Raw genomic sequence first — 64,472 nt, 5'->3', positions numbered from 1 at the left:
ACCACTACACCACTATATACTACACCTGTATTATACTACACTCCTATATACTACACCTGTATTATACTACACCACTACACCCCTATAAACACCTGTATTATACTACACCACTACACCTGTAATATACTACACCACTACACCCCATATACACCTGTAATATACTACACCACTACACCCTTATATACACCTGTAATATACTACACCACTACACCCCTATATACACCTGTATAATACAGGTGTATATAGGGGTGTAGTGGTGTAGTATAATACAGGTGTATATAGGGGTGTAGTATAATACAGGTGTATATAGGGGTGTAGTATAATACAGGTGTATATAGGGGTGTAGTGGTGTAGTATAATACAGGTGTATATAGGGGTGTAGTATAATACAGGTGTATATAGGGGTGTAGTATATTACAGGTGTATATAGGGGTGTAGTATAATACATGTGTATATAGGGGTGTAGTATTATACTACACTCCTATATACACCTGTATTATACTACACCACTACACACCTATAAAACTACACCACTACACCCCCCCATATACCACACCTGTAAAACTACATTCCCATATACTAAACCACTACACCCCAAATATTTGTCAAAAGTTACCCCTCTCCCCCAGCCCCCCGCCCGCCCGCCCCCATTGTCCCCGCAGGTTACTAGTAACCACTCACCTCTCTTCTTATCGTTCCCGTCCTCAGACACCTCCGTATGAGCCCCCCCTCTGAGCTGCTTCTCCTTCACATGGCCAGGCTGCGCCGACGCTGTATTCCTAGGAGCCCCTGCCGCTGTCTCTCTCCATACGGCCCCCGCCTCTGCAGCTTCTCCTGCCGGGCGGGAACTTTTCAAATGACACACGCGCGCCGTACTGACGATATCAGGGAGCGCGTGTGTCACAGAGAAAAGTGTCGGGCAAGGAACAGAGGAGAGATTCCTGCGTTCCGCTGCCTACACTGTGCGGAGCTTCAGGATCTGTCCTCTGTTTCCTACCCGACACGCAGCGTGTGATGAGGGTCAGGGCCGGCTCCAGGTTTTTGTGGGCCCCGGGCGGAAGAGTCCCAGTGGGCCCCATCAACACGCAGACACACATACGTACACATACATATTTAAAGACAAACTCACAAAAATACATATAGAACGGACACATCTATACAGCCATATACACTGACATACATAGATACACATTATACATGCCTACAGACACACAGCTCTGCTGCATACATGCAGACACACATAGCTCTGCTACAGACACACATAGCTCTGCTACAGACACACATAGCTCTGCTACATATATACATACATACACACATAGCTCTGCTACACTGCTACATATATACATACATACATACACACATAGCTCTGCTACATATATACATACAGACACATAGCTCTGCTACATACACACATAGCTCTGCTACATACATACACACATAGCTCTGCTACATACATACACACATAGCTCTGCTACATACATACACACATAGCTCTGCTACATACATACACACATAGCTCTGCTACATACATAGCTCTGCTACATACATACACAGCTCTGCTACATACAGACACACATAGCTCTGCTACATACATAGCTCTGCTACATACAGACACACATAGCTCTGCTACATACATAGCTCTGCTACATACATATACATAGCTCTGCTACATACAGACACACACAGCTCTGCTACATACATAGCTCTGCTACATACAGACACACATAGCTCTGCTACATACAGACACACATAGCTCTGCTACATACAGACACACATAGCTCTGCTACATACAGACACACATAGCTCTGCTACATACAGACACACATAGCTCTGCTACATACATACACACATAGCTCTGCTACATACATACACACATAGCTCTGCTACATACATACACACATAGCACTGCTACATACACACATAGCACTGCTACATACAGACACACATAGCTCTGCTACATACAGACACACATAGCTCTGCTACATATATACACACATAGCTCTGCTACATACAGACACACATAGCTCTGCTACATACAGACACACATAGCTCTGCTACATATATACATACATACACATTGCTCTGCTACATACACACATAGCTCTGCTACATACATACACACATATCTCTGCTACATACATACACACACACATAGCTCTGCTACATATATACATACATACACACATAGCTCTGCTACATATATACATACAGACAGACACACACGCGGCTCTGGGGCCCAGCACATACGGCACCGGGGAGGGGGGGGTTTGCAGGGAATACACCTAGGGGGGGAGAAGAGCCCATACAGCTCACCAGGGCCCATAAATCGGGGAGTGGGGAGGGCACATACCGCTCAGGTCATGGTGGAGAGGGGGCCCACACAGAGCCGGAAAGAAGCACTGTGCTGGGGGTCGCTGGCTGGCACTGCAACTCTTTCATCTGTGGGATGAGCAGGACGCCGGCCGGTAGCTCCGCCCACAGATTAAGTTCAACCAGGAAGTCTTTGCTCCTTAAAGGGACGGCGCTGCAGATTCCTGCCGAGGACTGCGGTCCCCGGAACTCGGCCCGGGGGCAGCAGAACTAAGGCGAGTGGGCCCTGGCCAAGGGTCACCAGAACTGACGAGGCCGAGTGGGCCCCCCCGGCTCTCCAGGGCCCCGGCATTTGCCCGGGCACTGATGAGGGCAATCTGACCACGCGCCTCCCGGAGCCTGGAGCTCCGGACAACAGGTCAGATTGCCCTCATCAGTGACCGGCCAGCAAGGACGCCCTGATCCAGGCGGGCCGGTCACAGAGAGTAGGCGGGCCGGATGTGGCCCGCGGGCCGCCCCTTGCCCAGGTCTGTCTTACAGTATATACAGCGTTCCAGAATACTGTATGTAAAAGCAAGGGCTGCTGTGTTTAATGTAAAAACCACTTGTATAATACTCACCTAAGAGGCGGTCTGGTCCAATTGGTGTCGCTGTTCTCCAGTCCGATGCCTCCTCTTTGAGGCGAGTGCCTTCCTACTTCTTCTGAGGCCCGTGTGCATGGCGCTTCCTACGTCATCCATACAGGCCGGCTCAGGGCAGATCAAAGTATTGTAGTTCGCATTCGTGGGCGGTCTTTAACCTTTCCTCGTGCCTACGCATTACAGTACTTTGATCTGCCCTCAGGAGGGCGTTGGCTGAGGCCTGGGGTTGTAGTCATTCACCGCCCGACGCACTACATGAAAAAGGGTTGCGGTGTGTGTGGTGGAGCCGGTGTGGTGTGGTTACCTGAGGGCTGCAGGTTCTTTTCACAGGCTGACAGTCCTGACCAATCACAGACACACTCATGGTTGCTGAATAACACTTTAACTTTACTGGCACACCAACATTATTCTCCTTTGGAGAGGCACAAGTACTTTATAGGCATTGTTACACAGTGCACCATGGCTCTTCCCATACCGGCTATATTCAGAGTCCCACCGCCTCTTGGGAGTATACAGATTCTCCACTCTGGGTCTAAGGCAAGTGGCTTCTTGCCTAAGGATAGGCTATCCTGAGTTTTACATCTGAGGACCCTAGAACTGGCAGTGACGGAATAAGGCACTGATCTTCTCTCGCAATACCTCAGTCTGCTTGCTGACCACAGAGGCGCTGCTGTTATATCTCCCGGACACCACTCTGTAGCAACCTTCTGTAGGTCACCAACTTCAGTCTTCCTCCTGCCCAATGCTTCTTCCCATTGTTTAGCACACCACTCTTTCTCTCTATTTGTTCTCACTTCATCTCTAACACTTACTGACTAAACCAATAAATCCTACCTCCTATATCCCCCTAACCTATAGGCGGGGCTTCCTTCATTAACCCTTGCAGTCCTGCCACTGTACCTACAATCTGAACTCCCTCCTAGCACTTAGAGAGTACAGTGCCATCTGGTAGTAGCTGGCAGGACTGTGACATAACCCACAGGAACATTTGCATAGAATACTCTAAAATACATAAAAGACATAATACAGTCAACAGATAAAATACACTGTTAGAGTATAACATCTGGCAATCTGGCATCTTCAGGGGGGGTTGGGGTTCAATCCATAGGACACCCTCCTACACGGGACCGGAGTGTTGGCCTGTGTGGATGACACAGACACATCATCCATACTGAGCTGGGTAGAAGGAGGATGGCAATCACAGCAGAGAGGAGGCACCGGACTGGTGAGCAGTGACACCCATTGGACCAGACCGCCCCCTGGGTGAGTATTCTAGAAGTATTTTTTACGTTCTACAGAGCGGCCTGAGCCCTTATATACAGTATTCTAGAATGTTGTATATAAGAGCTCACTGGTGGTTGCCGCAGCTTATAGTCGCCAAATCTGGTGACAGGTTTCCTTTAACCAATGGTAATGGCACAATAATGGTACATATTCTCTATAGATTGACGAGGGGCCATTAGCATAGTTTACTTTGATAGCAACAAAAACCCAATTCAATACTGTTTCTGTGGCGCCCCTGACCTGGTCAGGCACCACAGAGTATTGCACCCATGCTGGGGCAGTGCTTCCAGGTAATCTCCAAAGGCCAGGATGAGGTGCACACATAAACACATAGTGACCAGGTCTCCCACACCATTAGAAGGGACCCTTGGGTAGCCAGAAGGGGTTAACTTTCAATTCCCATCAAGGGGTGTGCCCAGAGGCTGGTTGCTAGGAAGCAGGGCAGACAGGAAGGAAAGGAGGAGCAAGAAGTCTGAGGCAGAGTGTTCAGGAGTATGGAAGGGAGCAGAGGATCTCTCATGCTAGCCAGGCCCTGAGGAGTGCAGTAGCTGAAAACAGGGGAGAACGGGTACCTGTGGGTCAGCCTGAAAGACACCCAGAGAAAGGTGGCTGAGTAAGGGGATTACTGGTATTCCAGCACGCAAGGGGAGACAGGTCCCCAGAGCAGACAGCTAATCATCCAGAGCTGCTCAACCTTCAGGTGGGGGTACTTCACGCCCTCACCACCACAACACAGAGTCCGAGCCCAAGCAGCAACCAGGAGGCCCATAAGGGGATAGAGCCAGAAGCTATCCCACCAAGGTCTACGCTGCCGGCAGACGGGCCAGAGAGGGGAGCAGGGGTCAGAAACAGCTTCCCTGGAGGAATACCACCATACTTCATGTAAGGGGTCCTCCCAAACAAAAGGAGTGCAAGGAGGGCGAGTGGACAGCTACCCTCAGAACGGTCTTCTAAGATTCCTGATTCCACCTGGTTATCACTGTGTCGCCCGGGCATCTCACCGTAACCACCAAACAGCCCTACTCTCGGGGGGCCACCCCATCTAACTGCACCTACCAACAACCCCAGGCGTCCCTTAACCTGCAGTGGTGGTCCCCTGACCGCAATACCGAGAGTGGCGTCACGAAAATCCTAAAGATAAGGTTCCCTACCTGTGACCAGACCATCCAACGTGGAGTCCCTGAAGGTAATGCACCGACACAACACCTGTGGGGCTTCACATTTCTACAAAGGCCTATTACTATGACAGTTGCAACATCTTCCGTTTTGATAGGATAACCCGCTTTTATCTAATTATGCCCTGGCCTCCAAACTTTTGCAGCAGTAAGGCATAAGCTAAGGCAGAAGGTAACTATTTTTTAATATCGATATTCATGTACGTCTATGTGATGTTAGAGTATCACTAATATTCGCTATGTAGAATTAAAGAGTACTTGTCACTCCAAAGAATTAAGTTAAAGGTAATGTATAAATCACCGAAGCCTCCCTGATTCTGCTAATCTTTTCCATTTTGTTCTGCATCACTTACAGTTAGGTCCAGAAATATTTGGACAGTGACACAATTTTCGCGAGTTGGGCTCTGCATGCCACCACATTGGATTTGAAATGAAACCTCTACAACAGAATTCAAGTGCAGATTGTAACGTTTAATTTGAAGGTTTGAACAAAAATATCTGATAGAAATTGTAGGAATTGTACACTTTTCTTTACAAACACTCCACATTTTAGGAGGTCAAAAGTAATTGGACAAATAAACCAAACCCAAACAAAATATTATTAATTTCAATATTTTGTTGCAAATCCTTTGGAGGCAATCACTGCCTTAAGTCTGGAACCCATGGACATCACCAAATGCTGGGTTTCCTCCTTCTTAATGCTTTGCCAGGCCTTTACAGCCGCAGCCTTCAGGTCTTGCTTGTTTGTGGGTCTTTCCGTCTTAAGTCTGGATTTGAGCAAGTGAAATGCATGCTCAATTGGGTTAAGATCTGGTGATTGACTTGGCCATTGCAGAATGTTCTACTTTTTTGCACTCATGAACTCCTGGGTAGCTTTGGCTGTATGCTTGGGGTCATTGTCCATCTGTACTATGAAGCGCCGTCCGATCAACTTTGCGGCATTTGGCTGAATCTGGGCTGAAAGTATATCCCGGTACACTTCAGAATTCATCCGGCTACTCTTGTCTGCTGTTATGTCATCAATAAACACAAGTGACCCAGTGCCATTGAAAGCCATGCATGCCCATGCCATCACGTTGCCTCCACCATGTTATACAGAGGATGTGGTGTGCCTTGGATCATGTGCCGTTCCCTTTCTTCTCCAAACTTTTTTCTTCCCATCATTCTGGTACAGGTTGATCTTTGTCTCATCTGTCCATAGAATACTTTTCCAGAACTGAGCTGGCTTCATGAGGTGTTTTTCAGCAAATTTAACTCTGGCCTGTCTATTTTTGGAATTGATGAATGGTTTGCATTTAGATGTGAACCCTTTGTATTTACTTTCATGGAGTCTTCTCTTTACTGTTGACTTAGAGACAGATACACCTACTTCACTGAGAGTGTTCTGGACTTCAGTTGATGTTGTGAACGGGTTCTTCTTCACCAAAGAAAGTATGCGGCGATCATTCACCACTGTTGTCATCCGTGGACGCCCAGGCCTTTTTGAGTTCCCAAGCTCACCAGTCAATTCCTTTTTTCTCAGAATGTACCCGACTGTTGATTTTGCTACTCCAAGCATATCTGCTATCTCTCTGATGGATTTTTTTCTTTTTTTTCAGCCTCAGGATGTTCTGCTTCACCTCAATTGAGAGTTCCTTAGACCGCATGTTGTCTGGTCACAGCAAGAGCTTCCAAATGCAAAACCACACACCTGTAATCAACCCCAGACCTTTTAACTACTTCATTGATTACAGGTTAACGAGGGAGACGCCTTCAAAGTTAATTGCAGCCCTTAGAGTCCCTTGTCCAATTACTTTTGGTCCCTTGAAAAAGAGGAGGCTATGCATTACAGAGCTATGATTCCTAAACCCTTTCTCCGATTTGGATGTGAAAACTCTCATATTGCAGCTGGGAGTGTGCACTTTCAGCCCATATTATATATATAATTGTATTTCTGAACATGTTTTTGTAAACAGCTAAAATAACAAAACTTGTGTCACTGTCCAAATATTTCTGGACCTAACTGTAATTGCAGCGCTATTCACATTTGTTGCTTTAGGAGCGCAGTATGTGAAATATTTGCTTGTAGTGCAACAGAGTGTTTCTGCAAAGTTTTCTCTGTGGGTGTGCGCACCCCTCCCTCCCCGATGCTGCCAATCACAGTTCAGAATCTGATGTACCATGTTTCCCCAAAAATAAAAAATACCCTTAAAATAGGCTCTAGCAGGAATTTTTGGCCTTCTTTGAGTATGCTTAAAGATAAGCCCTACTCCAAAAATAAGCCCTAGTTGCTGTTCAAATAGGAAGTGTCAAGGCAGCTAAAAAAGTTACAGTATACAGCAGGACACTTCAGTAAAGAAAAAAAATACCCCCCCCCCCCAAAAAAAAAAGAGGACATCACCAAAAGAGAGAAGACAGCCTCAAAAGAAAGCAGACAGTCCCCCCCAAAAAAAAAGAAAAAAAAAAAAGAAAATAATCGGGCTTATCAGACCCTAAATAATTACAGCTGGCAAGTGATGAAGGTGGATGGACTCTCACACAGAGATCTGCGTCGCTGTAGGTGTCCCTCATCATTCCACTGTCATAAACACATCGGGTTCCAATATCCCTTCGCTATGACGCACATTGGGTCACAGTATCATTCCACTCTGACACACACACACACACACACACACACACACACACACACACACACACACACACCGGATCCTAGTATCACTCCACTCTCACACATACACATCTAGGGTCGAAGTATGACTCCACTCACTTACTTTGCGCGAGTTATACTGCTTCCAGCTGCTGTAGAGAACGAACCGCTGTTGAATGCAGCTAGACCTGGCAGTGACACAGACCTGTATGTGAGAGCCCATTCACTTGCTAACTCTAATTTTTTGGCGTCTGGTAAGTGCGTTTTTTTTGGGGGGGGTGTCAGCTTTTTTTTGGCAGTAAACTTAGCATTACATAGGGAATTAAAGGTAAGCCTTATTTCTCCAAAATAAGACCTAACCCCAAAGATAAGTTTTAGTGCGTCTTATGGAGCAAAAAATAATATGACCCTGTCTTATTTTCAGTGAAACATAGGAGCATTCCATCAGTCACAGCTGCAGCTGAGCTGTAATTGGCAGCATGAAGGAGGAAGGGATGAAAGCGCACACCCCAGAGAAGACTGAAGAAACATCCAGTTGGACTGCAAAGCAGAGATTTCACATATTACTATCTAAAAGCAACAAATGTGAATCTCTACAATGGAGTGACTTGATGCAAAAAAAAAAAAATGGCATAATCAGGGGAGCTGAAGGATTTTTACAACTCCTTTTTATTGAGTAAGTGACAGGTAAGGACTCGCTAATAGAGATGTGATTCTTAGCACAAGACAGAGAAGCTCTCAATGACTTTTGTAACATGGTGACTTCTTGGGTCATACTCGATCTGTGTTTCTCCACGATAAAAAAGGATGTTTCCTATAGGAGAGAAGATCATAATTAATAGTTATCCATACTCTGATATTTAATTATTTATTTTAAAAAAAAAGTGTCTCAACTTCTGTAATGTTATCCAGTCAGGGAATACATGGGCTACAATATTTGGGGGATGCATTACATGCACACTTTACAGAAATGTAATTCTCCAATGCAATCAGCGTTCGGGGAAAGCATAAAGAATTTACACCCCTAAAAGTTTCACTTCATCTGTAAGCAGGAGATGGAAATGCGATGTCACTTGGGCCTAGTTCACACATTGTAGAATTATTGCATTTCTGTGACTGTGCTAGTCATCTGATTGGGGATAGCAAAAATTCTAGTATATGATAAAAAAAAAAAAAAAATCCGAAAAATTGCCAAATGGTAATGTAAGGGGTAGTCGGACCCCTGGTAGTGAAGGAGCGGTTTTTCCCCCCTGAAAACGCCACAGTAGTATGGTGGCAAATTGTAAATGTTGATGGTAAAATGTTACCTGTCATAAACTGTTTCCCCACTAGGTGCCAGTGTAGAGCAGTGGTTCCCCTGGTAACAGTGGCAGGGAAGGAAGGGGCAGGGCAGCCTAGGTGGGGAAGGAAGGGTTCTGAATGCAGAGTCGAGTGTGCAGTGAGATGTGAGAGGCGAGCAAGCTCGGTCTGAGGTGACGGGGCAGAGTGTGGGAGTGAGACGAGGCAGTCAGCCTGAGTGAGTACTCTTGGCTAGAAAGCAGAGGAAACCCATGAGAAACGGTGGAAGAGTTGGGACTAGTCCGGAGCCGGTGGTGTGTACTAGAGTGGAGTGCAGCTATCAGGGGGATAACAAGTGGCCCCTGCAGGCGAAGGTTAGTGCCCTGACAAAGAAGTGGAGAGGTGAGAACTTATCCAGAGCCGGTAGTGAGTGCTGGATCTGCCCTACAGTAAATCCGGGTTAGAGCGCAGCTACTAGGGGGTTAACGTATGTCCCCTGCAGGCAAAGGAAAGTGCCCGTAGAGAAAAAGGAAACCGTTTTTGTAGAAAAGGACCTGTAACTTGTAACGTACTAATGTAAACCTGCTGCAAACAAAAAGATGGAAGCTTTGTTTAATAAAACGGTGTTTGGTTTACCCGCTGCCTGCAATTGTCTCTTTCCTGACAGTGAAGAAGGAGCTGGAGAGCACAGAAAGAACGCTGTCATGAATGGGCCCCATGCATCCACACTCTGCCCCCACAACACACCTGTTTTGCAAGTAACGGCCGGGCCGGGGTTCAGCCTGCGGCCCACAAGGCGAGGGGACCCGACTACACCCCCTGAGGCGCCCCCTGCCCCCGTTACAGTAACGTAGTCTAATATTTCTCTTCTCTGCACATCCATATTTACACATTGGAACGGTGCCACATTTTGGCAATTTAAAAAAAAAAAAAGGTCTGCAGGGACCAGATGGTACTGTGTACTTCAATCTTATTCACATAGTGTGGTGAATAAATCATAATCAGTACTCAAGAAATATTTAAACAGTTCTTGGGTGCCACTTGCTTCCGCATTAGGAGGTGAGAGGCGCCGATGATGCTTCCTTGTCTAAGGCCTCTTTCACACGTTTGTGAAAAATCACGCACGTTTTTCACGGACGTGTCAGAGGTGCGTTTTGCCCTCCGTGAGCCGTGTTTATGGGCTACGTGTCTTCTCCGTGTGTTATCCGTGATAACACACGGAGAACGAGAACTTTCTGCTCACCTGTCCCTGGCGTCGCTGTCCATGGTGCTGATCTTCGGTCTCCGGTACTGCCAACTCCCCGCTGCTGCTGCTTCCGGCCGCAGTGGAGAGAGTATTCAATGAGCCTAATGAGCGGCGGTCGGCAGCAAGTGACAGCAGCGGCAGGGACAGGAGGGCTGGAGAAGGTGAGTAAAGTTTTGTTTTTTTTTCTCACAGACACATGTCTTCTCTCTGGTGCGCATCCATGTAGTCCGTTTGCATGACGTGTGACACGTTTGCGTTCCGTGTGACACCCATGATGCCGGAGAGAAAACGGACATGTCGGTGTGAGAAACACACCGATATACGTAATACGGAACGGACACACGTTCTGTGCGCAAATACTTACGTGTGTACAAAACCATAGGAATACCTAGGTCTACGTGTGTACGTGTCTCCGGTACGTGAGAAAACTGCCAAACACGTACCGGAGGCACGTACGTGTGAAAGAGGCCTAAGGAATAGCACATGTGCATGATACCTGCTGGCCCGCACATGTGTTCTGGCAGCCACCTGAAAATGTAAGATCATCAGCGTCTCTCACCTCCTGATGTAAAAGTGAAACACGTTAGAGAACTTCTTTAAAAGGGTGATTCACTACTCTGCACTAGTGACTACAGCGCTGTAAAATTGATAGGGAATTTTTTTTCTAAATACCTTGATCAGCCAATTCTGCCTGGTAGTAGCGCTATTTCGGTCAGCTCATCTCCATGAAGTGACCCCCAGGGCTCCGTGACTTTCGGGATCTGGTGATGTCACAGCTACTGGCCCCAGCCTTCCTGAGCAACTGGGCTGTAGGCGGAGTTTGGCAACTCAGCCCAGCGTCACAGCCCAACATGTTGCGCGCATTCTCCTTCACTGCAGAGCACCACAAACAGGAGCGATGCTGGGCTGTGATGAGTGATGAAAGCCCAGTCACTCAGGAAGACTGCAGCCGGCTGCGGTGATGTCAGGTTCCAGTTGACCTGACATCACCAGATCTCAGAGGTCAAGAAGCCCGGGGGTCACTTCATGGGGATGAGTGGACCGCAATAGCGCCATTCACAGGCAGAATTGGCTGATCAAGGTACTTAGAAAAAGACTTCCCTATTGGTTTTACAGAGATATGGCCACTACTGGAGAGTAGTGAACCACCCCTTTAATCATTTCCACCAAGGTTTGAATCCATGTCCTATTATTCCTCATTCCCCTGTTTATTTCTGGAAGTTATTATTGTATAAATTACCATTCACATTCATATAGGCTGCATCCACTTTATTTCCCACACCAGGGAATTGCGACTCCAGTGATAACGGAAAACCAGCGTTCATCTGCCCTTGTTGTTCATTATAACTAAAGCAAACACCAAAGGAAAATATCATCAGCACATGACATAGAAAATATGACGACAATTGTCGGGATGTGGCCATATACAGCAGATAAATTTGGTCACAGGCAAAAAAAATGTACCATTAGGGCTTGTGCAGACAACTGTATTTTCAGTCCCAGTGCGATCTGAGAAAACATCAGATTGCATTTGGACCAATGTTATTCTTTGGGGCCAAACACTATTTTTATTGATGCAAAATAGTAACTAAATACTGAATGTGGGAACGTGGTCTTAGAGGTATAACTACTTCACAAAAGAGGTACATGTTGTAGGAGAAATCCTAAAGAGAACCTGTCAGGTCCAATATGCACCCAGAAAAACGAGCAGTTCTCGGTGCATATTGCTAATCCCTGCCTAATCATCCCTGTATCTAGTAACATAGCTAAAGAGATCTTTAGAAAAAGTATTTGTAAAGATCCATCATTATATGGTAATGAGGCCAGGGACTAGTCGCAAGGGCATTATTTCCCTTGGCTAGTCGGCCCCTTAGCATGTAAGTACACCCCTGTGGGCGTGCTAACATGCTAATGAATGTGCAGAGTCAGAGGTATGGTCGATCTCACCGCTCTCTGCTGCCACCACGTCTGATGCATGATTTCGGCTCAGTGCTCATGATCAGAACTCCTGGACTTCCAGTCATGTGCACTATGAAGCCGGGGGCGTATGAGTCCCGGCTTTAAACTGGTGTAGTGCGCATGACAGGAAGTCCGGGGATGTTCTGATCGTGCACATTGAGCCGAAAACCTGCAGTGGCAGCAGAGGTGAGAGCGACCATACTTTTGATGCTGCACATTCATTAGCATGTTAGCTTGCCCACAGGGGCGTTCTTACATGCTAAGGGGGCTGACTAGCCAAGGGAAGTAACGCCCTTGTGACTAGTCACTGGCCTCATTACCATATAATGATGGATCTTTAGAAATACTTTTTCTAAAGATCTCTTTATCTATGTTACTAGATGCAGGGACGGTTAGGCAGGGATTAGCAATATGTACCCAGAACTGCTCATGGTTCTGGGTGCATATGTGGCGCCCTGGACAAGCCAGGACGTCACAGATACTGCAACAACACACCCCACACCCCGGCTAGGCACATCGAGGTCAAACAAAAATCCTTGTTGCCTCCCTCCAGGGGCTGATGTTCACACCAGGGGGTGGAGCCAGGCGGTTGGCCCCACTCACCGAGGAGTTCACAGTCGTGGAGGTGGGAAAAGGAAGGCAGTTGAATTTAGAGTTGGGAGAGTTGAGAAGAGGAGAAGTGAAGTGGTAGTGGAGGAGACTGACCGTGTCCGGGTGCGTGGCCCAGGCACATACAACAAGGTTGGCAGACGGTGGTGACCGTCTGCAGGAGGGGCTGATTGACGTGAACCGTAAGGACCAGGGACGGGCAGTGGCCCGCCGGTACTGGATCGGGGAGCGAAGAGAAGCCAGCACCATTCGGCAGGGCTTACGGACCCCGACCAGGCTAGGAGTCGCCGTAAAACAGGTCAAATCCGTTAGCGAAGGGAACCTCCGGGGTTTCCCAGCAGTCAAGACCCGATTGAAGGCAACAGCTCAAACCGTGAAATACAGTCACTGCCAAGGTTACAGTTCCCAGGGCCAGAGCCTACGGGCAAAAGGGGCTCCCTCAGCCTCCATCCAAGCTGGGGAGCGGGTTACCGGTGGGAAGCCACCAGAACCGAGAACATAACATAGGTGCAGGGAAAGGCAGTCACCGCCAACCTACCGGGAGAACAACCGCAGCTGTCTGTGGGACCCGTCCATCCAGCCGTTTGTTTTCCCGGAGACTTTGCATTCATCATTGGCTGAGTGAGTACCACTGTGCCGTGCGGCACTGCGCTGCCCCCGTGACCCTGCACCTCACCAGGCCCCGTAACCCGCCTGCCATCCCTCCCTCACCGGGCCCCGGGACAACCAATCCCCCTACTCACGGAGGGGAAGAACAACATCCAAGCTGCTCCCCGTCATCGCTCCTGGGATCCCCGTCCAGAGCAGCGGTGGTGTCACAACCTCACCACAACCGTGGGTGGCGTCACAGACAATAAATCCCCAAAAACCATTCCCCTTTTCACTCACGGGCGAGGAGCGCCGCTCGAGTCCCTGGGATCCGGCCCACCGCTCGAGCCACCGAGCAGCAAGCGAAGCAGCAGCGCCGGACCCGAGCGTGGTGAGCGCAGCGTCCCCTCCCCACCCGCGACACATATTGCACCTGACAGGTTCACTTTACGTCTGTTAAGTCCTTTAAGTCTGGTACTGGATTACATTTCTAATACTGCAACACAAATAGTCAAAACATGTGAAAAGAAATCAGGCACATTCTCCCTAGTATATTTTGTGATAAGTAAAATTGTCTTCCTAGGATTTGTGGCCTACCTCCAGCACAGGTCTCCAGTAAAAAAGAAGGTTTTTTCTTTCTCCCCATCATGGAAAGCAGCATCTATTCTCATCACAGACTCGGGGAAGCCAAACAAGCCAATATCTCCAGGTTCTTCAACTTTCAGGTTGGATCCATTGACAGACCAGAACTGTCTCCCTAATGGCATGGATTTAGAAGTGATATAAGTATTGAACATGCTACATGAATTTCTCACTAGATGTCGGTAAAAACCCATCCAATCCACACAGACAAAGAAATCAAACCATAGATGTTCATAAAATAAGTTATATATTAATGAGAAATGACACAGGGAAAAAGTATTGAACACATGAAGAAAAAAAAAGATGCAAAAACCATCAAAAGTGTTGATACCAGCTGAATTAGAAAGCAATGCTGCCACTTAGAAAAAAAAATCTCAACAGGTTCAACTGATGTCTCATTACCAAGGTGCCACACAAGAAAAGTCTAATGATGGGTAAAACCAGTGAGCTGTCTCCACACAAATTTAGGAATGTGTAATAATGAGAAATGACACAGGGTAAAAGTAAAAGTATTGAACACTTAGTGAAATGTATTCAATACTTTGTAGAAAAACCTTTGTTGGTGACGACAGCCTCAAAATGCCACCAATGTGGAGAAACTAGTTGCATGCATTGCTCAGGTGTGATTTTGGCCTATTATTCCACTCAAACACTATTAAAATCCTGGAAGTCCCGTGGGCTCCTTCTATGACCTATTATCTTTAGTTTCTTCCATAAATTTTTTATTGTATGTAGGTCAGATGATCGGCTCAACCATTCTAGCAGCTTTATTTTTTTCTCTGAAACGAATTGAGTGTTTCCTTGGCTGTATTTTTGGGATCATTGTCTTGCTGAAAAGTCCACCTTCATTTCATCTTAATCATCCTGGTAGATGGCAGCAGATTTTATAAATACTGTTTTGGTACATTTGTCCATTAATCCTTCCTTAAGTCATGTGAAGTTTACCAGTGCTGTATGCTGAAAAATAGCACCACATGATGTCCTCACCTCCAAACTTCATTGTTATGGCGTTTGTGGTGTGATAAGCCTTTTAGCCTCCAAACATGATGTGTATTATGGCATCCAAAGACATCAATTTTATTCTGACCAGACTATATTCTCCCACTATTTCACAGACTTAGGCCCCTTTCACACGTCAGTGATTCTGGTACGTTTGTGCTTTTTTTTAAACGTACCAGAATCACTGACATATGCAGACCCATTATAATGAATGGGTCTGCTCACACGTCAGTGATTTTTCACTGCACGTGTCTCCGTGCGGCGTACCTGCGTGTGCGTGATTGCCGCACAGAGACATGTCCATTTTTTTCTGGCATCACTGATGTCCCATGGACCACGCAGTGGTGTGGTCCGTGAAACACGTGCCAGAAAAAAACGTGCATTTAAAATAATAAACATTTTTACTCACCCGGCGTCCAGCGATGTCCTCTGCAGCCCGTCCTCCCTGCTGCTTCTAAGCCGGCTGATTACTGTCGCGCATATTAATGATGCACGACACAGCCGACCCGGAAGCAGCTGCTGCAGGGGTCAGCGCCGGCCGGATGCTGCACCGCGGGAGCGATCAGCACCATGGAGAGCGGGAGCGGGCACAGGTGAGTTGATTTATAAGTGCAATCACGGGCCACGGAGAACGGAGCCTGGATTGCACTTAGACAACCCACGTGTGCCGTGATTCACGGCACACGCAGGGACATGTGCGTGTTTTACACGCCAGTGAAAAACGTCTGTGTTTTTCACTGACGTGGGAAACGGGCCTTATGGAAATGTTGTTGAGCAAACTTTAAACACGCTCAAATCTGCTTTTTGTTCAGCAGTGGAGACTTGTGTGGCGAGTGTGCATACAGGCCACGGAGGACGAGTGCATAACTTGTTTGTTTCTTTCTGCAGCTCTCCACAGGTGGTTCTTGGACAACTCTTCTGATAATTCTTTTCACTCCTCTGTCTGAAATCCTGCGGGGAGCACCTGGTTGTAACTGATTTATGGTAAAATTATGTTCTTTCCACTTCTGGATTATGGCCACAACAGTGCTCACTGGAACCTTCAGTAGAATAGAAATTGTTCTGTAACCAATTACATCATTATGTTTTGTAATAATAAGGTTGTGAAAGTCTTGGGACAGCTCACTGGTTTTACCCATCATAAGATGTTTCTTGTGTGGCACCTTGCCAATGAGACACCTTTTTATAGGCCATCAATTAAACCAGCTGATTTTTTTCATAAAGTGGCAGGATTACGTTCTAATTACTGATAGATATCAGCTGGTCTCATGACTTTCCATGTTTTTTGCACTTTTCTTTATTCATGTGTTCAATACTCTTTCCCTGTGTCATTTTAGTAGCTTATTTTAAGGACATATATGGTTTGATTTCTTTGCCTGTGTGGATTGGATGGGTAGTTACCGACATCTACTGAGTAGTTCATGTCAATATCAACTTTACAAATACATTTACTTAGAAAATTGGTGACACATTCAATATTTATTTCACCCATAGTAAGATATCAATTACAGACCATGTCTGGTGTTGTACAGGCTTAGAACATGGGTATGTTTTATTTTGAAAAAAATAAATAAATTCAAAAATTGGTCAGCGAGCATTGTCTGGAATTGCAACTTATCCATATTAACTTGAATGTTACTGACCTGTAATACAAGAGACAACCCAAACAGAGGTGTGGCGTTGTTGCTGGAAAAAAAGAAACACTTTCTCATCCCAACAACCCTATTAATTACATTGGTTTCCAACTTACCTTTAAATATCAATATGGAGTTCTTTACTGGGTAATTATAGGCGGTATCTATGAAATCAGGGACTTTCTCCAACAGTGAACTTGTTAGGATTGCTGTATGTGCAAATACGTTTGGATGGTGATACCACACATGTCTACCAAAAATATAAAGTAAAAAGAAGTCATTCTAAAATGGAAACACAAAGCTGATCACATGGATCAGGTTCTGGTGGTGAACATCCTCTATGCTTTTCTGCAGTGCTCCTACAGGACAAGAGAGGAATTATACATAACAAATCGATGGGCAACTATGGATTTAGAGAGCTAAATATCATGCCTCAGGTTTGGAACTCAATCTGGTGACCTTGTGCTGCATAGTCAGTTTCCTTCCCTGCTGCACCACAGCCTGGTCCGTCCCTGTTCAAATACTGATGGTTTTTCACATTTGCTTCTCTCCTTTTGGTTTACGGTTATCAGGTGTTCTCGCTAGCTCATTTTCTCTGTCTTATGGTCGGTCCCTGTCCAAATGCTGATGGTCTTTCACATATGCTTCTCTCCTTTTGGTTTGCGGTTATCAGGTGTTCTCGCTAGCTCATTTTCTCTGTCCTATGGTCGGTCCCTGTCCAAATGCTGATTGTCTTTTACTTTTGCTTCTCTCCTTTTGGTTTATGGTTATCAGGTGTTCTCACCATCTCATTTTCTCTATCCTATGGTCGGTCCCTGTCCAAATGCTGATGGTCTTTTACTTTTGCTTCTCTCCTTTTGGTTTGGAGTAATCAGGTGTTCTCACTATCTCATTTTCTCTATCCTATCACATCCCGGGTGTGGCTATTTATACTCTCCTGATACTAGCCTTCTCTGCTGGCTATATTCCAATTTGTATTCTGCTAAGGAGTTCTGTGGCGCCCTGGGCAAGCCAGGACGTCACAAGCACTACACCAACACACCCCACACTCCCGGTCAGGCACACCAAAGTCAGACAAAAACCCTTGTTGCCTTCCTCCAGGGGCTGATGTCCACACCAGGGGGTGGGCCAGGCGGTTGGCCCCACCCACCGAGGAGTTCACAGTCCTGGAGGCGGGAAAAGAGAGCAGATAGTTTGCAGTAGAGGTTAGTGTTGGAAGTGAAAGTGGAAGGAGGGGAGTGGCAGAAGAGAAGCCTGAAGTTGGTCCGGGTGTGTGGCCCGGACGGATCAGCAAGGTTGGCAGATGGTGGTGACCGTCTGCAGGAGTGGCCTATTGGAGCTAACCGTAAGGACCGTGGACGGGCGGTGGCCCGGCGGTACCGGACCGGTACGCAAAGAGAAGCCAGCACCATCCGGCAGGGGCTTACGGACCCCGACAAAGCTAGGAGTCGCCGTGAATTTGCCAAATCCGTTAGTGAAGGGAACCTCCTGGGTTTCCCAGCAGCCAAGTCCCGTCAGAAGGCAACAGTCCAACCGAGAGAGGGAAACACAGTCACCGCCAAGGCTAAAGTTCCCAGGGCCAGAGCCTGCGGGCAAAAGGGGCTCCTTCAGCACCCATCCAAGCTGGGGAGCGGGTTACCGGTGGGAACCCATTGGAACCGTACACGTTACACAGGTGCACGGAAAGGCAGTCACCATCAACCTGCCGGGAGGAGAAACACCGCAGCCATCTGTGGGACCCGTCCATCCAGCCGTGTGTTTTACCGAGAACTGTGTCCTCATCATTGGCTGAGTGAGTACCACCGTGCCGTGCGGCACAGCGCTGCCCCTGCGACCCTGCACCTCGCCAGGGTCGTAACCCACCTGCCATCCATCACTACCCCATTACTGGGCCCCGGGACAACCAACCCCCTACCCACGGAGGGGAGAACTAACATCCAGGCTGCTCCCAGTCATCGCTCCCGGGATTCCCCGTCCAGAGCAGCGGTGGTGTCACCAATATCACCACAACCGTGGGTGGCATCACGGACAATAACCAAATCCCCACAATCCAATCCCCACCCTTTTCACTCACGGGCGAGGAGCGCCGCTCGAGTCCCCGGGATCTGGCCCACCGCTCAAGCCACCACCGAGCAGCAGCAGCCGCAGCAGCAGCGGCCGGACCCGAGCAGTGGGAGAGCGCAGCGTCCCCTCCTCCGCCCGCGACAGTTCCAGCTCCACTACTAGGGATTTTTGCCTGTTAGGCCTCTTTCACACGTACGTGAAAAACCATGCACGTTTTTCACGGACATGTCAGAGGTGCGTTTTGCCCTCCGTGAGCCGTGTTTATGGGCTACGTGTGTTCTCCGTGTGTTATCCGTGATAACACACGGAGAACGGGAGCTTTGTACTAACCTGTCCCTGGCATCGCTGTCCGTGGTGCTGATCTTCGGTCTCCGATCCTGCCGACTCCCCGCTGCTGCTGCTTCCGGCCGCAGTGAAGTGAATATGCAATGAGCATAATGAGCGGCGGTCAGCAGCAAGTGACAGCAACCGCAGAGACTGCAGGGCTGGAGAAGGTGAGTAAAGTTTTTTTTTTTTCTCACAGACACGTCTTTTCTCCGGTGCGTGTTACACAGAACATATCCGTGTGGTCCGTTTGCATTACTTGTGACACGTTTGCTTTCCGTGTGACACCCGTGATGCCGGAGAGAAAACGGACATGTTACCGTGAGAAACACATGGACACACGTAAGTACGGAACAGACACACGTTCTGTGCGAAAATACTTACGTGTGTCCAAAACCATAGGAATCCATAGGTCTACGTGTGTACGTGTCTCCGGTACGTGAGAAAACTGCCAAACATGTACCGGAGGCACGTACGTGTGAAAGAGGCCTTAGACAGAGAACAATTTGGTATTTGCTCTATGTTTTCTCATTTATCTTACCTGTACCTTTGCTGTTAGGTTTGTAGGAGGCTACCCTAGCTTGCGTTTGCTATTTCACCTTTTCCACTTGTGCACATGTTTTAGGTTTCCGACCCTTGGATCCCTGCCTATCTAGGCACGTTTTCCTATCTTGGTTTATAGTGCTTAGCAATCTCTCCTATGGTTCCTCAGGAGGTACGAGGAACAAGTCGATGGCCTTTTAGGCAGACAGGTCTGGTGTTGTGGCTAGGGATATTCCAGCCTGTGCATGAGCTACTAAGGGGTGCGCAGTTAGGGATATTAGTCTGTAACAGAACCAGTAGAGTACAGATGCAGCTGCATTGAGATAATCTTTATTTCCCATTTTACCCATGTTGGAATACTTTTGTGCATAACACTAAATTTGATATCTAGCTCTCATTCAGAATACCTCCATGTGTTCTCAATTGGCAGTGCGGAATGCGTCATTGTCAGACAACTTTGTCAGTAGCTTATCTGCTAGAAGACAAAGGATTGGGCATGTAGAAATCCAACAGGCACAATCTTTCTTGTTTCCAAAAGTATCTATTATGTATGGGTCAATCAGTTATTAGTCTCCACTGGTTTTGATTCTTTTGAAAATAACAATTAAAGGACGGTTGCAATATTCAAAATTGTATACCTGTCCTTAAAGATAATGATGCCTCCCTCCCAATGTGCAATGGCATCGATGGGTACCTCCTGGGTGCAGATTGCGGGAGTTATAACACTTGAGGGTCTGGAACCTGAAAACAAAGTAAAATAGTCAGTAGTTGTGCATTTTCTATCACAGGGATACACTATAATTTAAAGGGGTTGCCTGAGCTAATATCTGTTTTCGCAAACCCCTTCATTATTAGCCAGAATGCCTATGAACATCATCTACCATGGGAGCCGACAAGTCTGTACAATATATGGTTCCCCGTTGACTTACAGTAATTGACAAGTGTGTAAATCTTAATTTCCCCAGTGGTAGCGCTGCAGGAAAATAAAACACTTGCTCTGTCACAGTTGATCACTTTTGGTCCAAATAGTCGAACACTGTTTATGTGACGCCCTGACACATCAGGTAGTCACACATATTCCTCCGCATAACACCTTCCCTCACAGGGTTACACTCAGCCGACCGGAAACCATAGTCACCCCCCCCCAGGGAAGGACAGACACAGCAGTGGGCGGGACCAGGTGGATGGGGAATGCCCACCTAGGGGTCTGGAGAACCCGGGGCAGGAAAACAGTCAGTGGAGTTCAAGTTGGGAGTGAGGAGTTTGGACTGGAAGCTGACAGGCGCCGGGGTTGGAGCTCCGGCGCACTGGCTAGGTGGCAGACAGTGGTCAGTGTCAGCAGGAGACGGGAAGAAGGCTGCTGGAGATCCGAGGTGGACCGGGGCAGGGTTGTAGCCCGCCGGTACCGACACCAGAGAACCGACCCGGAAACCGTGCACACAAGGGGGTACTTGGACCCTGAAGCCAGGACCGGAACCAACGGCCTAGCTAATTAATCAATTGAGGGCAGGATTATAGGTCCTGTCCCAACCTAAGTCCCGAAAAGAGACAACCACCCACCGAGAGGGATAGGGCATCCGAAAGGGCCCGGTAGATCCCAAGGGTCAGCGTCAGCGGGCACGGCTCCCAACAGAAGTACCGGGAGCGGACTCCCGCGTTCCACACCGGGAAGTCCACCACATCACAACACAGTGCAGAGGGAAGTGACACAGACCACCAGCCCGGGTGGGGGACCAGAGTACACCCGGCCGCTGCGGCCGGCCACCAGCACCTTGGTTAACCACTGGACTTGTCTGATTTATTTACCGTGAGTAAGCTGAGACTCCCTGGTCTCACCAGGCGCGCCGGCCCCTGCCATCACCGTCCCCTGCACGGAGTCACTGGGCCCCGGGGCAACCATCCCTACCCACGGAGAGGTTAACATCTAGCTGCCATTCCATCGCCCCCGGCTGCCCCACATCAGCAGCGGTGGTGCCACACTTCACCACACACCGTGGGTGGCGTCACAGAGTGATTACGGCAAATCCCGTACAAATACGTCCCCTTTCATTCGGAGTGTCTACGTGAGCCCTGGGTCCGGAGAATCCCTCGAGCCACACTGCGGGTCCGGATCCGAGCAGCCTGGCTGCTACTGACGTGGGGGCGGTACACTTACTAACAGGTTCAATAAACAGTTATTGTACAAAGTAGGCTGCTGTTTTCTGGGACATGGGTGGAAATGGGTTTATTAGTAAATTTGACATACAAAGATTAAAGATCCAAAATGGCAGTTTTGGCCCTGCTGAACTTACACACCAAAGTCTATAGACTAAAGAGGTGGAGGAGCAGCAAAAAATTGGAAGCTGAAAGTTTGTTCCGCCACCCGGCATTCCTCCTGATGTCTCCCGCACATTGTCTCACTCAACAGAGCAGAACATTCATGTGACGGTTGTGACAGGGTAATATGGCGCACGATGCAACACACAACACAACGGGGACACTTTAACAACGGTGGGCCCTAGCGCTAGTGAGAGGGAAGATGGACACCTCCACTTACCTGCAAGTGATCCCTGCACTCCTAGCCAGTCCCTATACAGGTTCCTCACCTGTAGCCAAGCAGGAACCTGAAGGCTTGAGTGACCTTACAATAGACCTGGCTACTGAGTGGACAGGTAAGGGACGCTAGCCCCGCCACTGCACTAAAACAACACACAAGGTAAAGAAAGACAGACAGGGGGAAAGACACCAACACACTGCTGCAGTCAGTGCAGCCAAGACTGCAGCTTACATAACAACTTGCAGGGAGGGTTCCACCAGCTCCTTCCAACTCAAGGCCAAACATCCAAATGAGACTAAATAACAGACACCCTCTACTGGGAGCAGAGGGTATATATATAGACTGGGAGTGGTCCCAAACTGGAAACCCTGGGATGGTAATGAGAATGCTTGCAGGGTTCGAATACTGACATTAACCCTCTCCTCCCCAACAGAAAAGAAACTACATTTACCTACAGAGGTGAGCATAGCAATAGCTTTCTAAGCCGCTATCTGTCAGAATTCTCAATGCACAATGACAGTGACAATTCATGTGCTCTTATTAGGGAAAGGGGAGTCTGTCGCTGACAGAATGAAACTAATCTGCCTAGAGGATTGGGCATGCAGAAATTCAACATGCCCGATACTTCTTTTATTTTTTTTAACTCATCCACTGAGGAGAGTCGTGATCCCTCACCTCCTCCCACATACAACAACGTGAAACATATTCGAATGGAACCCCCCAAAAAAACAAAGCAACAGGCAACACATACAAAATAAATGTGACTTACCATACAATTCCTGTATTCCCAGGACATCATCAGCCGGAAGAGTGAAGTTCTCAGAATTGAAGTAATTGTAGATGGGGTACATAAGGGCATAATGATTACTGGAGTGTGTCAGCCCCAATGCGTGCCCAAACTCATGTACAGCCACTGAGAATAAATTGTAGTCTGTAAGGCGAAAATAAAGGAATATTACATACAAGGGAGAAGGTCTTGAGGGGGAAAGTACATAATATACATAGAACTTGGTAAATTTTAGACTTCCACACAGTTGACATTGAATGTGGGATCAAATCCACCAAAATTCTCCATTATTGTCAATGGAGTAAACCAATTCCAGTATATGTCTTGCAAAATGTAATTAAAAAGCATGGACCATAGGAGGCTACAACATCTCTTCCAGATATTAAACATTAACCCCTAAACTAACCTAAACCACTAGATGCTGATCCCACTCGAGGTGACCCCATAAATATTTAAAGTATCTTCCCTGGACAGCGCCTTTAAATTATGCCTCTGGGTTAACAAAAAATAAAACTTTTACCTTCTGAATCCACAGTCCAAGTTTCCTCCTCATCAAAATGAACATCTCCACCCAAGTGGTCTCCAGGAGGAAAGGCATGAGCCAACACCCTTCTAGGACCATCGAACGAGAAGAAATCTCCATGTTCTAGAGACGATGAAAGCAAATTCTTGTTAACAGGCATTTATAAGACTATATTTATAGAATTATGTAAGCAGAGTTACCTCTGGCAACAAAGGAGATCATCAGGTCAGCATGTCCACCATGAAGCTGTATAAACTGGAGGGGAGTCACCTCGCTCCACACTCTCAAGGCTTCTCGTATGCTCCGATCCACATCGGCCGGTGGAAGATCTGGAGTGTAATTCACTATTCTACATGATGCAAAGTCAGATTGCTATGATTTTTTTCAATAAAAAAAGCACCATAGTAAACCAGTTGGTGCTCATAAAGGTCTATGGAGAACTCACAGTAGAATGTCTATGTCAGACTCTAGCTCCTCCTTCTTCCATAGATTTTTAAAAGCACCAATTGTTTTGTTCTATATCTGTAATGGGAAAGTCTGTCTTCACTGAACACAGATTTTACACCTGAAATGAGAGTCAAAGATCAACCCAGGAAGAGAAAGGAGTAAATTTATCTGATAATATATTACACAGATACTTTTTTATGTCTAATATCCACTGGTGGACACAGATAGAAGAGGGCCCCTGTGCAAAAACAATATATGGGCCCCTTGTAGCTCAATAATTTTTTATAATGCACAATTTCACCTGCTTTGGAGGTAGAAATGGGCCCCCTGTCCTCTTGTGCCCCTGTAGGGCTGCACAGGCTGCACCGATAATATGTCCGCCCCTGCAGATACCAATTTATAAAACTAACATTATAGTTACCCTTTAATTGAACTTATATGTAATTTACCTCCTAAACTATCAAAGCTATATACTTTAAAGTAGCTGATGTCAACCCTAAACTGAATCTGTCATGTGAAAAAATACTAATAACCTGGAGATATGGGGTTAATATGCAGGTTAATAACGTTCTGAAGCTGCCCGCTGCCGGCACTGAGAGCCCCGCTGCCGGGGGGTAAATTAACTTTATTCCTCCCGACTGCGATAACAGTGGCGTCGGCGTAGCTTTAATCACCGCTCAGTATGGCGGCAGTAAATACGCCTACTATATCGGCAGGTAATAGCGTTTTTTAACATGATAAGTTCCCTTTAAGAAGTTTATTCAAAGAAGCCTAATCCTTCTCAAATTTGCTGTTAGATATAGTGAACAAAACTGAACTCCTCTCCAAGATTTGTCATAATGTCAGAAAGTATGGATGAGCATTTTTTTGCAACTCATCTCTACTAAAGCATGGAAAGACACATCTATATACAGCACTTATAGTCCTCACCCAATGGTGCCTTAGACAGCCGCCTACATTGTCTACCCTGTGTCCTGGCCCGAAAATCCTGACAATATGTAAATAATTATTTTACCTCACCTGTAGGTTATGATAGTGGATTTCCATTTTAAATTCTTTCTAATGACGGCATAACCTGCGACATCGGGAACCCCACATCTGGCTTCATCCATCATACTGTCTGTTCTCACATTATGGCCCCAGTTGAGGAGCAGATCCATGATGTTCTGTATTTCATGAAGTTGTTTGTCAGTAAATTGTAGAAACCTCTTGTGTGTCACTGTGCCTTCCATGTTCTCATGTTCCTGTTGTATCAAGTTCTCAAATTGTCAAAATTATAAACTGTTTTTAAAAATAAATAACTACAATTTACTAGTAATGAGCGGGCACTACCAGGCTCAGGTGCTCAATACTCGTAACTATTGATGAGCGGGCACTACCATGCTCAGGTGCTCGATACTCGTAACTAGTGATGAGTGGGCACTACCATGCTCAGGTGCTCGGTACTCGTAACTAGTGATGAGTGAGCACTACCAGGCTCAGGTGCTCAATACTCGTAACTATTGATGAGCGGGCACTACCATGCTCAGGTGCTCAGTACTGGTAACTAGTGATGAGCGGGCACTACCATGCTCAGGTGCTCGGTACTCGTAACTAGTGATGAGCGATTACAAATATGCTCGGGTGCTCGGTACTTGTAACTAGTGATGAGCGAGCACTACCATGCTCGGGTGCTCGGTACTTGTAACTAGTAATGAGCGGGCACTACCATGCTCTGGTGCTCGGTACTCGTAACTAGTGATGAGCGAGCACTACCATGCTCAGGTGCTCGGTACTCTTAACTAGTGATGAGCGAGCACTACCATGCTCGGGTGCTCTGTACTCGTAACTAGTGATGAGCGGGCACTACCATGCTCTGGTGCTCGGTACTCGTAACTAATGATGAGCGAGCACTACCATGCTCAGGTGCTCGATACTCGTAACTAGTGATGAGTGAGCACTACCAGGCTCAGGTGCTCAATACTCGTAACTATTGATGAGCGGGCACTACCATGCTCAGGTGCTCAGTACTGGTAACTAGTGATGAGCGGGCACTACCATGCTCAGGTGCTCGGTACTCGTAACTAGTGATGAGCGATTACAAATATGCTCGGGTGCTCGGTACTTGTAACTAGTAATGAGCGGGCACTACCATGCTCTGGTGCTCGGTACTCGTAACTAGTGATGAGCGAGCACTACCATGCTCAGGTGCTCGGTACTCTTAACTAGTGATGAGCGAGCACTACCATGCTCGGGTGCTCTGTACTCGTAACTAGTGATGAGCGGGCACTACCATGCTCTGGTGCTCGGTACTCGTAACTAATGATGAGCGAGCACTACCATGCTCAGGTGCTCAGTACTCGTAACTAGTGATGAGCGAGCACTACCATGCTCAGGTGCTCAGTACTCGTAACTAGTGATGAGCGGGCACTACCATGCTCTGGTGCTCGGTACTCGTAACTAGTGATGATTGAGCACTACCATGCTCAGGTGCTCAGTACTCGTAACTAGTGATGAGCGGGCACTACCATGCTCTGGTGCTCGGTACTCGTAACTAGTGATGATTGAGCACTACCATGCTCAGGTGCTCAGTACTCGTAACTAGTGATGAGCGAGCACTACCATGCTCTGGTGCTCGGTACTCGTAACTAGTGATGATTGAGCACTACCATGCTCGGGTGCTCTGTACTCGTAACTAGTGATGAGCGGGCACTACCATGCTCTGGTGCTCGGTACTCGTAACTAATGATGAGCGAGCACTACCATGCTCAGGTGCTCGATACTCGTAACTAGTGATGAGTGAGCACTACCAGGCTCAGGTGCTCAATACTCGTAACTATTGATGAGCGGGCACTACCATGCTCAGGTGCTCGATACTCGTAACTATTGATGAGCGGGCACTACCATGCTCAGGTGCTCGATACTCGTAACTAGTGATGAGTGGGCACTACCATGCTCAGGTGCTCGGTACTCGTAACTAGTGATGAGTGAGCACTACCAGGCTCAGGTGCTCAATACTCGTAACTATTGATGAGCGGGCACTACCATGCTCAGGTGCTCAGTACTGGTAACTAGTGATGAGCGGGCACTACCATGCTCAGGTGCTCGGTACTCGTAACTAGTGATGAGCGATTACAAATATGCTCGGGTGCTCGGTACTTGTAACTAGTGATGAGCGAGCACTACCATGCTCGGGTGCTCGGTACTTGTAACTAGTAATGAGCGGGCACTACCATGCTCTGGTGCTCGGTACTCGTAACTAGTGATGAGCGAGCACTACCATGCTCAGGTGCTCGGTACTCTTAACTAGTGATGAGCGAGCACTACCATGCTCGGGTGCTCTGTACTCGTAACTAGTGATGAGCGGGCACTACCATGCTCTGGTGCTCGGTACTCGTAACTAATGATGAGCGAGCACTACCATGCTCAGGTGCTCGATACTCGTAACTAGTGATGAGTGAGCACTACCAGGCTCAGGTGCTCAATACTCGTAACTATTGATGAGCGGGCACTACCATGCTCAGGTGCTCAGTACTGGTAACTAGTGATGAGCGGGCACTACCATGCTCAGGTGCTCGGTACTCGTAACTAGTGATGAGCGATTACAAATATGCTCGGGTGCTCGGTACTTGTAACTAGTGATGAGCGAGCACTACCATGCTCGGGTGCTCGGTACTTGTAACTAGTAATGAGCGGGCACTACCATGCTCTGGTGCTCGGTACTCGTAACTAGTGATGAGCGAGCACTACCATGCTCAGGTGCTCGGTACTCTTAACTAGTGATGAGCGAGCACTACCATGCTCGGGTGCTCTGTACTCGTAACTAGTGATGAGCGGGCACTACCATGCTCTGGTGCTCGGTACTCGTAACTAATGATGAGCGAGCACTACCATGCTCAGGTGCTCAGTACTCGTAACTAGTGATGAGCGAGCACTACCATGCTCAGGTGCTCAGTACTCGTAACTAGTGATGAGCGGGCACTACCATGCTCTGGTGCTCGGTACTCGTAACTAGTGATGATTGAGCACTACCATGCTCAGGTGCTCAGTACTCGTAACTAGTGATGAGCGGGCACTACCATGCTCTGGTGCTCGGTACTCGTAACTAGTGATGATTGAGCACTACCATGCTCAGGTGCTCAGTACTCGTAACTAGTGATGAGCGAGCACTACCATGCTCTGGTGCTCGGTACTCGTAACTAGTGATGATTGAGCACTACCATGCTCTGGTGCTCGGGATTCGTAACTAGTGATGAGCGGGCACTACCATGCTCTGGTGCTCGGGACTCGTAACTAGTGAGCACCTAATGAGCATTTGTGAGAAAGAAAAGACCGGACATGTCGATTCTCATTATTTTTAGGCTATGTGCGCACTTTGCGTTTTTTCATGCGTTTCCGCAGCGTTTTGAACTGCAGCGTTTTAATGCCAAAATGCATGCAAAGTCTACGGTAAATTGTGATTTCTTGTGCGCACAATGCAGTTAAAAACGCAGCATTTTAGTTGCAGAAAATTTGGCAAAAACTCAGCGTTTAAAGAAGCAACATGTCAATTGTTTTTGCCATTTGGGCAGCGTTTTGCTAACATTGGAGTCAATGAGAAATGTCAAAACGCACACACAATCAAAATCCCAGCGTTTTACATGCTTTTTGGATGCAGAAAACATGCTTTTTGGACAAAATAAACGCATGCGTTTTTGACTTTATAATATGGGAATAATATGTCCCTTTACACACACACACACACACACACACACAGTCTGACAATTAAATTAATGAAAATCCATAATTTAATGTTATTTTATGCATAAATATTAAAAAAACAGTTATAATTTTAATAAAATTATTTATTTTGTGTATGATTTTAATCATGATAGTTGTTATCATTTTTTTCTGTTTTTTTCATAGTGTTTGAATGTTTAAACTTTATTTAGTAGTGTATTTGTATTCAAAACGCATCTGACTTTAAGCAATGAAAAAGCATGTAAATCGCGGCAAAAACGCGGTAAAAACGCAAGCGTATTTATAGAGTTTTTGTGGTCAATAACAAATTTGACAAAGACAATTTCTGCCAGAGGATGCGTTTAGAACTGCAACTACCTCGACGCAAAGTGCGCACATAGCCTAATACATTGAGTATTTGGTGAGTTTTTTACCTCAGTATTTGTAGCCAAAACCAAGAGTGGAACAATCAGAGGAAAAGTATAATAGACACACGAGCACTACTTCTGTTTTATTCACCCACTCCTGGTTTTAACTTACAAATACCGAGGTAAAAATGCTCACCAAATACTCGATGTGTGAACTGGCCTTATTGGCTCAACTCAGAGTGCTACTTTAAGGCCACATTCACACGTTGAGTATTTGGTGAGTTTTTTACCTCAGTATTTCTATCCAAAACCAGGAGTGGGGAAAAAATTCAGAATTGGTGACAGGTTTCTATTATACTTTTCCTCTGATTGTTCCACTCCTTGTTTTGGCTACAAATACTGAGGTAAAAAAATTCACTAGATACTCATGGCCTTAAAGTAGCACTCTGGGATGAGCCAATAAGGCCACGTGCAGATTGTTTAGTATTTGGTAAGGGTTTTTTTTACCTCTGTATTAGTAAGACAAAACCAGGAATGGAACAATCAGAGGAAAAGTACAATAGAAACACAGGCACCACTTCTGTATTTTATACCCACTCCAGGTTTTGGCTTACAAATACTGAGGTAAAAAAACCTCACCAAATACTCAACATGTGGCCTTAAAGGAGCACTCTGCTTTGATCCAATAAGGCCACGTGCACACGTTGAGTATTTGGTGAGTTTTTTACCTCAGAATTTGTAAGCCATAAAACATGTAGTAGTGGTGCCTGTGTTTCTGTTATACTTTTCCTTCTTTTGTTCCACTCCCAGTTTTGACTTACACATTCTGAGGTAAAAAAAACTCACCAAATACTGTGTGTGAACTGACTTTATTGGGTCAACCCAGAGTGCTACTTTAATGCTACATGTGCACGTTGAGTTTTTGATGAGTTTTTTTACCTCAGTATTTGTAGCCAAAACCAGGAGTGGGTGAAAAAAGCAGAAGTGGTGCTTGTGTTTCTCAAGGTTTTGGCTACAAATACTGAGGTAAAAACTCAAATAATCGTGTGCATGTGGCCTTAAAGTAGTATTCTGGGTTGAGCCAATAAGGCCACGTGCACACGGTGAGTTTTTGGTGAGTTGTTTTACCGTATTAGTAAGACAAAACCAGGAGTGCAACAATCAGAGGAAAAGTATAATAGAAACACGGGCACCATTGCTGCATTTTTGGCCCACTCCTGGTTTTGACTTACAGATACTGAGGTAAAAAACTCACCAAATACTCAACATGTGAATGTGGCCTTATAGGAGCGCTCTTGGTTGAGCCAATAAGGCCACACATTGAGTATTTGGTGAGTTTTTTACCTCAGTATCTGTAAGTCAAAACAAGGAGTGGGTGATAAATACAGAAGTGGTGCTCGTGTTTCTATTATACTTTTCCTCTGATTGTTCCACTCCTGGTTTTGGCTACAAATACTGAGGTAAAAAAACTCACCAAATACTCAATGTGGGCACATGGACTAATTATTTTCTATATTATTTCAACAAGAGAATATAGGGAGTAATTGAGGCACCATATTGCAGCACACATATCGCCTTTGGCTCATGTGTGAACCCTAACATATCTTTATAAATCTTATTGCCCTAACATCACTTTAATAAGAAAGCAAGTAACACATATTTCCTTAATTATTGTTTAAAGGGGAATTCTTGGTTTTGAAAACCCCTTTTGAAAATCCATATTAGAGAAATGGCAGCGGAGATCCCTATTTCAGATTCATCATGGGTTAAGTAAATAAGTTAGAAAAGAATATCTAAGGTATGTATCTCAATGAGAACTGTGTAATGTTTCATTCCCCCTGCGGGGGGCGCTGCAGGAAAGTTAAACATTCTATAATTAGCTTATCAATGAGGGACTCTCCTAACAAAAAGGGATTGGGAATCAATTCATTATTGCATTTACACCAGATTTTTTTGAGAATACCTCTCAATTACTGACTTTTTGACTTGCGATAAATTCATCAAACGGTTTGCGCCTTTTTAATGTTGTTTTTAGTGATTTGGTTTTCTGATTTTTACGTCAGATTAGTAACATTTGGCACAACACTACTCAAACCTTTTTTTTGTGACATTTTGCAAAAAGTGTGACTTCTCTTAAAGGGTAACAAAGACAGATAAAGAGAGAAAAAAAAGACAATTTGAGGCTTTGTGCAAAATTCACAAATTTTGATGAATTTGGTGCAAAAAAACAAATAAAATCACAAGTCAACAACTTAAAAAGAAAAATATAAAGGATGAACTGAGCTCATTATGAAAAGTGGACACTCCAATGCATTGTTTATCAAATAGGGTAGTAGTAATTTTCTGCTGATAGGAATACGAACCTTGGCATCATTACGTGAAATGATCCTCTGATCCGGTAGTCCGTTCCTCTGAATCGGCAGGGCGTGAGCTTTACTGAGAAAGAGAAAGCCCAGTGTCATTAGGAGCAGGCCCATCGTGACACTATTCCTCTACTTTAGCACGATGTTGACTACTACTATTACATTTATAGTTATGTGTCAGGAGACAGCACTTTCTTATCAGACTCTGACATTCTTAAAGCTTGAGTTAAATCAGATTTATTCGGAATTTGTCAATGCATAAATAGCTGGATAGACAATTGTAATGTGATCTTAGACATATTTCTTTTTCGCTCCTAATTGGGAGACCCAGACAATTGGGTGTATAGCTATTGCCTCCGGAGGCCACACAAAGTATTACACTTAAAAGTGTAAGGCCCCTCCCCTTCTGGCTATACACCCCCAGTGGGATCACTGGCTCACCAGTTTTGTGCTTTGTGCGAAGGAGGCAACACATCCACGCATAGCTCCACTGTTTAGTCAGCAGCAGCTGCTGACTATGTCGGATGGAAGAAAAGAGGGCCCATACAGGGCTCCCAGCATGCTCCCTTCTCACCCCACTTCATGTCGGAGGTGTTTGTTAAGGTTGAGGTACCCATTGCGGGTACGGAGGCTGGAGCCCACATGCTGCTTCCTTCCCCATCCCTTTTTACAGGGCTCTGGGTGAAGTGGGATTCTATCGGTCTCCAGGCACTGAGACCGTGCTCCATCCACAGCCCCTGGTATCTGCTGGACATGGAGCGGAGTATCTTCAGGGACATGGCCCTGCTACATGGAGGTACTCTGTGTCCCTGTGGGGACCGCACAGACACACGGCAGCACTGCTGGGTGTGTTAGTGCGCCAGGGACAGCGGCGCTGTCCGCACTAGTGCCATCGCACACCACAGCGTTGCTGGGTGTGTTAGTGTATTGGGTGACTACTGCGCTAACCGCCGCTGCCATTTTTATTTAAGGCGCCGCTGGGATTTGTGGTGCGCCGGGGACTTCCGCGCCGGCCAGCACTGATATGCCGGCCGCGCTTATTAACTCGAGTCCCCGGCTTCTGGGCCTAGTCTCCCTTCGTTACCGCCCACAGACCTGACAGTCAGGGTAGGGGCGTGACGCTGCATAGCACAGCAGCGCTGAGAGCTGGAGTATGTTTTGCATACTCCACCCCTCTCACTGTGTGCACTGTGAAACCGGATTCCCGCACTTTCTCAGGCACGCCCACGGCTTCCTTCTCTACAAGGACGCCGGCAGCCATTAGTGTCAGTTTCTGTACGATACAGAGACAAGTGTGGAAGACCCTGGCATTCTGATAGTCACACAATCGCTGCAACAGGCGTTAAGCAGCACCTGTGGTGCTAACCCCACTAGTGCAGAAGTGCACTTATAGATATGCTTGTACTATATACATTGCACTGTTTGGTCGCACGTTGTATATACCCTCCTGGATTGTGCGGAGGAGTTATCAGCATATTCTCTGTGTAAAACAAAGGTGCAGAACCACATGTTTTTCTATGCAGCCGGTACAGCATGTACGGCTATACGGCCGGCAGGTTACATAGACCCCCATTATATCCAACTCAGCCGGAGTCTCTGCTAATGGCCAGAGGATGAGGACGGTGTCTGCAGTATTTACTGACAGATTTTCTGAGACTATGGCTATGATACTAGAAGCCTAGCAGTCCGGACATGTCTCTCACAACATGGGCACTGTTGAATCATTGATCCATGGCCCCCCTCAGTGTGAACAACTAACAGCTCCGGGAATGTCACACGCATCCCAGAGTCACGGCTTTGCACAGACGTCAGTCCCAGACAGCCTAAGCGGGCTCACTATGAGCGGCCCTCGGTTTCATCAGGGTCCTAGCAGAAGGACTCTCTGTGTAATGGGGCGGAAGTAGCGGCTCAGGATTCTGATCCTGAGACCGCTCTCAATCTGGATACACCTAATGGTGACGCCATAGTGAATAATCTTATAGCGTCCATCAATAGAATGTTGGTTATTTCTCACCCAGCTCCTCCAGTGGAGGAGTCAGCTTCACGTATTTTTCTGGACCACTCTGCCTTCAGAGAGGCAGTCCGGGAACACCACACTTATCCAGATATGCGCTTCTCCAAACGGCTTAGGATACACGTTATCCCTGCCCCCTGACGTGGTCAAGGACTGGACCCAGTGTCCCAAGCGGCATCCTCCAATCTCCAGGCTTGTAGCTAGATCCATAGTTGCAGTGGGAGATGGAGCTGCACTTAAAGATGCCACTGACAGACAGATGGATCTCTGGTCTAAATCCATCTATGAGACTGTCGGCGCACCGTTGGCTCCAGCATTCTCACCCTTGGGGCACTCCAAGCTATTTCAGCTTGTCTTACACAGATTGACACGGTTACACGTACATCTGTGCCGCAGGTGGCATCCTTAACCTCTCAAATGTCTGCATTTGTTTTTTACGCGATTCAGGTTGCCCTAGACTCTGCGAACCGTACGGCAGTAGCCTCCGCTGCTCCGTGTTTTTAAGCAGAGCCTGGTCTGCTCGTTAAGTGAATGGAAGGCAGATTCTGCTTCCAAAAAAGGTTGCTTAACCAGTTGCCTTTTTCTGCTGACCGACTGTTTGGTGAGCGTTTGGATGTAACCATTAAACAGTCCAGGGGTAAGGATTCATCCTTTCCTCAGCCCGGACACAACAAACCCCAACAGAGCAGGAGGCAGTCGTGGTTTCGGTCTTTTCGAGGCTCGGGCAGGTCCCATTTTTCCTCGTCCAATGTGGACTCAAAAGGATCAGAGGAGCTCAGATTCTTGGCGGGCTCAGTCACGCCCAAAAAAGAGACAGTCTGAAAACCCGCTTCCAAGGCGGCTTCCTCATGACTTGCGGCCTCCTCTCTCCGCATCCTCGGTCGGTAGCAGGCTCACCCGCCTTGGCGATATTTAGCTGCCATAGGTCAATGACCGTTGGGTGTGAGACATTCTGTCTCACGGGTACAGGATAGAGCTCACTTCTCGTCCTCCAACTCGATTCTTCAGAACTTCTCCACCTCCCGGCCGAGCCGCTGCTCTTCTGCAAACAGGGTGCACTCTATAGGCAGAAAGAGTGATGACCCCCGTTCCTCTTCAGGAACAAGGTCACGGTTTTTACCCCAAATTATTTGCGGTGCCTATAAGAACGGGCCGTTCCGTCCCGTTCTGGATCTAAAACTGCTCAGCAAGCTCGTGGACACCAGGCGGTTCCGGATGGAATCCCTCCGCCATGTCATCGCCTCAATGTCCCAAGGAGATTTCCTAGCATCATTAGGCATCAAGGATGCTTATCCACACGTGCCGATTGATCCAGAGCACTAGCGTTTCTACGCTTCGTTATAGGAGACGAACACCTTCTGTTCGTAGCTCTACCTTCCGGCTAGCGACAGTCCCACTGGTCTTCGCCAAGGTCAGGGCAGCAGTAGTCACAGTCCTGCACTCTCAGGGTCACTCTGTGATCCCATATTTAGACGATCTACTTGTCAAGGCACTCTCTTAGGACACATGCCGACACTGCCCGAACGTTGCGCTGGAGACTCTCTAGAGTTTTGGGTGGATCATCAACTTTTTGAAGTCAGATCCGACCCCGACCCTATCGCTAACATATCTAGGCATGGAGTTTCATACTCTCTCAGCGATAGTGAAGCTTCCGCTAGACAAACAGCATTCTCTACGGGCTGCAATCTCTTCTTTAAGAACCAGTCGCACACATTGAGACGCCTCATGCACTTCCTACGTAAGATGGTAGCAATGGAGGCAGTTCTTTTCGCGCAGTTTCATCTGCGTCCACTACAATGTGACATTCTCCGCCAATGGGACGGGGAGTCGACCTCCCTCAACAGAGTCGTCTTTCTTTCTCAGGCGGCCAAGGAATCTCTACGGTGGTGGCTTCTTCCCACCTCATGGTCAAAAAGAAGGTCCTTCCTATCCCCATCCTGGGCGATAGTTACGACAGACGCGAGTCTATCAGGGTGGGGAGCAGTTTTTCTCCACCACAGCGCTCAGGGTACGTGGACTCAGCAAGAGTCCACCCTTCAGATCAATGTTCTTGAACACAGAGCAGTGTATCTTGCCCTACAAACCTTCCAACAGCAGCTGGACAGCAAGCAAATCCGACTTCAGTCGGACAACTCCACAGCGGTGGCATACATCAACCACCAAGGAAGAACGCGCAACCGGCAAGCCTTCCAGGAAGTCCGGCAGGTTCTGATGTGGGTGGAAGACACGGCATCCACCATATCCACAGTTCACATCCCAGGCGTGGAAAACTAGGAAGCTGACTTCCTAAGTCGCCGGGGTGTGGCCGAAAGGGTATGGTCTCTTCACCCGGACGGGTTTCAGGAGATCTGGCGCCGCTGACAGAGGCCGGACGTCGATCTAATGGCGTCACGGCACAACATCAATGTGCCAGCTTCATGGCACGGTTTCACAATCATCGAGCTCTGGCGGCAGACGCCTTAGTTCAGCATTGGTCGCAGTTCCAGCTACCTTATGTGCCACCTCTGGCATTGTTGCCCAGAGTGCTGCGCTAGATCAGGACCGACTGCGGCCGCGCCATCCTCGTCGCTACAGATTGGCCGAGGATGTTGTGGTTCCCGGTTCTGTGGTGCCTCACGGTAGGCTAACCGGGGGCACTACCAGACCAATCAGACTGGCTGTCTCAAGGGCCATTCTTCCATTTGAATTCTACGGCCCTCAACCTGATGGTGTGGCATTGAGTCCTGGAACCTAGTGTCGTCAGGATTACCTCAGGACGTGGTTGCCACCATGAGACAGGCTAGCATACCAACGTCCGCCAAGATTGACCACAGGACGTGGAAGATATTCTTATCTCGGTGCTCGGCGCAGGGTGTTTCTCCCTGGCCGGTTGCATCGTCTATGTTTCCTTCCTTCCTGCAATCTAGGTTGGAAAAAGGGTTGTCGCTCAGTTCCCTTTAGGGACAAGTCTCAGCGCTATCTGTATTTTTTCAGAAACGACTTCCTCAGGTACGCACGTTCCTACGGGGAGTTTGTCGTCTCAGCACTCCGTACAAGCGGCCGTTAGAGCCCTGGGATCTGAACAAGGTTCTAATTGCTCTCCAGATGCCGCCTTTCGAGCCTTTGAAAGAGATCTCCCTTCCCGCTTTTCTCGGGAAGTGGCCTTCTAGTAACGGTCTCGTCTCTTAGGAGAGTTTCCGAGCTAGCAACGCTCTCATACAAATCTCCCTTCCTGGTCCTTCACCAGGACAGGGTAGTTCTGCGTCCGATTCCGGAATTTCTCCCTAAGGTGGTATCCCACTTTCATATCAATCAGGATATCACCTCACCTTCTTTGTGTCCTCGTCCAGTCCATCAATTTCAGAAGGATTTGCATCTGTTAGTTCTGGTGAGAGCACTCAGGTTCTACTTCCCGCATGGCGCTCCTGCGCCACCCGGATGCACTCTTTGTCCTTGTCGCTGGTCGGCGTAAACAGTCGCAAACTTCTGAATCCACCCTGGCTCGGGGGATCGAGGAACCAATTCTTGAAACCTACAGTTCTACTGGGCTTCTGGTTCTCTCAAGGCTGAAGGCCCATTCTACCAGAGCCGTGGGTGCATCCTGGGCATTACGGCACCAGGCTACGGCTCAGCAGGTGTGTCAGGCACCTACCTGATTGAGTCTGCATACTTTTACCAAGCATTTTCAGGTGCATACCTACGCTTCGGCAGACGCCAGCCTAGGTAGATAAGTCCTTCAGGCGGCGATTGCCCACCTGTAGGAAAGGGCTGTTTGACGGCCCTATCACGAGGTATTCTTTTACCCACCCAGGGACTGCTTTTGGACGTCCCAATTGTCTGGGTCAATTAGGAGCGAAAAAGAAGAAGGGAATTTTGTTTACTTACCGTAAATTCCTTTTCTTCTAGCTCCAATTGGGAGACCCAGCACCCGCCCTGTTTTCTCGGGGTTTTTCTGTTTTTTCGGGTACACATGTTGTTCATGTGGTATGGTTCAGTTCTCCGATGTTTCCTCGGATTGAATTGGTCTTTAAACCAGTTATTGGCTTTCCTCCTTCTTGCTTTGGCACTAAAACTGGTGAGCCAGTGATCCCACTGGGGGTGTATAGCCAGAAGGGGAGGGGCCTTACACTTTTAAGTGTAATACTTTGTGTGGCCTCCGGAGGCAATAGCTATACACCCAATTGTCTGGGTCTCCCAATTGGAGCTAGAAGAAAAGGAATTTACGGTAAGTAAACAAAATTCCCTTCTTTCTACCATATTGGTCAGATAATGATATAAAGTCACAATCTAATATGACTTATTGAGGTCTAGAATATTTTGTCATGAGGATTTTTAAGTATAATGAAATAAGGGTAAATATAAATACTGCAGAATAAAGAGTCATTACAGAATGCTGGGCTATGCCATGACTTTGGTATGGTCGAGTTCCGGCAATTTCCAAACTTTTAGCCTCTTACCCCTTAACCAATGCTATAAAATAACCACCGACAATGGAAGTTGGATGAAATGGCCACAGCAGCCTTTATTTAAACATACAATGAATAACATAACACGATACGATAGGGGTGAGGTCCTCGAAGCTAAAAAGTCTGGTACACATAACCTTTTTCCAACATTACCTTTCCCCTGAAACCACACTTACTCCCAGCCGCAACCACCAACTCGAGAGCAGCAAAAAAAAGGGGAGAGGGAAGGAGTACATTCGACACCCGGAACCTGACATTCCATTGCCGGTGTTGCCTCAAAATCACCAGACCACCAACCCAAACCGTCCAATTAAAGGGATCCACTTCTCCATGGACCCAATCACAATTTACACCAACTTCGAGGAACCACCCCTAACTGCCACAAGCCACCATGACCCTGCGACCCCTGAAACAAGGAGGGTGGGCGGGACAGTCCCCTGGGACACCGCAGGTCAAAGAGATTCTCCACCCCCTATCCTGCACCATATATACCCCAACAGTTCCTTGGTCTCCACCCCCTTTACTCAGGTCACCTCCCCTTCCCAACCAAAGTCATGTCGGCCTCCACCCACCACTGGGGTGGGGGTTCCGGCCGTGTACTTGACTTATTAATTGAGATTTAAAGGGAACATGTCACCAGTATTCTCCCTTATAAGCTGCGGCCATCGCCAGTGAGCTCTCATATACATCATTCTAGAATACTGTATATAAGAGCCCAGGCCACTCTGTAGAACATAAAAAATACCTTTATTATATTCCCCCAAGGCCCAGTCAGGTCCAATAGGTATCAGTGGTATTGGGTCTGGCGCCTCCTCTTCTTCTGATCACCGTCCTCCTTCCCATCCCATGGGACGTGTCATCCACAAAGAGGCCTCCATTGCGCTCCGCGCAAGCGCACGTTTCTCTGCCATGCTGAGGGCAGATCAAAGTATTGTAGTGCGCATGTGCAGGCGGTCTTTAACCTTTCCTCGGACTTGTACATTACAATACTCTGCGCTAGCCTCAGCAGGGCAGATCAAAGTGCGCATGTACAGGAGCGCAATGGAGGCCTCTGTTTGATGACGCGTCATCCACACGGAACTATGAAGTAGGACGCCGGTGGAAGGAAGAGAAGAGGCACCAGACCGAGAGCAGCGACGCCAATCATACTGGACCACCCACAGGTGTGTATATTAAAAGCTCTTTTTTACATTATACAGAAGGCTCTTATATACAGTATTCTGGAAAGCTATATATAAGGGCTCACTGGTGGTGGTCGCAGCTTATAGGGGACAAATCTGGTGACAGCTTCCCTTTAAATGATCAGAACAGCGGTTGTTGACCCATTCTGGCAATCTTCATTTTTTTCTTCCCCTTCTGCCAAGAGTTTTCTTTTTTTCCTGTTTTGTTGACCTAAACACAGGATGAGTTTTGAATGACACCATTCATTTTACTATACAATGTAACGAAAAACAGGATCATAATTGCAAGTGCAGTGAAATGGTGGAAAAAACCTCAATATCGCCATTTTTTTGGGGGGTGGAGGAGGTTGTTGTTATTGCCTTTGTTAAGTGGTAAAAATGACCTGGCAGCATTATTCTCCAAGATAGTACAATTATGGTGATACCAAACTCTCTTAGTTTATTTTTTTATTTCAGTGGTGAGAAATAATTCGAAAATTTGAAGAAAATCAATAAATTTGGTAAGTGTTGATAATTTTGTTCTTATGTTGTGTACTGCATATAATAAAACTCACAGTCACCTATGAATTCCATCCCACCACATCATGGCGGCAAAGGGGGCTTTCAGTAGATGCCCTAGCACCACATCGGCACCACATCGTTCCCCGCAATTACATCACGGTGGGGTTTGATTAACAACCGAAACTCAAATTTTTTTAGTCTTTACCAATAGGGTGATGTTCCCAGGAGAATTAAGCGGAGCAACCTAAAACCACACCCCAGAGGATCACAAAAGCCACACTCCCTTGTAAAGACCATAAAAATTAGCATGAAATAAAAAGGCCGATATTTCTTGAACTGTATAATGGAATTAACAAAAATAAATTAGTTTATTATTCAGTGGAGGAGTAGGAAACAAATAAGAGCAAAATCTGGCCACTTATGACCTGGTCCATTTAACACAAGAAGTCCCAGAGAAGGGTCATTTAACATTTCTACCATTGGAACCCTATGGAGCTCGAAATTTCTGGGACTTCTAGTGTTAAAGCTTCGTCTCTGAGCTGGAATATACATAGCCTTGTTTAGTTAGATACAGATATATTTATGTATGAAAATGCACATCCTATTAGATTTACGCAATCACAATTATTTATTTATTTTTTTCTATACTTTTCCTAGAATTTACCAAATATATCCTCCCTCTTCCCCAATAGATTGACAGGAATAAGGAGCTGTGATTTGATATGAGTGAGTCATGTAAATCCGCAGTCAGTGCTGATGTATAATTTGCCAACATAAATCCTCTTTACTTGGTTTCTGTGGGTGGAAAAGTGAAACTTATTCTGTTGACCGGGCACAGACAATGGAAGGGACTGAGAAGGAGTGCAATATTTTACTTGAGAAATTCCCGTTTGTAATTGCTATACAGCCAATCGCACCCACCCACTCATATACTGTCCACAGTCCAACCAATACAGGTGGTTTTCCATCTCATGAAGTGAACTCATCCGTCTAGATTACATCACATTATGACCGATGGGGGATTGACTTCTGGGATCGCAACCAATTCCGAGGATGAATGCCTTTCTGTAGCTTCTTTTATTCCCCTTTAATTTTTATTTATTTATTTCCTCATGTTTAAATGTGCTCAAGTTGCAGCCGAGAGGCTGGGGGTCACTGTGCAGAAAAAATAAAAAGAACGGGATGCAATTGTACACCAGCGCCCTGTTCCCATCATGTCAGAGAGGGACCCAGTGGTTGACTCTCGATTCTTTGAATGCATGACATAATGTCACAGGTGACAAGGGGACACGGAGAAACCTATACTGGCCCTAAGTCTGGGGCATCTGCGCTCACCCTAACACTCAGAGGTACCCTTGAAGGTAGAGAGGTCCGAGCCTCCAACCTAGGCCCTATCTCCTGTTCTTGTCCCTGATGATAAGACCCCCCCCTCCATAACCCATCACCCAGGGGGAAGGGACAAGAACATAATTCTACAACCCTACGACAAATAAAGACAAAACAGGGGCAACAAGGACAACAACTTGTACACACGGTAACTACACACAAAGGAGGCAAAAAAAGTGCACAAGGGATGACAACATAAAAGGAGTCTTGCGAGGATAATTTGCATATTCCCAGTGCCTTCTGGGATAAGTGAAGAGTCACCGCGAGCTCAAGGAGAACCGGGTTTTGGCCGTTACAGCCGGAAGGAAGACTTCTGAAAACCGCGCGCCTAGCGGCGCGCAAATTTTAGCCTGTCTTCTTCATTGTGAGCGTGAGTGAGCAAAGTGTGAGCAAAAGTAAGTGTGAGTAGAATTGTTTGTATTTAGTTGTTTAATTACTTAACATTTGTTTAGTGCTATCCCCATTAGAAAATGTGCTCCACTATTGCTAATGCGATCCAGTGTACATCTTGTCTCATGTATGCAGTCCTTGAAAAGCCGTTCGAGGGTGCATACTGTTGTTCGAGATGTGCGCAAGTTGCACATTTGGAAGCCCAGATACTGGATCTAAATGAGCAGCTGGCAACTCTGAGATGCATTAGCAATATGGAAAGGAGTTTGCTGCTCACTGAGCAGCAGCTTGCTGGGTCAGATGTGGGGGAGGATCGTAGTAGGGAGCGGCAGGACGGTGAGGTAGGTAGCTGGGTGACAGTTAGAAAGGGGGGTAAAGGGAAAAGTGCTAGGAAGGCTAGTCCTGAACTGACACACCCCAATAGGTTTGCAAACTTGGCAGATGAGGGGGATGTCATTACAGGGGTAGCATTGCTGCAGCAAGGCATGACCTCTGAACGCCAGAGGAGTGTCTGCTCCAGTAAGGGGGGAATAGGAGTGCAGGGCAGGCAAGACAGGTACTGGTAGTGGGGGACTCAATTATTAGGGGGACAGATAGGGCAATCTGTCACAAAGACAGGGATCGCCGAACAGTGTGTTGTCTTCCTGGCGCTCGAGTTCGGCACATCGCTGATCGCGTTGACAGATTACTGGGTGGGGCTGGGGAGGAGCCAGCGGTCATTGTACACATTGGCACAAATGACAAAGTTAGAGGTAGGTGGAAGGTCCTTAAAGATGATTTCAGGGAATTAGGTTGTAAGCTTAAAGCATGGACCTCAAAGGTGGTATTTTCGGAAATACTACCTGTGCCACGAGCCACACCAGAGAGGCAAAGAGAGATCAGGGAGGTTAACAGGTGGCTCAGGAATTGGTGTAGGAAAGAGGGTTTTGGGTTCCTGGAGAATTGGGCCGACTTTTCAGTTGGCTACAGATTCTATGCTAGGGATGGGCTGCATCTTAATGGGGAGGGTGCAGCTCTGCTGGGGCAGAAAATGGCTAGAAGGTTGGAGGAGTGTTTAAACTAGGAATGGGGGGCGAGGGTATTCACTTTATAGAAGGGGAATGTAGTGCAGATAGTGACCAGGGCACAAGTAATGAAATTGGGGGTGGTACGGGGCGAAGGGTTAGGACAGTTAATACAGTAAGCAGGAATACAGGTACAGAGTCATACGTAATGTACACTAATGCCCGAAGCCTCACAAATAAGGTGGAGGAATTAGAATTAATATTGTTGGAAGAAAATTATGATATAGTGGAGATATCAGAGACATGGCTGGATGAGAGCTATGACTGGGCTGTTATTTTACAGGGTTATTGCCTATTCAGGAATGACCGTACAAATAAGCGAGGGGGAGGTGTGTGTCTATATGTAAAATCATCCTTAAAACCCATCCTGCGTGACAACATATGTGAGGGTACTGAGAATGTAGAGTCCCTATGGGTGGAGATAAGGGGGGGAGAATGAATAATAAAATACTGATAGGGGTGTGTTATAAGACGCCGAATATTATGGAAGAGGTAGAGAATCTCCTCATAAAGCAAATTGATAAAGCAGCGAGTCTCGGAGAGGTAATTATTATGGGGGACTTTAACTATCCTGATATAAATTGGGGAACAGAAACTTTCAGTTCCAGCAAAGGAAATAGATTTTTGATAACAATGAAAGATAATTACCTTTCGCAAATGGTACAGGACCCCACAAGAGGGGGAGCACTACTAGACCTTGTACTAACCAATAGGCCAGACCGCATATCAAATATACAAGTTGGGGGTTACTTGGGGAATAGTGATCACAAAATAATAAGTTTTCATGTATTCTTTAGTAAGATGTCTAGTAGAGGGGCTACAAGGACACTAAACTTCAGGAAAGCAAATTTTAAACGGTTGAGAGATGATCTTAGTGCAATAAACTGGGATGATGTACTAAGTAATAAAAGTACACAAAGCAAATGGGAGACTTTTATGAGCATCCTGAATAGGGCTTGTGCAGAAAATATACCCTATGGGAACAAACATGCTAGAAATAGGAGGAAACCCCTATGGCTAAATAGAGCTGTAAGGGAAGCAATAAAAGAAAAACAGAAAGCCTTAAAGAATTAAAGAGGGTAGGTAGTGATGAGGCATTATATAATTATAGAAAATTAAATAAAATATGTAAAAAGCAAATTAAGTTAGCTAAGTTTGAGACAGAGAGACTCATTGCGAGAGAAAGTAAAAATAATCCTAAAATATTCTTTAACTACATAAACAGTAAAAAACTGAAAAGTGATAGTGTTGGCCCCCTTAAAAATAGTCTTGGTGAAATGGTGGAAGGGGATGAGGGTAAAGCCAACCTGCTGAATGACTTTTTTTCTACGGTTTTTATACAAGAAAATGCCATGGCAGATGACATGACCAGTGATACCATAAATTCACCCTTGAATATTACCTGCTTAACCCAGCAGGAAGTACGCCGCCGCCTCGAAAATCACTAAGGTTGACAAATCTCCGGGCCCGGATGGCATACACCCCAGAGTACTACAGGAATTGAGTTCTGTGATAGATAGACCATTATTTTTAATCTTCTCAGATTCCTTAATAACAGGGTCGGTACCGCAGGACTGGCGCATAGCAAATGTGGTGCCAATATTCAAAAAGGGGACAAAAACTGAGCCGGGAAATTATAGGCCGGTGAGTTTAACCTCTACGGTTGGTAAAATCTTTGAGGGTTTCTTGAGAGATGCTATACTGGAGTATCTCAAGAAAAATAACCTTATGACAGAGTATCAACATGGGTTTATGAGGGATCGATCCTGTCAAACTAATTTGATCAGCTTCTATGAAGAGGTAAGTTCAAGCCTGGACCAGGGAAATGCAGTGGATGTTGTGTATATGGACTTTTCAAAAGCTTTTGATACGGTGCCACACAAAAGGTTGGTACATAAAATGAGAATAATGGGGATAGGGGAAAATATGTGTAACTGGGTTAAAAACTGGCTCAGTGATAGGAAACAAAGGGTGGTTATTAATGGTACGTACTCGGACTGGGTCTCAGTTCATAGTGGGGTACCACAGGGGTCAGTATTGGGCCCGCTTCTTTTCAACATATTTATAAATGACCTTGTTGGGGGCATGCGGAGTAGAATTTCAATATTTGCAGATGATACTAAACTCTGCAGGGTAATCAATACAGAGGAGGATAATTTTATATTACAGGGAGATTTATGTAAATTGGAGGATTGGGCTGAGAAGTGGCAATTGAAGTTTAATGTAGATAAATGTAAGGTCATGCACTTGGGTAGAGGAAATAACATTTATGATTATGTACTTAATTGTAGAACACTGGGTAAAACAGACACAGAAAAAGACTTGGGTGTATGGGTGGATGGTAAACTTCACTTTAGTGGACAGTGTCAGGCAACTGCTGCCAGGGCTATTAAAATAATGGGATGTATTAAAAGAGGTATAAGTGTTCATGAAAAAAATATAGTTCTACCTCTGTACAAGTCACTAGTGCGACCGCACTTAGAATACTGTGTACAATTCTGGTCACCGATATATAAGAAGGACATAGCTGAACTGGAGAGGGTGCAGAAAAGAGCGACCAAGATTATTAGAGGAATGGGGGGGCTGCAATACCAAGACAGGTTATTAAACTTGGGGTTATTTAGTTTGGAAAAACGAAGGCTTAGGGGGGGATCTAATCACAATGTATAAATATATGAGGGGACAGTACAGAGACCTTTCCAAAGATCTTTTTACACCTAGGCCTGCGACTGGAACACGGGGGCATCCGCTACGTCTTGAGGAAAGAAGGTTTAATCATAATCACAGACGAGGATTCTTTACTGTACGAGCAGTGAGACTATGGAACTCTCTGCCGCATGGTGTTGTAATGAGTGATTCACTACTAACATTTAAGCAGAGCCTGGATGCCTTTCTTGAAAAATTTAATATTACCAGTTATGTATATTAGATTTTATGACAGGGTATTGATCCAGGGAACTAGTCTGATTGCCGGATGTGGAGTCAGGAAGGAAATTTTTTCCCCATTGGAACTTGTTTGCCACATTGGGGTTTTTTTGCCTTCCTCTGGATCAACATGTTAGGCTACGGGTTGAACTAGATGGACTTAGAGTCTCCCTTCAACCTTAAAAACTATGATACTATGAAAAGGAGAGAAAGAAAACAGACTACTGGGTTACATCCAAACCATACAACCAGCACACCTAGAATTTATGCAGCAAACACCAAAACAAAACCGAGAGAGGGTTTCACCAGCTCCTTTCTCCTCCTGGCCAAGCTACCAAATGATGAAAATAACCAGCACCTTCTGGTGGAAGTAGAGGGTATATATAGGACTTGGGCGTGGTCCAAACTGGAAACACCTGACCAGGAGACAGGAGCTGCTCGAAGGTAAACTGACATTAACCCTTTCCTCCCTAAAAGAAAGGGAATCCATTTAAAGGGAACCTGTTACCGAATGTTCACAATACTTACCTACGGTCAGTGCGGAGCAGACTGGTCGGATGGGCATCTCCGTTCTCCGGGTCCCGCACCTCCTGTTTCAGTCATCTTTGTCCTCCTTCTGAAACTAGTGTGGATAATGCGTTCTACGTCACCTACACTAGCCAGCAGTGAGGTCCTGCACAGCCGCACTTTGATCTGCTGAGCAGGGCAGATCAATACAAATATTCAGTCAACTGAATATTCAGTCAACCCATTCAAATCTGCCCAAGACCCTCTCCGGTTCACTATTCCTGGACCAGAATGAGTAATAAAGATTGAGAGATCTTTTAACCGTAAGATCTGAGCTTAGGCCCCGCTTTTGGAAGGAAGTGTGCACACATCCATTAGCGTTTGACGCCAAGCTAGTTTAGGCAGGCTGCAGCCCTTTCTATAGGAACTGAACTTTTCCTCACATAGTACTGCAGTTACTGTTAAAAACTGGCATCCAGGAAGTCTGCTGCTGTGTGAGGCATACGGAGTAATGGGAGGTTACTGTTGCACCCCACGGGGCAGGTGGTTAACCTACTCATTGTTGGGCTGTTTCGGGTCGGGTCAGGCACTGTCATAGGTGGCCTTGCCCGGTTCCATTGCCCCGAGGCATACAGTAAACGGTGGGGAAGCGGGGTATTTGGAGAGAGTTTGTTGTGACGCCACCTGTGGTATGCGGCTAGGGATTAGCCGCCGCTGCAGGGTTTCTTACTGGGGCTGGTAGTAATGCAGCTCGGGTGTTATCACATCCAAAAGGCGGAGTGGGCCCCAGTAGGATGGTGAGGGTTGTAGTGGTGCAATGGGGTGCAGGGCCAGGATGCCAACAGAAACTGGATTACACAAGGTGGTAGTTTCCTCTTTACTTTAACTGGTCGGGTGTTATGGTCCAGGTTTACAATGGTCTGGTCAGCCCAGAACCAGTGTGGGTCTCTCCTTGCCTGGCGGGTTGGAGGCCTTCCTTAATGCGCTCTTGCTGGAAGCCGCTGCGGCCTGGAGTAGCACAGTGTCCCCTTCTCTCTCTCTACTTGAAGATGACTGTTCCCTGTGGCGGGCAGCGTGAATCGGTTATGGGACCCGCTTGTAATACTGAGATCCCGTGTTCTGAATTGCTGCTGCGTCTTGGAACTATGGTGGGCCAGGAATGCAGAATTTCTTGCCCTCCGGGTTTTTCTACTGGGACGTTAGCACCCAGTAACCGAGAACCCCTGTGTCCCGTCCTAGTGCTCGGTCCTGGAAAGCTAACACAGAAGCTCTCAAACAGCGACCGCTCTTTCTCCTCGCCTACACTGTTCTGCCTGACTTCCTTCCTGTTCCATCTAACCCTTCCCCTAGGTCAACATGTACAGAGAGACTTCCTTCAAAACAGGTTATGAGCTCCCCCTGCTGGCCTGGAGTAGGAGATGTTGCATGTGATGTTCCTGACAAGGAGAGGTCCACACACTGCCTCCAAGCATAGCATTGATCCCGGTGAGGAGAGCAACGCCACTGTGACTCCCGTGACCACTGGGACAGCACGGTGGTCATGGTCCTTCCTGGCTAGGTGTATGTTATATTTACTTTGTGATTATCCCTGTGATTTAGTCTGTGCTCTCTACTCCAATCCACTTTTAGCATAAAAACCTTGTTCCCCAACATTGCCTGGTCTCGTTCCTGATCTGCGACCCGCCGTATTCTGATAGCAACCTCTGCGGTTCACACAAGTACATGTAAGTGCAATCCTTTTGCTATTGAGCATGCAAGTGCTGCATTGAAGCTGTCCAGTGGTTCCTGCGCTCCTCCAATACTCCAGAGGCAAAGCAGAGAGCAGTTTGGGTCAGAGGCACAATTACAGTAATCCGTGTCTCCGGTATGTGTGACGACCATTTTTACAAGTATTGGAGACATGGACACAAATAGATCCATTAATCTCATTTTGTTTTCACACAGACCATGCGTCCATGTTGGGCACAAGTGTGTTGTGTGCTCCACACGACGATATGTCCGTTTTCTGCCGCCAGTACGGGTGTCACATGGACCACACACCTGTGTGACATCAGAGTGACACATACAGGAGAAAACACGTCACTTAAGAAAAAATATTTTTTATACTTACCTGTCTCCGACGCTGCTGTTGCTTTCGGGTCACGCTCATTATGCTCATGAATATTGACTGCACTGACCACAGACACGGAAGTAACAGCAGCGCCGGAGACATGTAAGTATACAAGTTCATGCTATCTGTATGCTTTCCTGATATCACACAGCTAGCACATGGACAGCACATGTAGAACACACAGATGGCTTTGAGTACCTTAACCAAGGACCGTCACTAACGTCCATTCAATGCACGGATGTGTGAAAAAGGCCTCAAGCTATTAACCTTCAGGAGCACAGCACCTCACAGTAAGCAGAAAGCTGGGAGGCAGAGGAGCGGTGCTAGATATGTTGTACATCCAGCAGTGGCAGGAGCTGATAACAGGTGATTGGTGTGGGGGTGCCGGGTGTCCTGCGGAGAGGTCATTAACAGAAATGGTACAGATCAATATAGTGGACCTGGTCCACCAGCCTGAGCGGTATTCTGTGGCCGTCAGTTAGAAGCTCTAAACTGCCGACATGACTCTTCTTTTGATCAGCCGGTGTGGCACAATGATGACGTTAATCAAAAGAGGAGCACTGGATACCGACTGGTAAGAGGTGATCCTCATGACTTCTGTCAAACCATTACAGATTATCCTACAAATTGATTCACACTAACCTTAGTCATTAATATCAAAGTAGTAGACCACCTCTTTAACCAGGAATTTCCTTAATAGTCTTTGGCTGTTGGGAAAATCCCCAGTATATTGCCAATCCTGAGCTGGAAACAAGCTCTTGAATCTCAGACTTTCAGGAATATCAGTACGATAAAATACAGCATTTCTAACATAAATATGTTTACATAGAAAGTAGAGACTGTCATGCCCTTGAAATCCCAGCAGGAATAACAAAGAAGCCTTCAGAGATATATTTGCTCTGAAAGGCTCCTCACAGCGGCTCAGCACGCAGGTTATGTTTAGAAATAAGGTCTAAATTATATTTATATATAGATCTCTGGTTCTTCGTCATCTGGATCACACTCATCAGTCTTTATAGAGAAAATTTGCATTTTATATAAACAAGTTTTGCGACATTTTTCTTGTCATATAAAGTCATAATAAAAACTAAGTACACCCCCTTTGAATGCTATGGCATTTACATCTCAGGATAAAATAATAAAAACATATGAGATGGTCTTAAAATTAGGTATATACAACTTCAGATGAACAACAAGCCATTAAAAATTACTGATGTTATTTATTTACCAAAAACTGGTGCAATTAGGTCTACAGTATAAAAGCAAAAGTTTTGATAGTTTGCTGGTCTGGAGCATTTGAGCATGTGTTAACTTATGCCAAAAAGAAAATACATCAGCAATGATCTGAGAGAAGATATTGTCGCTTCCTATCAATCTTGGATGGATTATTATAAATCCATCGCCAAACAATTTGGAATTCATCATTCTACAGTGAGAAAGATTATTCACAAGTGGAAAGCATTCAAGACAGCGACAATCGTCATATGAATGGATGTCCCATTAAATTCACTCCAAGATCAGACTATGCAATGCTCAGAAAATTTGAAAAAAAAAAAAAACCAAGAACTACAATTCAGACTCTAAAGGCTGCAGTTACGATGTTAAATGTTTAATTGAAATATAGATTTGTAGAAATGCTCAGCATTACTGATAATTACAGAACAATTAGAAAAAGACTGAGCAAGTATGAGTTGTTTGGAATGGTTCTTAGGAAAAAATGTCTTCTTTCTTAAAAAGACATAGCAGTGTAAAGGCCCCGTTACATGCAACGACGTATCTAACGATATATCGCCGGGGTCACGGATTCCGTGACGCACATCCGGCATCGTTAGTGTGACACCAACGAGCTGCCATTAATGATGGAAAATACTCACCAAATCGTCCATCATTGACACCTCGTTCATTTTCAAAAAATCGTTGCTTGTTGAGGACGCAGGTTGTTCGTCGTTCCCGAGGCAGCACACATCACTACGTGTGACACCTCGGGAACGACGAACAACACCTTACCTGCGGTCGCTGGCAATGAGGAAGGAAGGAGGTGGGCGCTCATCTCCGCCCCCCCGCTTCTATTGGGTGGCTGCTTAGTGACGCCGCTGTGACGCCGCACGAACCGCCCCCTTAGAAAGGAGGCGGTTCGCCGGCCACAGCAACATCGCTAGGCAGGTAAGTAGTGTGACGGCTCCTAATGATATTGTGCATCATGGGCAGCGATTTACCCATGACGCACAAACGACGGGGGTGGGTACGCTAGCGATATCGCTGCATGTAAAGCCCCATTAAGAGAGTGGACTGGGCCTGTGTGCTCCTGCCCTGAGGATACCGATCACCGTTGTAGTAATGTGAACTGTTTTTATGTGGCTATTATGTATACAATGTGTTCATGCATAAAATGTGGCTAGGTTTTAGGTGTTGCGTCTTGGTATACCGTAGAGAATAGTTTATGAGTAGCGACAGGAGGATTATAGGCAAGGAACAGTTAATCTCTGTGGGTCACCCACAGGAGAAAGAGCCAGCTGCAGGGAACAGCCTAACTCCATTCTGGTTTAGTCAGTAGTGAGCAGTAGTAGAAACCTATATTAGTGGGTAGTATAGCGAGAAGGAGCAGTGTGCAAGCTGGATAGATACCGGAGGGCGTAGTAAGTGGGTGTTTGTTGCATCTGTCAACTGATCCTAGGGTCAACAGCCCAGCACCTGAAACAGACGTAACTGATGGCGCAATATTTCAGCATGGCAACAGCAACTGCGGCAGTGACCGCAGTCCCGGCACCCTGGTGACGTTCTGTTTGAGAATTTCCAATGAGTGTCGGGATACGCAAACAAAACGTTGTTAGAAGTAGAAAAAAAGCAGACAAGAAGTTACAGTAGAGAGCTAACGGTAGAGAGTTTTTAGTGAAGTTCATTAGAAAAGTGAGTAGATTGTTGAATTTAATACATAGACATTAGTATGAAATTCAATTTGGGTTTTGGACCGCCACTTGTCACGGGTAGACAGTCATGTGGTTTCTGGCAATAGAATGTCACAGTGTTTGGCTGCACAAAATGCTCCCTGACTTTCTATTGTTCCTGCTGTTAGTATTCATTGTACTAGGCAGCTTTCCTGCTGGGTTTTCCTCTCTTTCCCTTTAGGACCCAGCAGAGTCCTCCTTCCATCCAGCTGCTGATTATCGGTATTCTCTTTGTGCTTAAATACTCCCATCTTCCCTGAATTAGTGCTGATGATATTATTCAGTTCATTCAGACCCTGGATGCAAGCAGGTGGCTTGTACTCGTCTGTGCTATCGTTGCTGAAACTTTGCTGAACTTCTGCCTGGGTCATCTGTGGATAAGTAGTTTATGCATTTTCCCCCTGTGTATCCTCATTGTGTCTTCTTTAGTGTTTAGTTGAGTTGATGAAGAGCTCATCCCATCCATTCCTTATTTAGGGTGCATCAGTGGAGTGATGTGGATTGTAGAAGAAGAGGTGGAGAGTTCTGTGCCAGGGAGACGTTGCATCACTTTTGGGGGTCCGTGACACCCAGTTTTTAAGGTCGGGTTGGCAGGCATGCTTTTTGAAGGAATGCAGTTCTATAGTAGAAAAATTGCAAAAAAGCTATTGAAAAACATTACTCTAAAATCATTAATTAAAATGCTGTCCCGACAGGCAGCTCAGACGTTTATTAATTGATGATATTTGGAATTTTATTTGACGCCCTTCCCTGGGACCTATCATAATAATCTGTCTGCTCCAGGCACAGATGTCTGTGCTGCGGAGATGTAATGGATTATTTGTCTACCAGTCATAAGTCATAATGAATCAGTCGGGTATTACCGCTTTCCAGTGACTGCTCCTATTTTTAGTTCTCTGCGGGCAGATAACTTGTCAGTCATATCAGTTTTGCAATAAGAGAGCAGCGATTGCTGGGCGATATTTACAGAACAAGCAAAACACTGACTCAAGGGCTGGAAAAAGCCCCTACGAGATGGATTGTAATTAATGCACAGGGCTCAGCTCATAGAGAAGGAGTGATTTATGTGCAATTAGAAACATATAAAATGAATTCACAAATCTCAAATATTTACTGATATAAAATGTGTAATTCATTGAGAACCAATTAACGCTTCAACAAAATTAAAATTGTCAAAAAATTGAGGGCTTTAATTCCAATTTTTCCATAAAATCAAAGAAAAAATGTAAATTTCAGGTGGATTCAATGTGCGGACATTTCATACCACTCAAAAGGCAGGATTTTCAGAAAGATAAGGTTTCTTACAGCCGGCTTGGAGCATTAACACTTTTAGTACACTTCAAGGAATGCTCAGAGAGCAAAGGATTCATCCACCTTTTATACCATTATACCGGTAGGGCTTTATGCAGACACCTGTGCAAATCGGTCCAATCTCAGGTCACCATGCATGGACTGGCTGCTGGTCTCCTAACTGTAGTGTGGCGCCCTGTGCCTGATTGCCATAAATAATAGCTGCATGTGTATTTCAGTCTGTATAACCTGTATTGCCAGCTTTAATGAGAGTCGGATTTTTCTGCTGTTCACTACATACAAACATTTGCCCACACTCCCTTACTGGGGCTGTTCACCTGAGCTGATAACAAGGCTTGTGTGCGCCCTTGAAGGAGAAAGGGGAGGAGCTTAGGTGTGAGGTAAAGTAAGTGGGATTTGGTGTCAGGGTGAGCATCTGAGAGGAATGTAATATGGCGACGGTCCTGTCCTGAGGTAACTGTTGAAACCTCTGGTGCGGCCAGCTACAAATTGGAAGGGTATCAGTCCCTAGGCCACCCGTGACAAACTGAGAGACTGCTATTAGCCTTTTCATAAAGAGCAGTGAAATGGGAGTACACGTTTGAGTCTGGAAACTTCTAGAAGAAGCAGTGAGTTTTCCCCTCAGGATTCAAGTTGCCTGATCACTGGAAAGGATCAAAGATCCAGAGTTTTGTTGTCTTGAAAATCCCAGGACTTCAAGACATGTATTCCCAGGTAGTGAAGTAGCAGCAGAAGGAATACACTACCACTACACAGCAGAGAAACCACACTCTCATTGGGGCAGGTCAGGCCACCATTATTGTGAATGCTGTAAGGAAAGTTCTGGACTGTTTTCTGCAGAGCTGCAGTAAAAGGTAAAAGCTCCCTGTCCTGTCTCTGGCTGAATTATTCTCTGCTGCGCCGTCCCTACCTCAACATCCCCAGGAACCAACCCTAGCTTGGGGGGCGAAGGGACAACCATCTGGCACTGTGCATGACCGCCTAACTCCTGGGGCCAGCAGCAGTGCCCGGTCATACCAAAATCGAACATCTCAAATGGCGTCACAAAGTATTTATTTATTTTATATTTCTCTCCCCTTTTTATATATTATTTTTACCCCCATCACAAAAGCCTGTCGCATGCGCCCAGTACAGCCACATCACCACTCAGATGGTGTGACCTACCACCGTGACATCAAAGGCCTACCTGGGACGGCACAGCTCCATGACAGATTCATACATTTCTATGAGGCTGTGACACTCAAGTCAGGAGAGTCATGGCCAGAACTGAGATTTGCACGATCGGAGCCCCTAGACTTATAATTTTCTACTTTAAGTCAACTTATAATGTGACTCAGTAGTGTGTATGTGTGTGACGCCCCTGGACTATCAGGTCATCACAGGGTATTGTGCAATCTGCCCTCCCGTGCAATATCCACCTCCTTCTTGGTTATGGGTCCCCAACTATATGGTGTTGCCTACAACAGCTAATTAAAATCCTAGGTACACTCTGCATCACACCCACCAGACACACCAGTGGAATAGGGTCGCCAACTTGGGGGGTTGGTTAAGGGGAGGTCAGGAGTGTCAAAAGAGAGAGTAGTTTGGAGGCGAAGGAGAGAGGAGGTCAGGAGCCGGGCTCCTTGGAAGCCACCTAGGTAGCAGACGGTGGTCTGGGCCTAGAAGGAGCTGGACCTCCGGTCGCAGGGGATCGTGGCAAGGGGCACAGAACTGTCGAGGAGGACAGCCGGCGGCCTTGCACCATCACCGGGCTGGGACCAGGGCACGTCGGGGTACGTGGATCCTATGTCAGGGAGTAGCTTCAGGCAACCTGACAATTTACCCGACGAGAACAGAGCCTTCAAGATCCACTCTCCACCCACTCCAAAATTGGGGTACTAGCGCAACGAGGGGATAGGACGTTCCACTAAAATGGTCCAGGAAATCCCAAGCATGAACCCTTGAGAGAAAGCTCCCACACTTAGCCATAGTGATGAGCGGGGCTCAACTAGTTCCATACTACCGGGACCAACAGAGAGGTAAACGTAGTGCCAGGAGGCAGGTTGCGGATCACCAGGCAGCACCATTGGGGACGGGACTCGAACTAGCTCCCCTCAGCGGCAGCGGTATGCAGACCTTTGCATCCCCCCTACCCGTGGAGGGTTCTAACACCTGGCTGCCCCACTCCATCGCCCCGGGTACTCCCAACTGCAGCGGTGGTACTCTACATTACCACACACCATGGGTGGCGTCACGAACTTTAACACAATCCCCTGTATATACCCCCTTCATTTGAGTGGCCGCACGACCCCCGGGTCTGGACGCCCCTCGAGCGACCGCGGATCCGGATCCGAGCAGCCCGGCTGCTGACACAGGGGCGGCACATGTGCATGTCCCACTCCTGGCACTCTCCTGGTATTATCTGCTCAATGCTCTCAAAACTGACATGAAGACAATAAACCTGTGTCATCCTGGAGGAGCTGGACTATACATTTGCTAGAAGCTGCAGCACGATCTGCCTGTGTCTGTCTGGTCTCTCACTGTGCTGCGTTCTCCTCACTCCTCCTCTCTCGTCCCTCTCCACAGATTTCAGTGACCTGACAGCCCAGATTTGAGCTTTATTTTAGAATGAATGAAAAGTTCAAAAGTTCCCATCTTTAGAAGTTATTACTTATCCACAGAATAGAGGATAACATTTTGATCACTGCGGATCTGACTGCTGCCCTGTCTGACCGAAGGGCAGTCGAAAAATGTGTGCCTTTGATCCAATCATTTTCTATGGGACTGTTGGAAAAAGAAAAGTGGTGCACATTTATTTATGGTGGAATAAATCCCCTAAGCATCACTGCAGGAATTCATTTTGGGGGCAAATGCTCTACATAAATGAGAGGGACTCTACAAATTGCAGTGTGCCCTGCATTTATATGTTTGATTTCTGTGCATTGTCATTTCATGACCCTTGGGCCAACTCCCCACCTCTCCTATGATATCATTGTAGTTCCTCCCGAAAGGGCGTACAACACTGGTTCAACCATTAAAAGAAACAAGACAAGAGAACTAATCATAACCAGTTCTTCGTCCCTTCTCTCCAAAGTACCATACTAACCGCATATTCTGCCTTCATACATACACCCTAATGCCTCATTTAGTCATCCATTGGGTAGAACATGCGCCCATTATTGTCCAGGGGGGCGGCCACATTTTTTTTTTTGTGAGGAGATATCTCTACTGCTTACTGTTTATTGGGAAGGAGAAGCTTGGAATTTGTTTATTTTTTTTTTAAATGATTTTTTGCATTAAAAAAAAACAAGCATGCCAAACTGATGGTAAAAATGGACACATGGAGCAAAAATGGCTGAATATCTAATTCAAGGCACTTATGAAAAACAGTCAAATTTATCTTGCATGCAAAATAAGACATAGAAGTCTGAACAAGGTCCAATTCGGGGTCAAAGGACCACACAGATTATTTATTACCACTTTATTTTTTATTATACTTTCTTATTCTTAAAGTTTGTTGTGTAATTCCTGCAATCCGCTCGCTACCTGTCTTTTCCTTCACTCCCTCTGTCTTATTACCTGCCATTTAGTGGCTTCCAGCATTAACCATAGTTATCTGACCACATCCCATGTACATCTATAACTGTGACAGCGGGCTGTGGTCCTGTGACCAATGTGCAATAAATACAGCAGGAAGACGTAGGACACAAATAGAGTAAGGTAGAAGGAGGTCACATCGGTGTCCATTAACCTGTTCCTGCATGGCCAGAAAATACTGTTATGCCCTAAAGCAATGGCATCCACCTTTGGCTATCAAGCTGCTGTAAAACTATAACACCAACCATCACTTGACAGCCAGAGGTTGGGAGTTGTAGTTTCACAACTTTTGTTTTTTGTTCTATCTGTATGATTCATAAGTAGAACCTGTGCTCAAAATAGTCTATGGGGCTTTTTACATATCTCTCTTTTTAAAGGAAACCTGTCACCAGATTTGGGGCCTATAAAGCTGCGGACACCACCAGTGGGCTCTTATATACAGTGTGCCGCCCCCGTGCCAGCAGCCACTGTTGCTCGGATCCGGACATTCAGGGGTGGTGGCTCAAGGGTCTCCGGACCCGGGGGTCTCGCGGACACGCCGAATAAAATGGGGGGACGTATATGTACGGGATGGGCCGTATTAAGTATTAAGGTCGTAACGCCACCCACGGTGTGTGGTGAGGTGGGACACCACCGCTGCTTTTACGGGGCACCCGTGGGAGATGTTGTGCAGCAAGTTGTTAACCCCTCCGTGGGCAGGGATGGTGGCCCCGGGACCCGATGGCTCTGGTGCAGGGGAAATGACGACCGCAGTGGGTGCTGGTGTACTCACTGTTAGGAAAACACACAAGTCTCTGGTAAACCAAGGTGGTGGTGGCCGGTGCCGCGGCCGGTTGCGTTCGGGATCCCTCACCCGGCTGGTGGTCTCTATCCTTTTCCTGCACTGTTTTTAAGTAGAAAAGATTTCCTTGTATGAAACGTAGGAGTCCTCTCCCGGCTGGATGTGGCCTAAGGAGCCGTGCCCGCAAACACTGGCCCTATGGGCCCTGGCGGTGGACGCTGAATCTATGGGCCCTGGCAGTGACCTCTTATCCCTAATCGATGGGCTGTTGTCTTCTATGAGGGACTTTGGGTGGGACAGGACCTCTAGTCCTGGCCTTAATCGGTTAATTAACCAGTTCCAGTAGGTTCTGGTTCCTGGCTTCAGGGTCCGAGTACCCCCTTTGTGCAACGGTTTCCGAGTCGGTTCCCCGTGTCGGTACCGGCCCGGTCCACCTCGGTTCCACCGGGCCGTCTTCCCGTCTCCTGCCGACGGAGACCACCGTCTGCCTCCCAGCCAGTGGCACCAGGGCTCCTACCCTGATACCTGTCAGTTTACTTCAGGCCTGACACACAGGCCTGACCTCCACTACTCAACTCTCAGACGAATTAACTACTTTTCCCGCCCAAGGCAGTCTAAACCCCTGGGTGGGCGTGCACCAACCGCCTGGCCATGCCCACTTGTGTGTCTAACTGTCCCTAAGGGGGGTGACCAGTGTTTAATGGTTGGCTGTGTGTTTCCTAATGGGGGAAAGGTGTAATGCGGGGGCCTAACTGTGACTACCTGGTTTTGCCAGGGCGTCACATACAGCATTCTAACATGCTGTATATAAGAGCCCAGGCCGCTGTGTAGAACGTAAAAAAATCACTTTATAATACTTATGGGCCTTATGTATAGCATGTATTTTCATCAGGATCTGACCTCTCTGGCTGCAGCTCCACAGCTTTCTGGATACTATAATAACTTTCTGCTCTTCTGACAGAGGGTACAATTCAAACAGGCTGTGTAGTTTCTCCTTGAAATCATCTAATGTGTGAAATTCACCTGTATATTGTGGCAGCCACACAGCGCCTGGTATATAAGGCATGGTTAGTGGCAATATGGGAGCCACAGCTGCGGGCCCCTGAGGGTTATTGGGATTAGACATATCCACACTAACTGCCACTAACTGTAATTTACCTCAAAACTAAGTTATTGCCCTTTTTTCTTTTAGGGCTCATTACTCAAGAGTTGGTTTTCTCTCAAGTGAATAACCCCAGTAAGGGAGTATGGGTAAATGTATGTTTTGATGTGAGCAGTAGATAAAGAAAACCAAACTCTCACTAAGGATTACAATACATGTTAAACAGATGGCAATATGCATGTAATTGTGTGATATTATTTGTGGCGACTAGGCACAGGGCACCACACAGGCAACTGTACCGCCCCAGCGCCAGCAGCCGGGCCGCCGCTCGGATCCGGATTTGCGGTGGCGCGAGGGGTCTCCGGACCCGAGTGTGGTCGCGCGGACACTCGAACTGAAGGGGGATTTTGTGGTTAGAGTTCGATACGCCACCCACGGTGTGTGGTAAGGTGGGATATCACTGCTACTGTTGGGAGCGCCCGGTGGCGGTGGAATGGCAGCCAGATGTTTAACCCCTCCGTGGGTAGGGGGAAGATGCCCCGGGGTTTGGTGATGGTGAGAGGGGAGCACCGTTGGAGAGGAAAGGGGCAGTGCGTACTCACTCAGTCCAATAACGCTGACACCGACAACTTGTAAACCAGAATTCTTAGCACTGCTGCAGCAAGGAGGGAGCACGCTGGGATCCCGTGCCCTATGGTGTTGCCTGTTGGCCTGTGACCTTGATCTTGGCACCTCTATCTGTATTTGGTTCCTCTCAGCTTGAAACTGAATGGGTCCCACTCACCCGTATGGCTAACGGAGTGAGCTTGCTCTCAGGGTTCACGCTTGGGATTTTCTGGACTGTATATTGGGAAAGTCCTATCCCCCTCGTTGCGCTAGTACCCCGATTTTGTAGCGGGTGGAGGACAAATCGTGAAGTCTTCGCCCTCGTCGGGTAAATTGCCAGGACGCGTGAAGCTACTTCCCGGCCTAGGGTCCACGTACCCCGTCGTGCCCTAGCCCCTGCCCGGAGATGGCTCAAGGCCGCCGGCTGCCCTGCTCAGCAGTTCCGTGTCCCTTGACACGATCCCCTGCAACTGGGGTTCCAGCTCTTACCAGGCCCAGACCAACGTCTGCCACCTAGTAACTGACGAGCCCAGCTCCTAACCTCCTCCAACGACTTGTGACCTCGCCTCTCGAGTCACCACTTGACCGACTACTCCTGACATTCCTGACCTCCCCTTACCAACCCCCCAAGTGTTCAGCCCTATTCCCTTCAGGCTGTCCACTGGTGTGTCTGGTGGGTTTGGTGCAGAGTGTTTCTAGGATTTTGATTAGCTTGTTCTTAGCAACACCAAAGGTCAGGGACCCGTAACCAAGGAGGAGATGGACATCATGTAGAAGAGCAGATTGCACAATGTCCTGTGACGACCTGATAGGTCAGGGTGTCACACAACCCTAAATGCTCAGTTCTGGAGATGCCCCGTTTTCTGATAGCGGCCGCATGAGTACTGCACATCCGTGTCCTATTGATATGAATGTAAGTCGGATGTGCAGTGTTAGCGAAATACACTCCTTCTATGCCTCGTAATTTCCAAATTAATAAGATTTGTTTTACGAGTGCTCAGGAAATCAATACAGCAAACACGCTTTGTGGTGTACTAAAAGTTTCTGCTTTATTACATCATGTGACCAGTTTACACAGTAATTCAAATAAAGAAATAAGTCCTCCGAACTATGCACCAATAAGAGCAGTAAGGGCATGAACAAAAATGTGAAACTTCCCCACCCATCAGTGTTAGCTGAGCCCTGCCATCATTCAGTTATAAGATAAGATGGTTTCTTTAATAACAAAATGGAGTCTACGCTCTCACAGCAGTCCTTGGTCCTGGCCGCTATCAAAAGATGGGGCCGTTCCGGAACAGAGCATTTGCGGCAACCGACACCGAAAACAGCTGATCAGCAGGAGTGCCAGGTCTCGGACCCTGGCCGATCAGACATTGATAACCTATTCTAAGGGGTACTTTGCACGTTGCGACATAACTAGCATCGGCTAGCGATGCCGAGCGCGATAGTACCTGCCCCTGTCGCACATGCGATATCTTGTGATAGGTGCCGTAGCGAACATTATCGCTACGGCAGCTTCACACGCACTTACCTGCCCTGCGACGTCGCTCTGGCCGGCGACCCGCCTCCTTCCTAAAGGGGCGGTCATGCGTCGTCACAGCGACGTCACACGGAAGGCGGCCAATAGAAGCGGAGGGGGGGAGATGAGCGGGACATAGCATCCCGCCCACCTCCTTCCTTCCGCATAGCCGGTGGAGGCAGGTAAGGAGATGTTCCTCTCTCCTGCGGCTTCACACACAGCGATGTGTGGAGCTACAGGAACGAGGAACAACATCGTATCTCCTATTGGTGCAACATTATGAAAATGTCCGACGCTACACAGATCGCCGATTTACGACACTTTTGCGATCGTTTATCGGCGCATCTAGGATTTACACATTGCGACGTTGTTACCTGCGCCGGATGTGTGTCACTTTCGATTTGACCCTGACGATATCGCAGTAGCGATGTCGCAACGTGCAAAGTACCCCTAAGGATAGGCCTTCAATGTAAAAATAGTGGACAACCCCTTTAAAGGCTTGAATGTGGTGTGAAGAGCTTGATTTCCAAAATAAGAAGATGTCAGTGTGACCCTGACTGACCTTGGGACAGATTTACAAGGTTAGGAATGTTATTCTATCACAAGGCATTGTGATAAAGCTGCATCCTCTGCTCTCATCATTGCTCTGACCCATATTTGTATTTATTGGCCAGTGAGGTAGCATTACTGTAAAAGTCCACAGCACTCACATTACAAAACATAAAATTCAAGACCAATGACATCGGGCACGAGTCCAGAATTCTTTGGTTTCGTCTTTTTAAGCTGAAGAAGACCTTTTTCCGCTATGATGAGTCTCCACATGTCTGATTACTTGTCATTTTTGCTGAACTGCATCTTATAAGCCACAACTTTATTGAAACTTTTTTTTTTTATTATTATTATTATTTCTATGAAGCTTTTAGGACTCATTCACATATCTGTGCCAATCGGTCTGCTCGTGACAACCTTATAAAAATACAGTATATGAAGCGGTCACCCTTAAGTCGGGAGATCCGCCAGTCCATGCTCGTACTGTGTCTACATGAGCCCTTACAACTACAAACAGGCCTCAACCATAATGCTGATGTTGTCCTCGGTGAAAATGAGTTTGACACCCCTACCATAGTCAGTAATAGGAAGCTGTAAACTGATCTCTCAGTGAGCTGGGTATCCATATTTTCCTGAATGAGAAGGATTTTATCAGTTTTCCCAGAAGGAATGAGGCAGGGTGAAGGGAAAAAGTGGCTCCTAAGTGGAGAAAGAAGATTTTTCTGATAAGGAATATTACAAAGTTTATGTTTACATGTACTGTTGATTTATCCAAAGTTTGTTGACCATTTCATAGATTATGTTTATGATTTTTTTGACATGTGAAATGCAAAGACCAAAGCAAATGTAGTAGTAATATATCACTCGTACCAAAACGTCTCCAGAAGACCACCTCTATGATGTGACCATTCTTGTAATATACCAAACAGGGTCACAAGGGGCGCGGTAGTCATGGTCAGTGTGTCATGCAACCCCCTGCCCCTGCTACAGGCAGATCGTAGGGCCCGTGAACGTTGGGGCTTCGTCGTCCACTTACTTGCCACCTGGGGGATACTCCGTCTCTTCTATCTTCTGGTTCAGGGACAATGAAGGAGACAACACTAGGCATTCTCTTTTCTTTAACACAACTTTACTGTACTTTTTGGCACAGTTTCTCATACAAGATGCAGTCACTTTAAACTCCTTCTGTTCAGTTACTTTCAAGCTGTTCCTTCCTTTCCCTGTGCACTCCTGCACTCACTGTTCTATCGTTTCTTTTGTCTGTCTCTGATGCTATCACTTCTCTTGGCTGCGTTCTCCCTCAGTGGTCTGGTCCAACCCCCTCCGTTATCTAGGGTCCAAGCTCTGCTCTGTCTTGTGCTCGGTTGGTCCCGCGAAACCCCTATGTCCAGCAGGCCGCCAACAACAGACCTGTTCGTAGGTTGACTGGGCTAACCCTGGCACCACCCTCTCTCTGAGGGACCTAGTTCCCAAGCTCCTCCCAGGGGCTAAACCTTTCCTTAATCCCTGGTGTACTTGCTGTGAAAATGCCACCGAGCTACCAGGCTATGGCACTCCACCAGCACTGTTTAACTCACCTTTACCTTTCTAACTCTGCTACATCTTTTCTATCTCTGAACCACTCAGTTGTGCTAACCATAACCAACCTAATGGTGCCAATGTAGCGCCCCTGAGCCATCAGAGGGCTACAAGGTACTGCATCCCCACAAAGGATGCAGGGCCTACCCCCTTCAGGATCGACAACCCCAGTGCCAGTAACACCAAAAACCCAGGTAATCCCAATTTTGCCCAACAAATCCCCCATACAATGGTACCTAGCTAGGGAAAGACCATGGATGGCCACCTAGAGGTGGAGCCACTCCGGTCCACAAGTTGACCAGGTGGAAGGGGCAGACTGTGGAGAGTAGTCGGGAACACAAGAAGTCAGAAGGGAGAAGGGAGACTGCAGTGAGACAGAGCAGTCAGTCTAAGTCTAAAGGCCCCATCACACGCAGTGACGTATCTAACGATATATCGCCGGGGGTCACGGATTCCGTGATGCACATCCGGCATCGTTAGCGACGCCATTGCGTGTGACAGCAAGGAGCAACCGTTAACGATGGAAAATACTCACCAAATCGTCCATCGTTGACACGTCGTTCCTTTTCAGAAAATCGTTGATTGTTGAGCACGCAGGTTATTTGTCGTTCCCGAGGCAGCACACATCGCTACGTGTGACACCTAGGGAACGGCGAACTACAGCTTACCTGCGGCCGCCGGCAATGAGGAAGGAAGGAGGTGGGCAGGATGTTATGTCCCGTTCTTCTCCGCTCCTCCGCTTCTATTGGGCGGTTGCTTAATGACGCTTCTGTAACGCCGCACGATCCGCCCCCTTAGAAAGGAGGTGGTTTGCCGGCAACAGCGACGTCGCTAGGCAGGTAAGTACGTGTGATGGCTCCAAACAATTTTGTGCACCACGGGCGATTTGCCCGTGACGCACAAACGACGGGGGCGGGTGCTTTCACCAGCGATATCACTAGCGATATCGCTGCGTGTAACACCCCCTTAAGTCTAGAGTTGACAGCCGAGGTGTAAAGGTAGAAGTGAAGTGACTCCCTGACTCGGGTTGACGGTGACCTGGTACCCAGGATAAGTGGTTGCCAGTGGAGTACGGTGGAGTACTCCCGGAACTACGCACTGACTGGGTACAGGACCGTAGGACAGGGAAGAGCTTCAAGCCGACCTGTTAACACCTGCACAGCAAAGGGGACCATCAAGGACCTTGCTGACCCTAAAGAATCCGAAGACTCAGTAGCAAAGGGAGAATCGGGGACAGGACCAGAGACTCCACCCCCACAGGGTTCACGTTACCATCAGGCGGACAGAAGTGGACAAACCACAGACTGGGGACCCCCAGTGTTCCATACCACGGGGACCCACTTACCAGAGACAGGTGCAGGGGCAGAAAGTACCAGAACACCAGACTGGCACTGGAACGAAGGGGACCTGGAGGCGAAACCAGCTGGCCTCGGGCAACCAGTTAACATCCAAGTGAGTAAACCAGTTGCACTGAATACCTGTCTGGACTCCTTCTTCCGACGCCCACTGCACCATACACCTGCTGGGGTAATACCCTACTTGTGGAGGGACTACCATACTAGCTGCTAATACCATCAGCCTCAATATAGACATTCTGCAGCGGCAGCTCCCTACATATAGCCGCAACACCGTAAGTGGCGTCACGAATAAACTTTATTCATCAATCCCCTGTAAATATCCCCATTACCAAAAAGGTCCCAGGGCACGGAACCGGGTAACGTCCACCATCGTGATATTCCCAATAGAGACACTACCCGGAACAGAGTACCTCATATCCCTGGGTGCTACACTAACACCTTAGCTACCACTCAACCCTACCCCTGTTCCCTTTTACCTGCGTAGCACTAAGACGTTATCTAAGCATTCTTACTCGTTATGTGTGGCGCCCCTGCGGCTTCAGGCGCCACAGGGTACTGCACCCCCATTAGGGTGTAGTACTCAGGTCGAGGCCGGTTTACACATACACAAACATACAGTCACAGGTTTGCCCTCCACAATGGGGACCGGGCCAGGGTCAGATCACAGTAGAGGGTCACTACAGCGGTTGGTTTACATGACGCCACGGCACCAGTAGCTTCCCAGATCCACTGGACTGGGGACTCAGGGTCAGGGAGAAGCAACCACCAGGGGGAGTTAGGAGCACACAGTGGGAAAAGCAGGTTGACCTAGTGAGAGTAGTGAACCAGCCGGTGGCAGCGACTGCGGGCAACAGCTCAGAACACACAACACCACAACTACAGGGAGTTCAGCTTCAGACACAGAGCAGAGCGGACGTGCCGTGAGCAGCTCTGTGGGACAAGGCGTTCAACACACAGTCGCTGGGGAGAAGCAGGGCAGC

General features: G+C 47.0%; 1 protein-coding gene across 1 annotated transcript; it reads right to left on the bottom strand.

Annotated features, from left to right (window-relative positions):
* Nucleotides 1–8,752: 8,752 nt before the first annotated feature.
* Nucleotides 8,753–31,758, bottom strand: LOC142290680 (collagenase 3-like). Its single transcript, XM_075334666.1, has 10 exons — nucleotides 31,645–31,758; nucleotides 25,236–25,459; nucleotides 23,969–24,117; nucleotides 23,766–23,891; nucleotides 23,228–23,389; nucleotides 20,561–20,663; nucleotides 17,108–17,241; nucleotides 14,314–14,473; nucleotides 11,801–11,907; nucleotides 8,753–8,850 (listed from the first exon to the last, which is right to left on the bottom strand). The coding sequence occupies exons 1-10, from the start codon at nucleotides 31,756–31,758 to the stop codon at nucleotides 8,753–8,755; spliced, it is 1,377 nt and encodes a 458-aa protein (XP_075190781.1).
* Nucleotides 31,759–64,472: the final 32,714 nt, after the last annotated feature.

Source organism: Anomaloglossus baeobatrachus, chromosome 2 (genome assembly GCF_048569485.1).
Source record: "Anomaloglossus baeobatrachus isolate aAnoBae1 chromosome 2, aAnoBae1.hap1, whole genome shotgun sequence".
Lineage (NCBI taxonomy): Eukaryota > Metazoa > Chordata > Amphibia > Anura > Aromobatidae > Anomaloglossus > Anomaloglossus baeobatrachus.
This window is presented reverse-complemented; position numbering and strand designations above follow the sequence as displayed.

What these genes read in the sequence shown, in the direction of transcription:
- LOC142290680 (XM_075334666.1), bottom strand. Translation starts at nt 31,758, where the DNA reads ATGGGCCTGCTCCTAATGACACTGGGCTTTCTCTTTCTCAGTAAAGCT. An exon ending in GATCTCCTTTGTTGCCAGAG is followed by an intron (nt 23,892 to 23,968) that starts GTAACTCTGCTT and finishes CATCGTCTCTAG; the next exon opens with AACATGGAGATTTCTTCTCG. An exon ending in GGGAATACAGGAATTGTATG is followed by an intron (nt 20,664 to 23,227) that starts GTAAGTCACATT and finishes CTTTGTTTTCAG; the next exon opens with GTTCCAGACCCTCAAGTGTT.